The 70,805-nt window shown below is 52.4% G+C and overlaps 2 protein-coding genes and 1 non-coding gene across 3 annotated transcripts; 2 read left to right on the top strand and 1 right to left on the bottom strand.

The window, feature by feature from the left end:
• The first annotated feature begins 40,882 nt into the window (after positions 1–40,882).
• Positions 40,883–41,086, top strand: LOC128943556 (small nucleolar RNA SNORA74). The gene has a single exon (XR_008483732.1). It is a non-coding gene; the product is annotated as a small nucleolar RNA SNORA74 (small nucleolar RNA).
• A 4,509-nt stretch (positions 41,087–45,595) lies between these two features.
• Positions 45,596–46,510, top strand: LOC128943529 (olfactory receptor 14J1-like; the record flags this gene model as incomplete). Its single annotated transcript, XM_054286446.1, has 1 exon — positions 45,596–46,510. A coding segment is annotated over exon 1 (915 nt), but the record flags the coding sequence as incomplete, so codon positions are not given.
• Positions 46,511–67,389: 20,879 nt separating this feature from the next.
• Positions 67,390–70,634, bottom strand: LOC128943480 (olfactory receptor 14J1-like; the record flags this gene model as incomplete). Its single annotated transcript, XM_054286416.1, has 2 exons — positions 67,390–67,440; positions 69,858–70,634. Coding segments are annotated over 2 exons (828 nt in total), but the record flags the coding sequence as incomplete, so codon positions are not given.
• Between the last annotated feature and the right edge of the window lie 171 nt (positions 70,635–70,805).

The raw sequence follows: 70,805 nt of genomic DNA, 5'->3' as shown, positions 1-70,805 counted from the left end.
CATGGCAGCCAAGGTGACGATGATGATTGTGGTGGCGCACCAGGGGGCCCAGCCTCATGCCCAGAGCTGAGCCTCTGAACACACACCAAACCTCATCCCTCCCGTTCAGGGGAGCCACAAGGACAGGACACAAGGCACAGCGTGGCCCTCCCATGAGGTGCCTGGGCCCCCTGGGAAGTCTGGAAGTGATGGAATTTAAGGTGGAAGCCAGCGAAGAGCCTGGGGAGGAGGGATCTCAGGGAAGGAGGGGTGACAGGAGGGCTCCAGGGGGAAATACAGGGCCTCTGATGGGGGCACTGCTGCAGCATCTGTTGATGTACCTGCTGCTGCTGCTGCTGCTGCAGGAGGGAAATGCTTCCTGTGGCAAAGAGCTCATACAACAAGTGCTCCATTCTCCACCTCCCTGCTGGGAGGGCTGCTCTGCCTTCAGTGCAACAGCAGCAAACATACCAGGAAAAAATAACCACAGGGCAGGAAGAAGAAGGCGTGTCCTTTTGTAGAGTGGGCACAACTTGTTTTCACTTTGCCAGCAAAGCCTTCTCCCCAGCTTCAAGGCAGGCACTGCAGTGAGTTACCACAGCCCTGGGTGCAGCAGGAGCCATGTGCTCAGGATTTAATACAAGGCACTCGATTTATTTTTTCTTCTGATACTGGGCTTGAAGTCTGTGAACTGCAGCAGTTTAGAGAGTTTAATCCCACAAAGGTCCGAGCAGAAGAAACAGAGAGACCAAATGTATCCAGCCACACTGATATTTCATCTCTCAAATGGCACACCAGGGTGCAGAGACACTGCAGCGACCTTTGTCTCACCATGTCCCCAAGTCAACATCCATGAGAAGCTTACTTACAAATGGTCCTTCTACTGATGGTGCTCACCAGCTGAGCCATAGTTGGTGGGGGGGCTTTCAGGGCCAAGGGGAGAAAGCTGGGGATAGAAGAAAAGAACTGTCTTGGCTTCCTCAGGACCAGCAGCAGGAACTCACCTGGCCTGGTTCTTAGAGATGCTCCATTGTGAGTCAATAGAAAGCAAAGAAAAGAGAGGCTGTACCCTGAAGCTTTAGGAGAAAAGTGTTGCAAGCTCCTGCTCCCATCATACTCCACTCTGAAGAACTAAAACATTCCCAGGAGTTCAAGTGTATTAAGGCTGGCATGGCTCCACAAGTCCCACATGCCAGCCTTGGAGCTGGGTTTGAGACATGCCCAAGATAATGCTGGTGCCACGGCACAAAGGCTTGTCCCAGACTTGCAGCTTCTGCAGTGGAAAGTTGAAAATGCCCTTTTATTTGCAGTTGTTACACAGAAATAACAGCCATGTAACCTTGTCCCAGACTTGGAAAAAAAATCAGCTTGCAGAGGAAGCCTGAGGGAGCGCGACCCTGAGCTGCAGCCTCGAGGGCAGGAGGGTGGCTCTGCTCTGCCACGGATTCTGCCCTTGCAGAAGAACTAAATCACTACAACAGCCAGAAATGTCCCTCAGGAAGGAAATCCTCTCAAAGATAAATCAATAACTCAGTGTAATTTTAGCATGCAGCCAGGGGAATTTACATTGCCAGGAAGGCTGAGAGCTCTGCCACAGAGACAGAGGCACAACATCATCAAACAGCCCTGCAGCAGACCCTGCACAGAGCACGGGCTCTGGGTGCTCACTGCCAAGCCACGAGGCTGGGCTCTGCATTTTGGGACCCCACAGACCCAAATCACAGGGACAGCAGCAGGGATGTGGTCCAGCCAAACTCCCTTGGGACAAACCCACCTTTCCCTTTTCTCCTCTGCGGCAGCAAGGCTGCAATCATGGCAGTGCTGGCAAACACTCCAGATCCTGCAGGGTGAGACACACAAAGTTCAGCTAAACCAGGCTCAGGAGCAGAGGGGGAGCGCTCCAGCCACAGCCCCCATCCCTGGCCAGGGGTTCCCACCAGCCAAGCCACCCACGAAACAGCACAACAAGGATGTGCCGCAGCCCCCGGTGATTAATGAGACTGCAATTTACGTAATTATATTAATGCTAAGTACACTCGGAGCAGTAAGTTCAAGGGAAGTGATGACACTGTAGAAGAGCACAGTTCAACACTGAGCAGTAACTCCAGCAAAAAGGGGGGAGAAAAAAAAAGCCCCTAATTATTCAGTAGCTCTTCTCCCAGATTCTCAGGGTCAGCTTGGAGGAGAAGGTGGCCTGAATTATATTTTCGTTTCCAGAACATCAACAGAATTGCTAAGTGAGTTCCAGAGGCAAGGTCAGAGCCTGCCCATTGTTATGCATGCCAGCCCAATTCCCTCCCAAGCTCTGCCGTGTCCCAGCCAGCGCTGCCACCACCGAGCCCTGCCACCCTGGACACACAGGACCAGCTCCTGTGCCAGTGCTTGTCCTGGTCCCCAGCACGGACAGACTAACTGCAACAACCAATTCCTCAGAAGCCAGGTGTAGCCTCCATGTCTGAAGGTGCAGGAGCCTGTCCAGGATAAGCCTGAGGAGCAAACAGCCCAGTCCAGCCAGCAGAGATTTGTGCACAGCCAGCCCTCTACAGAGTGCCTGTTGGCACAGCCACAGCCCCTGGCAGATGTGGAGCCTGTGCCAGGGCATGCAGAGCTGGGAAGGACTGTGCCCACACACACACAGAGCTCTTCCCCTGTACACCCACCTGGAGCCACGGAAGCATTTTGGAGCACCCGTGCTGGCCACAGTCCTGTCACTCCTCACAGGTTCCTCTGGTGCCAACAAGCTCTCACACAGATTGTGCCATCAGTGCTGATGTGCTCCAAGAGCCTCAGTCTGCAAATCCAGCTTTACAGCAGTTACCAATGCACACTGGGCTTCTGCATTGCTTCATTGAGACTTGGACTTTTACAGGGGCCTGGAGTGCCAGGACACAGGGAATGGCTTCCACTGTCAGAGGGCAGAGATGGATGGGATATTGGGAATGAGGAATTGTTCCCTGTGAGGGTGGGCAGGCCCTGGCACAGGGTGCCCAGAGCAGCTGGGGCTGCCCCTGGATCCCTGGCAGTGCCCAAGGCCAGGCTGGACACTGGGGCTGGAGCAGCCTGGGACAGTGGGAGGTGTCCCTACCATGGCAGGGGATTGGAATTGGATGAGTTCAAGGTTCCCTTCCAACCCAAACCATTCTGGGATCCAATGACTCTGCACCTCTGAAATGCTGAGATCTGCCTGCAGAGCTGCCCCAAGGGCCAAGGTCAGTGCTGGAAGCTAAAGGTGCATCATGATCACCCCACACAAAGCCAGGACAATGACTTGTTTTGCTCCTACAACACAGAAGCTGCCTGAAAAGCAAGGGCAGAAGAACTCTGCAAAGACAACACAAAAGAGGAGACCCCACAAGCCTCATGTGACCCCTGTGTCTGATTGAAAACCAAACTGAATTAAATGAGAAGTCACAAGTTTGGTGTCTCAGGATTGCACTCAGAGCTCTCCTGGTGCCTTCCATGCTCAGCAGCAGCATCCAGCAAGAGGGAACATGCAGAAGGCAACTCAGTGATGATTAGGAAGACATATAAAGTTATCCATCACAGAGGAACCTGTGTGCACCTACATGCCCTGCAATACAATCAGAAATCAATAGCAAGATGCAGAAATCCTCAACCACTCAGTAAAATATAAAGAACAATTGTAATATTGATTTTATAAGCACCACTGTAAAGACAGTTGAGAAGAAGCCTGAGAAAGCAAAGCAAAATGCCTGAATTGAAACCTTTTTTTTCTTTTCCCTCAGAAAGACATTAATAATGGATTTTCAATGCAAGAAGAAAAACTGAAACCCACACCAGATTCTCCTGGTAATAACAGCTTTCTGAAAACCCCAGCTATTAATGTAACAGGGACGTCCATCAATCAAGCACACAGAAAGTACTTTGAGAGCTAAAAAAAGAGCATGCAAACATCTGCTTTTGGCAACTTAAATTTTGCCCTTAAGCACAAGGAACATAATAAATTAACAGGAGGTTGGGCTTGAACTTGTTTTCCTCCATCCTGGACCTAAATGCTGAGGATAAGGATGAAGGTACACAAACATGCTGCTGCAGGGATATGTCATGACAAAAAGTGGGCAAAAGGAGCACAATTTCATTTGTGTTTTCATTTGAGAACACTGGTGCAAGAGGACACCAAGCAGGGGTGTAGCATCTCCCTGTGTGCAGTTCAGGGAGCTCCTGGGAACCCTTTTCCACCTCCAGCATCCTCAGCACATCCAAGACTGCTGGGGTGGTCCCACAGTGGAGTGACAAATGTTCCAGTGTGCTCCAACGCACCCATGGCTCCCCCCTCGCCCAGCTGCTTCCCTGCTCCCTGTGGAGCTGTGGTGATTTTGGCAGCTCCTCAGTCCCTCAGTGTTCTCTTCAACCACCACATCACACCTGGGGTCCATCCACGCAGCCAAGCACTGCCTGGGGTGTCCCAGCAACCCCAGAAAACCTGGATTGGCACCAGGGGAACGGCTGCAGAAAGCAGCTGGGTGTCCCCACGCCTCCAGTGTCTCCCCCCTTGTAAAACACAGCAGGTCAGAGCAAGTGCTGGAGATAATGAACACAATTTATGGATTCCAACACAGGAGGCTGCAGGCATGGCTGCAACTAAGTCTTAATAAATTCTGAAGAGTGACACCATAAAATGGCATTATGGAAGGCTGTATTTATTGTCTCCCCATGCTTCCGTCTCCAAGGTGCCACGTTACACTTAATAACAGTTTTCTCCCCAGCTGCCTATGTTGCAAACCCTGACAGGCTAATGGTCGGGCCAGCCCTCCCCAAACACACACATCTCACCCAGTACACAGCTTCCATGGTGGGAACAGGCAAAAAGGATTAAATCAGTGCTGCCCAGCCTGTCCCCTCCGTGCTGGCTCTGCAGGGCTCCCTGCCACGCAGCAGGACAGGAGTTCTGCCCCTGGAAGTGATGCAGAGGAGGAGCAGCTGCTGTGGGGTGGTACCTGCATGCCCAGTGTCCTGCTGGGACAGGAGCATCCCTGCCCTGCCCTGCTGGGAACACCAAGGCCCTGCCAGCAGAGCAGCCCCACCTGAAACTACTGCCTGCTGACACAGCAAGCTCCGAGCAAGGCACCAGCACAGCCCTGGGGAGAGCCATGGGGAACCAGGGATCCTTATGGAGAACCAGAGATCCTCATGGAAGACCATGGAGAGCCAGAGATCCTCATGGAGAACCATGGAGAACCTGAGATCCTCAAGGAAGACCATGGAGAAAAAGAGATCCTCAAGGAGAACCATGGAGAACCAGAGGACCCCTGGCTCCTGGTGCCAGAAGGGCAGGAAACCTCACCATTCAGCATTCCCACCTCCCCTACCACTGCAGTGTGCACTTCCATGGTTCCATATTTAGCTTTTGGACCATGCATACAGTTTTTCTGGAGCATAATCTCCACTGAGTTTCTTGTTCTCCCTGCTGGTGTAGTGTTCTAAGCCTGCAAGAAAATCACCTTGAGCTTCAGGCAGAGCCTTGGGTGTGGATGGAGACTTGACAAGTATAAAGATGCTGCTGTTCCATCCCTGCCTGCATTGCCTGCACTGCAGAAGGCACAAAAAAAATCATGTGAACCATCTTTAGTTCTCTTCAGAATACAAAAAGGTACAAAAATGCCCAAACTCACATCTATCAGTTTATCAAGTACAGCAAGCCGTACAAACAGGAGTGCAGGTGTGTTTGGCACTCACAGTGGATGGAGCTGAGTGTGAACATCTCCTCACCCAGTGTCCCCCCTCTGGCCTCTGTGTCCCTCCTCTCTTGCCAGCTGACAGCCACCAGCTCTCCTCAGCAGCCTGGCTCTGCTCCTCCTCCAGGACAAGTCATTTCCCCTTCAGAAAGCAAACCAAAGGTTTAGAGAGCATCTGAAGAGATCAGTGTGTGGAAGGATGATAAAACAGGCGTCAAGTGAAAGCCCCTTGGCTTCTCTTCCAGCAAAGGCTCTGCCCTCATGGACCCCCTTCCCTGCAGCCTCTGGCTCCTGGCTCCAGCCCTCTGGACCCACAGCTCCCCAGCAGCTCAGACATTTCCTGCTGCCTCTTTTCAGAGGAGCCCTTTCTGTGCTTGCCCCGCTCAGACTGCAGCTGATGTTAGTGGGGGAGCAGTCAGCACCGCCACCAGGGCTTGCAGCCCTCTGTGAAGCCACTGTGAGATTTTCTGTCTCAAAAAAGGCACTGCCAGACAGTCCCTGATAGCTGAGCCTGGAAACACCTCTGGGATCAACCCCTGCTCCAGCAGTGTCCCCTCCAGCCCTAGGGCTGTGCTCAGGACGGTCTGGGATGTCCCAGGACTCCATCACCTCTCTTGTGGAGATGGCCTGCTCCAGCCACCCTGCAGTAACCATTTTTCTGTGTTTAAGCAGTGTTTTCTCTATGTTTTCCTGCTGGGATGGCAGCACAGCCAGTGGGGCAGCAGCCACTCATCCAGCATTCCCTCAGACAGTCTATAAATACCTGCACTCCACCTGTAAAACCCATCACCATGTCCACCCCCCTTACAGCTCCAGCTAATCCAGATACAGCCAGGGATAACAATTCTTTTGTGTATTATCTGGTGAAGAACAGACAGATAACTGTAATTAGTAGCACCCTGGTTAGGTGAAATGGTAGTGTAATTAATGAAGATCAGGTAGGCTTTGTTTCAGATAAGGAAAGCAGCAGATTCTATCAAAATGTAAATGCAGCTCAAAATCCAGCCTCAGTGATCACTTAGAGGTGCTTTTAGAAACACCACCAGCCTGAGATGCAGAGGTTTTGCTTGGGCTGAATGACACATCCTAAAAATAAACCCTGGTCTGGGGCTAACATGTAAATTGTTGATTAGATCTATTTATTCACACCCCGCAGTGATGGGGGAGACTTGCAGCTCCCTGCTCCTCCTCTGGCTTTGCAGGATCACAGGCACATTCCTGTTATTGCTGCTTCCAAGAACTCTGCAACCCTGGGAGCTCTCCAGCAGCAGAAACAGCAATTCCAAGTGGCAGGCTGCATACATTAATTCTGTATTCACATAACATCCTGTTGCAAGTGAATGACCCAAGCAAAACTTCCTGCAGTCTGAAGGATCAGGCAGAAAAATCAGAAGAGAGGAGCCTGAGTCTTTTGAATCAGAAATGTTGTCCCTCATTAGAATTTCCAACATCACCACCCTTACTCCTTCCAAAATGTAAACACATAATAAAAAATTAAACATTAATCTGGTGTGGAAGAGTTCTTCCAATAAATGGGAATTAGTTCTACAAAACATCAGGACAGACCCAAGGAGATTACATTTCCTTCCCCAGCTTTTGCTGGTAAAGCAGGGCTGGAAAAACAGAGCCATATTTATTTTTTAGCTAGGAAGCTTCCTCAGGATGCCAAAGGAAGCAGCTTCAGTAAAGCAGAGCCATTTGTCTCAGTGTGCGTTCAAGTAAAAACAAATGCAAAACCAGCTTCTAGACCTCAAGGAGCATCAAATAGCTTTTTAATTTATGTCCCAAATTCCCTGCAGATTCTGAAATGAACAGAGGGCAGGGTTACGAGAAAATGCCTCGCTCAGTCAAGACAGCTGGATGGATATTCTGAGTTTTCCTCAGAGGAGAAGGTGCTTTTGCACCAGAATGGAGCAGGCACAGCACGTGGCTCTGGAAGGACCTGTGGAAAAAGCAGACCTGTTGCTTGTGTGACCCTATAAATAAATGTATGGAAAACTGAATAGCTTGGGAAAGAAAAAGGAGAAAAAAAAAAGAAACTGGAGCCCCATCTGAGCAAGAGGACAATTTGCAGGCAAGAGCTGTGAAGGAGCAAGTGAAATATTCCTCACAGGAGCCATCTGACTGTGCTGACTGCTGAAAACCCTCTGGCCTTGTCCCTGCCCGCCCAGAATCAGCTCTGTGGAAGTTTCAGTAAGTCAGGCCTTAACCCACGGGGGAAACTGCAGGGAGGAAGGGCCTCAGCAAGACCATGGAAAACACTCCCTAATTATGGAAAAAGATAATGCTGCAAAATTATAGTTAAGGGATATACACGATCCAGACTGAACGACAAGGACAGACCAGGGATTAGCCCCTAGAGCCAAGTTCTTTGTAATAACTGCCACACACATCCCAGGGCCCAAATCCAGCATCTCGTAGAGCATATGGCCACAAGTATCCTGGTGTGATAAATAGGTATGATTTGTGCTGATAAAAATTGAAACAGTAATCAATATTGATACAGTAATTAATATTTGAGAATAATAAAATAGTTAATAGTTAAAAGTTGTAATGCCAAAGAAGAGAGGGAGAGGAGGGGCTCCACCCCCCCCTTTCCCAGCAGATGTTTTCAAGGACCACAGGAAAGAAGCTGAAGATACAGTTGCTAAAAATGAGCAAGAACCTGGTTGGGTCCCAGAAAATGCTAATTATAAAGTATTTATTGCCTTGATATGTAGATGCAGTGATACATTAGTCTTGGCTTATATTGTACTGGCTTGGTGCGCATGTATAACCCAAAGGTGAATTAAAGGACAACGAAGAAGACTACAGAGCCTACATCAGTGATGACCCCCAAAGACTTGTGTGACCACCAAACCGAGTGGTGGCGCATGCGTGATAAGGGTGGTAATGAGGGCAGAGACAGAAAAGTGACGAACCGAAAATAGGAGGAGATGGCATTGACACATGGCATATAAGGGGTGACTTTCACTTGTCAAGCTTGTATGTGAAGTGGCAAGGGTCATTGAACCCTGCACTCAGTACCCCGCGGTATGTCTTGCTTATGTGCTATTATTGGAACCAAATTATCCCTTATTTTAATCGAATTATATTGCATCCGATTTTATATTTTTCATTTTAACTATTCAATTAAAATTGTTACTACTTTTAATATTGTTTGGCTTTTTTTTATGATGGGATAATCGGGAAAACATAACACTGGGAAAAGGGCTCAGAAATGGTCATCCTGGCCACAGGCTCAGGCACTTGTGCTCCAGCAAACCTTCAGTCAGGGCAGGGTCTGAGTACAGAGACAGCAATGCCAAAGGGACAGATGTGAAAAGGAGTTGGAAAGATGGTGCATCCCCTCAGGGCTGGGGCTGCCTCCTTCACCACCAGGAAATGACAGCAAACACCGGAGAATGGGCTGAAAACACAATGTCTGCAAGATATCTATAGGTCAGAGTTTAATTTATGAAATTACAGAATAAAGTTGACAAATTTAGGAAAAAAAAAATCTCTTCAGAAATGCCTAGCCCCCAGAGCTGCCAGCCTCTCCCAGAGTGTGTGGTCAGTCACATCCTGCAGCAAACACCAAACACTGCAGTGCCTGCAGTGCCTGTCCCAAACAAGATCACACATTTGAAGCCTGAGGCAGTTGCTGTGACTATGGTTGATCAAACCTTCAGAACTGTTTCAGTGACCCTGGGACCCAAGTCCCATGTTTTGAAAGCATATTCCCCCAGAAATTTCCCATTTCCCAAGGAAAATGTTGGAGCTGTGGGCCTGCTGTGGCTTGCTGGCTTTGGAAGGAGGAGGGATGCTAGTCAAACTGGAAATTCAAGATAACCAAGGCTGGAGGCACTGCCAAAACATTTCAGAGGAGGGAAAACATTTTTCTTCTAAAGCACTGTTACAAGCTTGAAATAAATGTGCAGACTGTGAGATAAAGACAGAGCTAAAAATAGGCCTGTTATTAAATACCTCTTCTTTATTAATGAGGTTCATCCTTCTAAACAGCCACACGAAGGTTATTTGAGCTATTGCAGCAAATCCAGCCTACTTGCACATAAAAACCAGAGCAAGATATTCCTCATCAACCAGCACACATTTGAGCACCTCTCAGCAGCTCACAGGCTCACAGCATCCCCAGCTTGGCAGGGAGGAGATAAAAGCAAGGAATGAGAGATGTCTTCCCTGGGAAACAGTCTCTCTTCCTTCAAAGCACTTTTCTTCCACCAAACAATGTACATTAAACCACGGGAATGGCTCCCAGTGCTGGTGTCTGCTGCTATTACACCACCAGCAGCCTGAGCATCATTAAAGTGAAGTTTGAAATTATTCTGAAAGCTGCAGCTTAACCTCCTCCTGTTGCACTAAAACCACTGCTTGACTCTCAGCACCTCATCCCCTGGTTTATGGCCACTCCTGACCACCTGGAATACCCTGCAGGGCTCAGAACTCCACAAACCACTAGCTGGAGTCATGGCTTGGCTCATGAAAACACAGCACTGCACCCTTGTTTTGGCAGCATCCACAGCCTTGTCCATGGCTGCGTGTTAGAGAAGCTCAGACTTTATTCTGGCTGCTCAGAAGCACAGTTAATTTTTGGCAGAAGGAGCATCCCTGCAAAAGTCTTTTGTAACCAGTTTGAAACCAGAACATCATTGTCGGAGAATGACTTAAAGAAAAGGCCATGAGACATAAAATTGAGAGAAAAGTATAAGGGAAAAGTAAAGCCGTTTCTAACAGTTCTCAGCCTTCTGACTTGTATAAACAATTAGACTCTCTCAGGCATCATTCTATAAACAATGGAGTTCTCAGATTGTCTTCCCATAACAAGTAGAACACCGTCTCTGGGAAGGCCTGCCATCCTGAGAACAGATGCAGAGGTTTTGGTTTCTGGTTTCTGTTTTGGGTTCTGTTTTTAATAAAAAATTGTAGGTATTCCAAAACAAAGGGAGTGGTTAGAAGTTTCTCTGTTAGCCTATCATGACATTGGATTACAGAATATTCATGGCGTTCGTTAGCACTGTTATTTAAGGTGATTGATTGATCAATAAAGTTGGAGTTCGATGCATCAATCGGATGGTCGTGTCTCCCTTCACTTCAATACATCATGGCCAGCAAGGGACAGGACTGACCTGACACACCAAAAACCCACCCCAAGCCCACTCTGCTACTTAACCTGAGCAAGCATTGTAGGGCTTTTCCTCACACCAGTGCTGCCAGGACACTGCCACTTCTGCAAATGACAGAAGAGAAGTTTTACCTGCATTTGGGGGGCAAAAGCTGGCTCCCAATTCATGGAATGGGGGGGTCCCAATTCTGTACAGAAATGCTGAAACCAAGCTGCAGGGCAGGACATTTGTGCTGTGATTCCCTGCCCAGAGCTGGCATCCTTCAAACACATCCTCCTGCTGGAGCAGGGGGCTGGGAACCCCTGTCTGCTCACTGTCCCAGCATCTCCTGAGCCCCAGTCCTGTCCTCTCACCAACAGCTGGAGGGAAACACCACCATCCCTCTTACCCAGACCAGGACCAGGACATGGAGGGTGTGCTTGGTGAGCCCCATCTGCCTGGCACTGCCCCACACGCCAGGCAGGAGCAGCACCTGGAGCTTCAGCCCTGGCACTTCTGCCAAGGACTTGGAATTAGGCACAAGTGTTAGGGACACTGTGCCCCCTGTGATGTGAGGATGAGGGGCAAAGGAAAGCTCACAAGGGTAGGAAGCTGAGAGAGGAGCCCATGAAGGCAGCTGGCAATAAAAAGGACAGGCAGGAGATACATTAAGGAGATGGAAAGCCTCCTATGCTAGAAGTCAGATTGAAAACAAGTAGAGGGAGAACTACCAGGGACTATAACTCAGCTTCCAAGCACTGAACATTTGCTCTCAAGTCAAACTGGCCTTTCCTACCTGCTGGAATCATCCTCCAGCTCTCCTGTTGCTGGCCAGACAAGATTATAACAACTCCAGAGTCGAGATTCCTCCCATCTGCACATCACTAACAAGTCGTTTTATAAAGAAACGTGGAGAAGAAGCATTTCATCTAGTATAGATGAGGTTTTTGAAATTCCATTTGCCTTCCCTCTGTATGCAAAACCGTGCTGATCTGATGAGGCTCCTATTTCCTGGATTAGACATGTCAAACTTTGCAAAAACAAGCATACCCTGGTGGTTTCACTCTGTATTTCACAGCCCTCTCTTGACTGTGCTGCCATAAATATTTCAGAGACCTGCCCACCACTGTGTCAGTTAGGTCTGGGTCAGTGAGAAGCCAATGGTTTGGACAGTGATGAATTCAGCAGAGCAATTAGCAAGAGTTGTTGCAGCTCAGGACATCCCAGTGAGCAGCAGGAGCAGACAAGGTGTGAGGGGACCCTCAGCAGCAGCCAGGTCACCCCCACGGGCTGTGGCACAGGCCTGGCACAGATCCTGCTGCCTCCTGCCTCCCCTGCCTCAGGAACCTCCTGTCAGCCAAATCAGTGCTGCCTCATTTGGCCACTGGAATCCCCTGGAGGACAGACTGGCAGTGAAACTGGGCTGAGGTACTGCCCATCCTCAGCCCTGTCCTTGCACAACAAGCCCTTCAAAGCAGCCCTGAAAACACCTCCCTGCCGTGGCTGCCTGCAGAACTGGGCTCCCACAGGTGTAAAACCTTGTTTGAGCAGCAAATGAGACGGGAGGAGACCTGTGACAAGCAGGAGCAGCAAAGGTAGCCTGAGGATCCTTGGGAGCTGCAGCCATGGATATTTAAATGCCAAGCAATGTATCACTGGCTCCCTGCTGAACATGAGATGGTTTCATCTTTGCAGAAGCAGCACCAACAGTATGCTCACATCAGCTTCACTCTGGCAGCCTGACCAGCAGCAGCAGCTGTGGCTCCTTGGTTTTTAACTGGGAAATCATTGGGCACTGCAGAAAATTGCTCTGGGCAGCACAAACAGTGGGGAGTCGCTGCAGGTTCAGCTCTGCAAGGCAGAGCTTTAACCACAGCTGAAGGTGCAGGCCAGCTGAGCTCCCTGCTCTGCCCTGAGACATCCATCCAAAGCCCAGAGAGATCCACGCTGCACCGTGCCAGTCACAGTGCCAGGCTCTGCTCCATCCCTCCAGTCTGCAGGGAGCTGCTCTGCAGCAAAGGCAGCCTCTGTGCCCCACTGCTGCCTCTCTGCAGAGCAATCTGTAAATATTTTGATATTTGGGCAGTGGAGGTTCTCACTTGTCCATCTGGATTGGAAACTGCACTCATTAACTCCCAACTGTCAGCTGGAAAAGCTGCCAGAGGGTTTCTGCCACATTAGGGAACAGCAAAGGACTGCTGCCACGGGGATGGGCAGAGCAGAGCCCTGTGCAGCCCCAGCTCTCCACTCATCACTGCTGGGGGGCGATTAATGCCCTTTTCCTTTCCCAATTAAACCCCTGCCTCTAATATCCTTGCTCTGAATCTTCACAGCAAACTCTTCCCAGAGGAGCCACTGCTGGGTGGAAAATTTCCCACCACTGCTGGGTGGAAAATCTGCTGCTCAGTGATACAACTAGATGGCCAGAGAAATCCAACTTCCAATCATCATCAGGAATGCTGAACAAAATATTGGGAAATTTGGTGCCCAAATAACAAAAGTAAAATATGTTCCAGCTCCCAAGGGTACTGTCACATGGAGAAAGTGTATTCTGAAAGAAAAAAGACTGCAGAGGAAGCACAACTTCAAACAAACTCTGTTACCTGACCATGAGGAGTCAGAGCAGGGGTGTGAACCTTCACTCAGAGGAAACAGCAATCCCACTCACTAAACCCCTAAAAACCTCCAGGTTCCTGTGGACTCCAACCATGGACAGAAGGAAAAGCCCCACAGATGATGCCCAAAAGTCTAAGAGCAGAGGTGCTGGAAGCCTCTCTGGGGCACACATCTCCCTTCAGTCTGAGCCTGCACCTGGTGCATTATTTAGTGCCAAGTGAGAAAGAAGCAATGCCTAACCGAGTGTTAAAGGGCTTTGGGAAGTTTCACCAACCCTTCCAGAGCTGTCAGCTCCGGCTGTCTGGCAGAAGAGACAACTGATCTTGCTTCCAGATTACAGGCAGCACAGCTCTTAGGGCAACTGTATCTCTGTGTTTGCATCCAGCCACCTCCAGCAGCTTGAAGTGTGCTCAAAGTGCAAGGAAGCATTTGATCAAAATCCAGCTCACACTGTAGACAGCGAGGAACAAGTGCCCAAAGCATTACAGACACAACAACAATCGAATTTGGGGAGGGATTTGACAGGTTACAGGTTGATGACACTGCTGCAGTCCTGGTGGAAATGTGGATTGATGCAATTAGCAACAGGGAACTGGAAACTCAGCAGAGGAAAACTGGGAACACATCTATAAAAGATGAGCTGCTGCACCATTGTAGAGAAGCACAAAATCCTGCATGAGCTCAGAACAGGAACAAGTTGAAACAGGAGTGAGATGGGGGAAACGCAGCTCCAAGCTCCCTCCCAGTGCTCAGAACTGTAGATCCAAATTCTAAATTCAAACACTTGAATTTGCTTCCCCCAGAGAGACTGGCCTAGTTTGCCGCAGGGATACAACGGGAGAGGGAGTGGGGGTGTCCTGGAGACATGGGCAGCAGAAGGCAAACCCTGAGCCCAGCCAGGCTCTGCTCAGCTGCCAGTGAGTGCAGCCACATGGAAAACATGGCAAGATGCAGAACCAGTGGGATGGACACGCTGCCAAGTTGCGTGGCTCTGCTGCAGCACCAAAAGGTGAATCCCTGTGCAGCCACAGCAGCAGCTGTGCCAGGTCAGCTCCCTGCCAGCCAGAGCTGAGCTCACACTGGGAAAGTGTGGCCAGAGGCTACAGGGATGGGCTCATGCTGGCAGCAGGGCCCCAGCCTTGGCTAACACGTGCTGAAGGTGTCAGTGCCAGTCCTCACAGGGATTTCACTGCACAAGAACCCCAGGAGACAGAAACCCAGGCTGGCAGCAGGAGACCAAGGCCGGCTCCTCTTTGTGCCACGTCCCCAGCGCTGGGGTCTGTAGCAGTCAGAACATGAGGCAGGACACCATTTAAGTCTTTACAAGAGTAACCAAAATTACTCTCCTCTGTGAATACTGACAAGCTCCCCACTTCCACAAGCCCTTCATTGCATGTGCCCAACATGGAATAACTACAAAAATGAAGCGGAATAAGGCACCCAAGCAGTGGAGAAGGTGCTTGTGAACAAACCCTGCAATGAGGTTTCTAATGATTGCAAGTATGTACATGTTCTGCTCCAACAAAGCTGGTGGGGATCTGCCAGGCTGACTAATGAGCAGGGACACCACACGCCTTCCATACATAATGGTACAGAAATGGAATATAAGTATATACTGCAGCTCTGTGGAACGCAGGGGCTTTTGTAGCCATTTATGTTATACAAAGATTTACATTTGGAAAAGTCATTCTGCTATATCTGGCAGAAATTTCAAGACAAATGGAACCCATACTTATTCTTTCAATGATAATACTGAGCACAGGATAAAGCTCTTAAATTCAGAGCACTTTATGAAAATTAATTACTACTTAGTTCACCCTTGTGAGGTGGGAAGGTATTACATCTGCATATACATGAGGACTCCAAAGCACAAGTGGATTAAACAGCTCGTTCAGGATCCCAGAGACAGGCTAATTGTTGAAATAGGTATGTACATGTGCATCTGTGTGTGTTTGAATGGGTTTGGCCCCTCCAGAGCCTTCTCAGCACACAGAGGCCAAGCTGCTCTGCTGGGCTCCTCTCACCACAGAGTCCCAGGCATGTCTAATGAAAGACACCAACCCAAAGAAAGGGAAGAGATTCTTTGTGGTTTGCACAGATGGAAATAAAAGCTAGCTTTCAAACAGGCGAGGAACAGAAAAGCCATTGTTAAAAAGCTGTGCAGTGCTCCAGTGACAGCTCCTAATCAGCTTGCCACTGAGCAGCGCCACACCGGAGCACAGCAGACCTGGGAATCCACGTGCCAACAAACGTTATAAAACCTGGCCCTTGACAAATGAAGAGAGAAAGGGCTGTGGAGCCAGTGACAGAGACAGCCCCCCACCCACAGGGGGTTGGCAGCCCACTCCTCCTGCTCCAGTGACCTGAAAGCCCTGGAGCAACCTCTCCCCTCCTTGGACGCTTTGCTCACCACCTCCAGTCCCTGCACTGGGTCACCGAGTCCTCCTCTCTGTGTGAGCACCAGCACCACAACACAACCTTTCCATCCATATTTAACTACAGCACACAGCCCCCTGGAGAAAAGTGAGGAAGAATCCAACAGAAGCCATAGGAAGGTTTTAGGGAGACTGAATTTTCTGCCCTGGAACTGAAATTAGGTCAGGGCATCCACCAAGTTGGACACAATGATGCTTGTAGGTGCCTTCCAACTCAGAATATTCCATGATTCCATGACTCTACCATCAGCCACAGACCAATAGAAAGAGGGCACAGCATCTCCATCCTGTTGATGGTGTCCCTGAAGCACAGCTGGATTGAACAGCTGGGTACCACAAGTTACCAGCCTGGAGAGGAGGAAGACATGAACACCCTGTGTTGTCCTTAAATTCAGTGGGGCCCAAATTTCGCCCCACAGTTACACCCATGTGCAAAGAAAGATGGAATAGCACTTCAGAAAAGGACCAATTCTTGAACCTCAGGCAGCTGAGCCCAGCAGCTCAGTACTCACAGAACTCAGGGAGGGTAGAGCTAGGCAGAGATGTTTGCTCCAGTGAAATCTATTTCAGCTCTTCCTTAAGCAGTTGGCACTGAGGTGACAGCAGAGGCCTGGTGCAGTGAGGTGTCCTGCAACCACACCCACCATGACACACTATTTAGGAATAAAAATGAGCATCATTAATTTCTCCAGAGCAGGTAGTTTTATCTTTTCCAGAGAAGAGCAACCACACAAGGAACTTGGAATTGCTTGAGGAGAAAAATGCATTTTTGCTACCTTAGCCATATACACACAAGGCCAACTCTCACTGAGGAGAGACTTAATAGAGAGAAAAGGGGAGCAGGAGATGCTGGACACAACTTCCCCCATGCACAGCCTACTGCTGAGGCAGCTCTGAATGGGAAGCAGGGCTGAGGATTGTCTCAGAGCTGTGACAGCCCCAGCAAGCATCAGCAAGAAGCCCCAGGTGAACAAAGTTCATGAAAGCTCTTAAAAATCACCTCAGCCTTCAGAAGGAGAGCACAACACAATCCTCCCCTACAGAGACCTGCCCATCACACCTCTGACCAGCACAAAGCAGGTTTTTCACTCTATCCATCTGATGCTTTCAATAGCCAGAGGAGCTGGGTCTGGGCAAGCTCACCTTCATGAGGCCCAGTGCTCATTAATAAGAAAAAAAAAGACCAACCAAAGCAACTCAACCCCACACACTTGAGGGGTAGCCATCAGCAATTCCCTGTCACCACAAGAGAAATCCTTGTGTATGAGCCCCGGGAGCTCAGCCCAGGTCTGCTTCTGTTCAACCTTTCCATTAATAGTTTGAACAAAGAAGAGAAAGCACTTTTATAAAACCTGAAAGGATGCCCAGGAGTCAAGAGATGGAGGCACTCTGGAGGTCATGATCGGAATTGCTAAACTGAAGAAAAGTTCCCAAAACACCAACAAATCAGTAGAAAGAAAAGCAAGGAAAACAATGCAAAGAAGTGTACTTGGAAACAGCACAAACAGAGATCAAGCACAAAAACAGAGTCCAGGGGAAAGTTCTCCAGACAGAGGGAACCTGGGGAAAACTGGGGACCAGACTAAATGTGCCAGCACTGTGACACCACAGCTCCAAAGAGCTGAACTCCCCTCTGTGATCCAGAAACATAAAATACCCAGTTCTGGGCTCTGTGCTGGTATCAGCTCTGAGGTACACACAGACCAGAGGGTCTGGGCAGCCAGCAGAGCAGTCAGCAGTATAAAACATGCTGCCCTATACCAGCTGTGGAGGGGTTTCTCCATCCCTACTCCCTCCAGGGCCAGTCCCAGCTCTCAGATTTTAACAGGGTTTACTCACAAGGAAAACCAGCCACAGGACTCCCCACTCTGTGAAGGCAAGACACAAACTGGCTGCTCAGTTTGCTGCAAGGACAAGTTAGATGGACTGTCAGGCTCTGAGAGTGGGAGTCCATCAAGGCCCAGAGGGAACTGGGTCCTGTCCAGATCTGCACTACCATCCACCACTGCCCAGCCTGGAGCCAAGCATCTCTCCCCTGGCTCAGCACAGGGGCACGGACAAGGAGGCTGTTCCAGCCCTGTATTTCCTTTTAGCATCCTCCATCTGGCTACTCCTACAGCAGTGACAAAGCCAAATGAACAGCCTTCTCTTCCCCAAAATACAACAGAGCTCCTCATCCTGCTGAGGGGCACCCACACAACACAGAGCCAGCACTGCTGTGACCGTTTCCATTCACGCCTTCCTTATCCCTCACTAACAGAGCTCGTCAAGCTTCATTTGCCACCTGCTGCTGCAGCAGAGAAGCCAGCAGGGAATGAGATGCTGCCCTGGGGGAGGGCATGGTTTCCTAGCTTCCCTCCTCCCCTTCCACCCCACTGACCTCTGCAATGCCTGAAGCCCACAGGGGCCATCACCCAGCCCTGCCCACCCCAGACACCTTAATTTGAGGGGACAGTTGTTAAAAGCCATTGCCACAAGGTGTTACAAAGCAGGTGACACCAGAACACAGCTGCACCAAACCCAACCAGCAGCTTGGGAGAAACCCAGCGAGGGCGAAAAAGGTACAAATATCATGCAAAAGCAGGGCTTAGCTCTCAGGAACGTTTCACATTTCCCAAAGACTCAGAGGGATTTGGGGTTTTGCTGAGCTGCCTCGTGAACCACAGCCAGAATGGATCTCACGGTGAGCAGGCGCCGTCTCCCTTGGCAGGGCTGCTTCCCAGAGATCCCCAGCCTTGTGTCACTTCCCAGAGATCCCCAGCCTTGTGTCACTTCCCACTGCAGGTACTAAGAATATCTGCGTGCTCATAAAAAATAGCAACCAGCTATTGAGAACTTATCAACAAAGTGCTCCACAAATCTTAATTAAAGCTGATTCACCTCCCTCACGAGCCCGAGTGCAGCGTTATTTCTCAGAGGAGAACGCTGGGTGTAAGAGCTGAGGGGGGTTACAAAAGCCACGGAGGGAGTCAGTAGCACAGAGGATTAGCACATGGAAAGGCTGACTATTATCCCTAAATTTATCCAAATAATCCACTGCCTCACAAATTCTCAAGGTATGGCTGCTGTGCTTTCAACCCCATCTGCTCAACCCAAGCAGAAGCAGAGACAGGTGTGGGGGTGCTGGAGTTTGCCAGGTGTTTTATTGCTCAGGCTAAAGGAATTCTCCACTGTAAAAATGAAGAAGGTGGTGGCAGTAGCACCAGCCCTGCTCTTGTGCTGCTTCAGGACACAGGGACAACACTGTGGGTTCAAAGACTGTTCTGACAGTTCACCAGGAATTGTTTCCAGCTGATTTCTTACCAAGAATCATATTTGTATCCTTTCAAATTTAGGAAATACATGGTCACACAGACAGCAGCCTCCAGGAACTCGCAACACTGCTTTCCCACCTCTGGTAGCTGGACTCCTACACTGAAGTTTCTGGGACAGCATTTTGGATACTTCCACCACAGAAATACCCTAGAGGCTGCTGAAAAACTAAGTGGATCAGGCTGGGTCATTTTAAGGCAGGACTGGGGGAAAGAAAAGACAGAAACTTAGAAGTGCATCCCTTAGTGCTACTCCCAGAGAACAAATGAATTCAAATGATCACAGGGAGCAGGAGCACTGCGGCAGCACGTTGGGTAAATGACAGGGCATGTCACCATCTTCTAACATCCCCTGGACACTTACCTGCACTTAAAAGGCTCCTGCCAGGCTGTGCACGGACCAGCCTCTTCCACAGACAGCTCCACCACAGAAATGCTTCTGCTCATCACCCTCCTTTGGCAGGCACACTGAGCAGCACCAGCGCAGGCAGCTCTGCCTCTGCGCTGCACTCAGACAGGGTTAGTTCTAGCAAAGAAACACTGCAGAATAAATAACTTCAGAAATTGTGTCTATAGAGCTTGGTGTAAACCCAGACCCTCCTGAAGGTGGGCAGCATCAGAGCTCTGTCAAAGCTCACTCCTAATGCAAGTGTTAGTCAACCACTGAACTTAAACATTTTAAGGCAACATTCCAAACAGTGTTTATATACAAAATCCCATTTGCTCAGCGTTCTTCTTCCTGGCCTTGTGGAATGCATCGTTTCACCATTCTCCTGCCAGAAAACCATATGCGGGCTTGTACCAAAACAATTAAACCAGTTTTAAAATTCAGACCTCGTGTTACAGAGCGCACACCCTGAAGAAACATCCATTTTAATATCCCAGAGCTACTTCAATTTTTCCAGCACGTTTTTATTCCACAGCAGCCTGGGCACACAGTAGGCCAGAGGTCACACAGCCTCGTGCTCCAGGCAGCATCCAAACTGTGCCCGTTGGGGGAAACTCACGTGTAAGATTTTTGTTTAAAAGCCCTGAGTGTAAGGGACCCCTGCCCTGCTCCGACTGTGTGCCTAAGTGCCCCTCACAGGGCACGCGTTTGCTGCAGCACTACAGCCGCACAGGCTGCCCGTCCTGCCGGGCCTGCCGAGCCTCCGGGGCCGCACACGCAACGTCCCCAACGGCCCGGCCACAGCCAATGAGGGGAACCGGGCCGGCGGGCCGCCTCCACCCGGCAAGGCCTTACCGCCGGGTCCGCTCGCGCGAGGGCAAAGTAGGGAGGCAGCAGTGGGTACCCCCGGGCCGGGACCAGGGCTCCGTCCCGGATCGCAGATCCCCAACCCGGAGCTACGCCCCGGCCCTCACAGGCCGCTAGCAGCACCGCCCCCTGCTACCCCCCCACCCCGACTCACCCCTCCGCACTGCGCACGCGCCGCCCGGCCCCAGCCGCCCCGCCCCGGCCCCGCTCTAGCCAATCAGCGCTGTCCTTGCACGAGCTCCTGCCATTGGCCCCGCCTCTGGCCCCGCCCCACTCACTCAGCACGGCCCCACTCTTGGCCACACCCCCTGACCCGTTCCTGTCTGTCAGCACCGCCCTTGGTCCCGCCCCCTGGTCCTGGCTCCGCCCCCTGGTCCTGGCCCCGCCTGTGCCCTGTGAGGCGGCGGTGGCGGCGCTGTCTTGGCCCCGCCGTGTCCCGGACTGGATTCGCCGGCCTGAGCCTGAGCCTGAGCCTGAGCCTGAGCCTGAGCCGTGTCCCGGGCCGATCTGAGCCACGTCCTGGGCTGAGCCTGAGCCGTGTCCCGGGCTGAGCATGAGCCGTGTCCCGGGCCGATCTGAGCCGTGTCCCGGGCTGGGTTAGCCGGGCTGAGCCGTGTCCCGGGCCGATCTGAGCCGTGTCCCGGGCTGGGTTAGCCGGGCTGAGCCGTGTCCGCTGCCCTGGGCTGCGGGAGCCTCCCTGGCTGTGGGAACGGCGTGTCCCGGGCAGCAACCCCATCCTGGAGGATCTGTCCCTCCGGAGTGAATGCCTGCTTCGGTGCGCCTCTGTGCATCGTGTTAGGTTGGACTAATGGAGGAATTTCTCCGTGGAAAGGGGGGTCCAGCCTTGGCAGGGGCTGCCCAGGGAGGTGTTGGAGTCTCCTGCCCTGCACATGTCCAAGGAAGAGCTGGAGGTGGCACCCAGTGCTCTGGGCTGGTGACAAGGTGGGATGGATATCTGGGATGGATGCCTGGGATCAGGAGGGAATATTTGCAATGATCTGGAGATATTGGCTTTACACATCACATCATCCCTGCCACAGGCTACTTCAGCACCCCCTTTTTTTTCCACAGGTTTTGAGGAAGGTAGTGAGGTTTCAGGTAAACACAAGGGTGTAAATTCTCAGTCTTGGCACCCCTGGTTGATGCTGAAATGAGGTGAGAAAGTCAGAGAAGGCACAGGGAGCTCACTGGTCCCCTCACCTCATTCACTCAAAGCACTCTGCTGATTAAAATCATGCCAAAGCATTTCCCACCCCTCTCCCAGCTGCAACTGAGCGATGGCATTGCAGAGATGATGGAAAATCAGCCACGAGCTGTGCAGCCCTCCCTGGTGAGGGCTGGGCTGTGGCTGAGGAACAGGCCATGGGATCCACTGCACAGCAGCCAAAACCAACGTGCCAGCCCCAAAATTAAACCTGCAATGCTTAATCATCTAGTGAAAGATGCTCAGTGACATCAGGGGACCTGTCCCTGGGCCACTGTCCCCACGGCTCTGCTCACCCATGCTGTGTTTCACTGCTGGCACCCACAGAGATCCTGGAGGCAGGAGATTGACTGTAAGCAAATCTCAGCTCTCCTTGCCAGTAACTGAATATTTTCAATCTTTCCAGGTTGGTTGTAAACATCTCAAAAACATAATCTGGAATCAAATCCCTCAAAGCCTGTCAGGAGTGCACCAGAGCTTTATAGATGTTTATGATTTTTGTTGAGGTTTATAGTTTCTCAGGCAGCTACGTGATTGCTGCCTGGGTGTAACTCCTGGCTTTTGGATGGGGGAAGTACTGCTGTACTTCATCCTCTTCCTCCTCCTTTTGGGCTCCGCACACCAAGCCAAGGCTGGCAGCCAGGCAGGACTGGTCTCTCTGCTTGCAGCCCAGGAGCCAAATGTCAGCTGGGGCACTGAGAAGGGGATTTTCCCCCTGCTTGTCTCAGGCTGCTGCACACCAGGCACTTTGGGAAGCCTCACTGAGATGCTCAGTCCATCCAGAGAGGAGCACTGCTGCATCCCTGGGCAATCCCAACCAAATCCCACATCTGAAACTGCTCCCACATCTAAGAGATAAGAAAATACACTCTGCATGTATTACCTTCTGCATCTGGAGTTCCTCTCTCTGGTCTGATGGGATGAAGGGCTTTTTCAAAAGGTATTAGAGAAGATGGGTGTGAGAGAGTAATTTGGGACTGGGAGTAATTTTTCATCAGTATACTTAAAGACAATCACAGCACTAGGAGGGAGGCCTAATTGTGGAGTTGTGTAATTAGTTTTTATGTCACTGCAATTATTCTGTTGGCTACATATAAAGAACATGGGAAAATGCAGCACTTAATTTTAAATCAAGACTTGATTCTCTTTTAGTAGGTAATTGATGTTGATCACATCACTTAGCAGCAACTATAAAATGTGCTATTTAGATTGTAAAAGGATGGAGAAAAGGACTGAGCAGATAGGTAATTGATGAATCGCGGGCAGCGTTGGTGGGAGGCAGCAGGAATCCCTCAGCTGCCTCTGCCTGCAGCTGCTCCTGGGCTTCCTTAGTGCCCAGGGCTTTAACAGGCACTGAGCCCCTGTCCCAATCCCACAGCATTGCTCTGTCCTGGACAGCAGTGGAACAGGGCAGCTGCTTTTCATGGAATTGATCCCTCCTGGGAAAACCCCTTCCTTTAAGGAATCCAGATCTTCTTCCTGGAATTGATCCCTCCTGGTTAAACCCCTTCCTTTAAGCAATCCAAGTTTTCTTTGTGGAATTGATCCCTCCTGGTAAAACCCCTTCCTTTAAGGAATCCCGATTTTCTTCATGGAGTTGATCCCTCCTGGTTAAACCCCTTCCTTTAAGGAATCCAGATTTTCTTCATGGAGTTGATCCTTCCTGGTTAAACCCCTTCCTTTAAACAATCCAAGTTTTCTTTGTGGAATTGATCCCTCCTGGTTAAACCCTTTCCTTTAAGCAGTCCAGGTTTTCTTCCTGAAATTGATCCTTCCTGGTTAAACCCCTTCCTTTAAGGAATCCAGATTTTCTTCATGGAGTTGATCCCTCCTGGTTAAACCCCTTCCTTTAAGCAATCCAAGTTTTCTTTTTGGAATTGATCCCTCCTGGTTAAACCCCTTCCTTTAAGGAATCCTGATTTTCTTCATGGAGTTGATCCCTCCTGGTTAAACCCCTTCCTTTAAGGAATCCAGATTTTCTTCATGGAGTTGATCCTTCCTGGTTAAACCCCTTCCTTTAAACAATCCAAGTTTTCTTTGTGGAATTGATCCCTCCTGGTTAAACCCTTTCCTTTAAGCAGTCCAGGTTTTCTTCCTGAAATTGATCCTTCCTGGTTAAACCCCTTCCTTTAAGGAATCCAGATTTTCTTCATGGAGTTGATCCCTCCTGGTTAAACCCCTTCCTTTAAGCAATCCAAGTTTTCTTTTTGGAATTGATCCCTCCTGGTTAAACCCCTTCCTTTAAGGAATCCTGATTTTCTTCATGGAGTTGATCCTTCCTGGCTAAACCCCTTCCTTTAAGGAATCCAGATGTTCCTCTGGCAAAGGTGTGTGAGTTTGCTCCCAGGACTGCCATATGCTCATCTGGAGCCACCAGGCTCCTCTCCTCTCAAGGCTGTTTGGCTTCTCCAGTGACTCAGTTGTGGCAATGTGTCCCAAATTTGGTCACAACAGCTAAACACTCCCAGATACATAACTGGACATTTAAGTCCACAAGCAAAATTAAGTCCCAGGGTGCCAATGCTGTGAAGCCTCACAGTGCTGCCCTTGACAGGTAACTTAGTTTTTGGTGATGGGTTCATACTAAAAGTACCTGCAAGTAGTTTTGGTTGGGGGAAGACCCAGAGACAAGGCCCACAGCAAGGCACAGACATCCAGAGGGTTCAGTTGCCCTTTTCTCTCTGGAAGGATGCCAGGATGAGCATGAGAGGTGTCTCTTCTGGGTACAAAGCAAACTCCACAGGCTACAGGAGACTCCTGAGGTCACAATTCCAGGTGGCAGGTCCAGGCTTTGCACTTGCACCAAAACAGATGGATTTGTGGCCAGACAAGCCACTGCATAGAGTCCTACCAGGATTTTTAAGTGAAACACTTTTCCCCTTCAGCCTTTCCTTCCCCTGAACCTTTTTTGTGTGCTGTAGCAAAATATGAGATGGAATTTGGGCTCCAGTGGGTGTAATTGCTGAACAGCCTGCCCTGGCCAGCCTCACCGCTGCCAGAGCGCTGCCCACAGCCACTTTCCTGCTGACACAATGAAATGCATTTTTACAGCCCAAGACATGAGTCATGACCCAGCCTGAGTTCAGAGCAGAGCATTTTTTAAGTACTTGTGACTCCAGAGGCCGGAGGGGAACCCTGGGCTTGAGATAGGATAGCATCATAACTGCAGAGTTTCCCCAGTCACTTTTAAAAATGCTTTTTCTCACCCATTTTGTGTGCTGGGACGTGAAGACTATTGTAGGACCTGTTCTGCCATGTCAGCATCAGCCTCTCTGAATTGCTGTGAGGATCAGATGAGTCCATCTTGCAGTCTCTTATCACCAGCAGCACAAATCCTATTTCATTCACTGCCAAAAAAAGAGACTCATCCAAAGGCTTTTGCCATCAGTCCCTCGGGGGCTCTGGAGCCATGAGTGGGATGCAATGAGCCCGGGGCCATCCCTGCTCTAGAAGGGCTCTGCCGGCGGGGATGCAGCTCAGGGTTCGCGGGTGAGCTGCTGCCCATGCAGCCCTGGCACAGCTCGGGGTGAGGCCCGCCGGGTGACAGCCCCTGACAGTCCCTGTGCCATGTCCCCAGGAGTGATCTGTCCTGGCACAGCTCGGGCTCAGCACCCGCAGGGTGACAGCTCCTGACAGTCCCTGTGCCGTGTCCGCAGCACAGCTCTGTCCTGGCACAGCTCGGGCTCAGTACCCGCAGGGTGACAGCCCCTGACGGTCCCTGTGCCATGTCCCCAGGACAGCTCTGTCCTGGCACAGCTCGGGCTCAGCACCCGCAGGGTGACAGCTCCTGACAGTCCCTGTGCCGTGTCCCCAGGACAGCTCTGTCCTGGCACAGCTCAGGGTCAGGCCCGCCGGGTGACAGCCCCTGACGGTCCCTGTGCCGCGTCCGCTGCACAGCTCTGTCCTGGCACTAAGGGCTCAGTGCCCGCTGGGTGACAGCTCCTGATGGTCCCTATGCTGTGTCCCCCAGGACAGCTCTGTCCTGGCACAGCTCAGGCTCAGCACCCACCAGCTGACAACTCCTGATGGTCCCTATGCTGTGTCCCCAGGACAGCTCTGTCCTGGCACAAAGGGCTCAGTGCCCACCAGGTGACAGCTCCCGAGGGTCCCTGTACCATGTCCCCAGGACAGCTCTGTCCTGGCACTAAGGGCTCAGTGCTCGCCAGGTGACAGCTCCCGAGGGTCCCTGTGCCGTGTCCCCAGGACAGCTCTGTCCTGGCACTAAGGGCTCAGTGCCCGCCAGGTGACAGCTCCCGAGGGTCCCTGTGCCGTGTCCCCAGGACAGCTCTGTCCCCGTGGGAGCTGTGCCAGGGTGAGAGGGGCGATGCCAGGGGGCTGCCGCCTTTCACCCCCATTATTAACGGCACCGCTCGGCACCGACGGGTTCTTCACAGCATGCCGGGCCCCCGGGCTGCCCTCGCTCGCTCCCGCCTGGTTAAATTTGGATTAAATCAGCGAAGCCAACACAGTGATCAATTCCCAGTGCTCTCCTCCGGAGCCGGGCACAAATGAGGGGAAAGCAGGGAGGAGAATAAAGCCCCGAGTGAGGGCACAGGGACCTGCAAGTACAGGAGGGATGTGAATGGAAACTCAAGTTTTCAGTGCCACCAGCTCAGCTGTGACTAGGCAGGGACAGCGACCCTAGGGACGCTTTTCTAGAAGCCATCATGCCAGATGATCTGGGCAGGGGCCTTTATGGGTGCTCAAGCCAGGATTTAGGTGAAAAATTGGCCAGCACAGAGGGCCATGCAGGCAGCAAGGGGACAGTTCAATCCCCTGCCTCCTCCCCATGGAACAGAGCCCGGTCACAGACACACAGTCCTGGTTATCCCCAAGCAAAGTCAGACTCCCTTGGCCTGGAGCAGTCAGTCCCGCCCAGGGCTGAAGGTTTCAGATCACTGGACAGCTGTGGGCAGCACCATCCCTGCCTCTCTGGCTGCCTCCCCCAGGAGTCACATCCTGGCTGCCACCTCCTTGTCACTGCATTTGAAGCACGTCCACATCACAGCACACACGGGCTCAGGAGCAAGGCCAGGGACAAGTAATAAAACGCCTCCCCTAAGGTGGAAATGAGACCACCCATCTCAGCAGTATCACACCACTAAAGGAGAGGGGATGGTTATGAGCCATTATTCCCTGCACAAATGGGCTTTAAATCATCATCCACCACCAGCACCCAGCACTGGATGTTCCAAAGGTGTCCAGCAAAGCCTTTGTGGCTCCTTTCCACCATGGCATGGGTGACCACAGTGTCCATCACCTGGAGATCCTCATGGAGCCTCCACACCCACACTCTGCTGCTGCTCTGGGAAGAAATCAGCCCTGCCAAACATCAGCAAGACCAAACGTGCTGCTTTGGGGTCTCAGGTCTATCTCCCTGGGGTGGGATCATAGGAGGGCAGGGTTCCTCAGCTGCCCCACTCCTCCTGGCCTGGCAGGGGAATTGGGTTGTTATGGAGTAGCAGTGCAGGAATTGAAAGCCTTTTTCCTTCTGGAAGCCCTTGAGGCTGCCAGTCTCAGCTGAGCCGCCGCTTGCCAACGGTTTTTCATTTCTTCTCTGTTTCATCTAAACTTTCCATTGGGTTCCTCATCCATCTGAGCTGCAATGATAAATATGGAAATAAAGAGGCATTTACAGCCCCTCTCTTGAGCTGATTCTGCGTATAAACAAGCTGTGCTCACAGCATCCTCCTCTCCACAGTGCTGATTCAGGAGCAGCAGGGTCTGCCCAGGACTCAGTGGGCACAAGGATTTGGGGGAAATCCCTGGGTCACTGTGGGGAGAAAACTGCAGCAAAAGGAATGGGGCAAGCAAGGCCCACAGGGACTTCTGTAAAGGACTAGAAGGGAAAGAACAACAGCTGAAGAGCTGGATGTGCAAAGTATGAAGAAAGGCTTTAATTTGCACAGAATCTCTTAATCCATTAATCACAGGGACATTTGTGTATGAAAACCTCCCTCTCGTTTAATACTATCTCAGGTTTGTCCAAGAAGGTAATAACTGTTTGGCAGGGGAGTGGGAGGGGCGAGGTGGGACAGGCAAAGGCCATGGGCTTGTTTCCAGGGAGAGATCAGCCATTAACAGCGTGGAGCCAGCCCAGGGATGAGCAGCCATGAAAAGCACTGGACATGGCAGTCCAGGAGTCACAGTGGCACTGGGGACACCAGTCCCCTGAAAGAGGATGTCCCAGTGCCTCTTGGCTCTCTGGAGGTTGCCTGCAAAGGCTGGACAAACTTGCCTCGGTGCCTGGAATAGAGGGTTTGGGGGTTTAAGAGCAGACTCTGACATCTTCCCTTCCCCTCCACCACAGTCATTTCCCCTTCATTCGCTGCTCCAGTGTTCCTTTCCTCGCCCTACAGAGCTGGATTGTGAGGATCATCCTGGAGGCAGGGGGAAGGTCTGGCAGCATAGCATGGACTGATCCATCCCCTGATCTTCACCTGATGCTTCTCTCAGGTTTAACCTGTTCTGCTTTAATCCCACATTCTTTCTCAGCAAATCCAGCCTTGCACCACACAAAGTCTCCTTGTGTCCCATGATGGTCCCACAGACCTCAGAATTCCCTGTCAGCCAGTGGGTAAACATAATATCTACAAACCCAGCTGCCTTCCTGGAGCTGTTACCTGTCTTCCTCAAGGGAGGAAAACAGGAAAAATTAGTATGCGGCTTCTTCCTGGAGAAATCAATGCGATCTCAACTCACTGTGAAGTTCCCTGACTGTTAGAGATGCTGCACTGGTAAAATCTAACCCTCAGGGGAGAAAGGGTGGGAAAAAAAGAAAGAAAAATAAATTCCAGTGACTAGACAAGTCTAAAATGTTGCAGAAGGCTAAACTGCCAGGGCTGGGGCTTGTTTGGAAGTCCCAGAGTGGAGAGGGCTGTGCAGTCCAGCTGTTTATCACCCCACCAAGAATCAGCTGTAATTGTTAATTCTAATTAGAACTGTTGGGTAAAAATGTAATCAAGAGTTTCCATTAGGAAAAAAAAAAGACGTTCCATCTAAATTAAAAATTTTGTTTTTTAAGAAAGGGGGTAAACATTGAAAATTTTGTAACAACTAATTTCAGCATTTTCAAGATGAAAAGGGATGTATTTCTGCTGTGAAATGCATCATCAATTCAAATTGTTTTATCTTACAGTCTGAAGAGCAAAAAATAGTTTTCAAATCAAAGCAAAAATGGTATTTTTAGGCATTTTCTTTAAAAAAGCCTATCTGGAGGTTTCTGTCCTAATTAAGAATGATTATTGGTTTTCTTTTTTTTCTTAATGGATGTAGGTGATAGGGTTAGGCGCTCGGAAAATCTCGCGATGTCACGGAAAGCAGTAGGATCCCTCTCCCCCTAACTTCTAGTGATAAGGGATCACCCAAGAATGTAGTCCCCCCTAACATTAGTAACTTTCGACTCCTTACTAACCAATTACAGTAAAGTAAGACCCCCTGACGTAGAGAGAAAACTCCCCCAGTATAAAACCCGACGAGACGGGACAATAAACGTCTTGAACCGTCCACCATACTGGTGCCTGCGTGTGTTCTTGGCCCGAGTGACCCTGGAGAGTTTGGGTCACCGTGCCGTTTCCTCAGAACCAGGTCGCCTCGCCTTGCATCAGAAGGCGACAAGTGGTGCCGGAAACCCGGGATCGAACCAGTGCCCGGGGAACGGGGATCGCCTGGACAGAGGACGGCGGCTGCACAGCTGGCCTTGTGCAGCGGAGGGGACGCCCTCGAATCATGGAAGCAGTCTCAAAGGTCGTAAGTGAAGTGTGCACACAATGGGGAATAGATTGTAAGCTTAAAGATGTGACTCTCGCATTGTCGAGATTGATTAAGCTGGGGGCTATAGAGAGCCCCGTGGGTATTTTACACCCAGAGGTGTGGGATAATTGTACGAAAACCCTGGCCGAGGATACCATGTGTTCAGGCTCGGGGAAAGCCCTAAAATCGTGGGGCAGAGTCATCCGGGCTCTGCAAAAAGCTCGACAAGAGGAAGAAACCTGGAAAGCTGCCAGAAGCTACTTAATAGCCACTCCGCAGCTAGGGGTGGGGGCACCGACACAGACCACCCCGGAAAGCGATCAGATTGCAGATGGGGATGTGCGGGGGCTAGGCGCGTCCCACCTCCCCTCGAGCCCGAGCCCAAAACCTCCGGGAGACCCCCCAACCCCCCCGCGAAGCCCGCCAGATCCCAGCCCCCCGCCGGAGCCTCCCGACAAAACCGCGGCTCCTCTACCCATTCCCCCCCCGCCGATCGTCGACCCAGCACAGGAGGCAGAGCAACGGGCGCAGTGTTTTTGGGGGGGGCTGACGGAGGAGGCGCGGGAAGCGGCGGGACGGTCAGAAACTGCCCGGATCGATAACATCTCTCCGCCGCCGTATGGGCTCGAAGATGGCGGCCGGCCGCGTGGTCAGGGCGGAAGAGAAGAGGGGACAAAGGGCGGAAGTGGGATCAGCCCGCTTAACATCGCATGCGCGGGAGAGCGGGGTGGGGGGGCGGTCCCCGCGGTGAGGGGTGAGACCAATCAGAGCGCTCTATTCAAATTAAGCCCGTATAAGGCAAGGACCTCCCCCAGCAGGAGGCGGGGAGACCCCAGGGGGAGGGAACGGTCCGCCCCCCGCAGGAGGGGGCGGGGTCGGAGCCCGAGAAAAAGGCAGAGCAGCCCGGAAGTGCTCGGCCATTCCACTTCCGACTCCGACTCCGACTCGAGCCGGGACGAGTCCGAGAGGGAGTCGGGGAGCTCCAGTTCGGATACTAGCCTTAACAGAGGGAGAGCAGCAGCATACAAGATCTCTAGTTGCAGTGCTCCCGCATGGGTGAAGGGATTATCAGAGAAAGACCGGACCCCTCTTACAGATTGGCGAAAAATAAAGATAGCCTGCGCCGAGTACACCCCTTCAGCCAAGCTAGTGTTTCCTGTCCGTGTGGGGGGGACAGGCGAAAACCAAAGAAGGACCTATTCTCCAGTGAATCCAAAAGAGGTACAGGCAATTATTAAAGCGATTGCAGACAAGGGAATTAATTCTGCCATGGTTAACACGCTCATAGATGGGGTTTTTGGAGGGGATGACATGCTTCCCTTTGACATCAAGCAGACGTGCAGAATGATTTTTGATGGGGCAGGAATGATTGTTTTTAAACAGGAGTGGGAGGACCAATGCACAAAGGAGCTAGCCCAGATAACGGGGCCTGACCATCCACTGCACGGCTCCAGTATACAGAGATTGGTGGGTAGAGACCCCACGATGATCACCCCCCAGGCCCAGGCTGAGGGATTAAGGGCCCATGAAGTTATGACAACCACCCGGGCTGCCCGAGAGGCCATTCGTTCTGCTTCCAAAGTAGTGGCTAAACCTGCCCCGTGGTCTACCATAAGACAGAGTGAAAGTGAGAGCTTCACTCAGTTTGTGGACAGACTTCAGGCAGCGTTAGATTCCTCCTCATTGCCCCCAGAGGCGAAGGGTCCCGTGCTGGCAGACTGTCTATGCCAGCAATGCAACTCAGCCACCAAGGACATTCTAAGATCACTGCCACCTGGGGCCAACATAGCAGACATGATCAAACACGTCGCAAAAGAGGAACACCTTGCTCCCATCCAAGCAGCAGTCCACACTGCAATAACCAGTGTGATGGCGTGCCTTGAGTGTGGCCAGGCAGGCCACTTGGCAGTAAACTGCCCCCAGCCAGGATGCCTATCAACAGCTGCTCCACCACGAGAAGGAGAACTTAAGGGACCGTGTTGGGCATGCGGGAAAGAGGGACATTTAGCTAAGGAATGCAGATCCAGGCCTCAGGGAAACGGGGGAGGGAGGGGGTGGTCGGGCCGTGTTCAGCCCCCTCCCACCTGGAATGCGCAGCGGCCCAGCTACAGCAATCCCCAGTGGGGACCCTCATACCCCATGCCCCCACAGGGAGCAGTCAATTTTGCACCCCCGCCTACGACGCAATGGCAGAGTTATACAGCACCCTCAGTACCTTCGCACCCCCCACCGCCACAAGTCGCACCAGTGCCACAGGGCCAGCAGGAGATGCCCCAGAGGGGGGTCCCTGGGTGGCCCTGGCCATGAAAATAGGGAAGGAACCCCTGATGGTGTGGGGGACATGCCGCCTTTACGGCAGTCAAGATCCCCACGTCATAGGGTTTCAGTTCTGGGCAGACACGGGATCAGACTGCACGATCATTCCCCAAGCACATTGGCCCGGACGTTGGCAATTCAAAGAAGTCCCTCCAGTGAACGGGGTGGGAGGGCAGTCCCGGGCGTGGAAAAGCACCCAGCTGGTGGCTTTAACACCTCACACAAAAAAGGGACCAGGAGTGCCAACATCAGCAGCAGCCCTGATGCTGGAAGAAGCACCCTCCTCGCAACAGGGCACCGTGTCAGTCATTCACATCAACAGCCACCTCCAGATCGGCAACGACAAAGCGGACGCCGCAGCGAAAGGCGTCTGGACGTTGCAGGAAGCCCTGAAAAAGGCCCAGATCGAGGAGCAGAGAAAGGCAGAGCTGGAGGACGAGAGGGACCGTGGGAGAGACGTGGATGAAGAGCTGCAGCAGGGGAAGCAGAAGCTGCCACAGCGAGCAACAAGGATGAAGCTGGAGGAAGAGGAAGATGTGCGGGAACTGAACGCGCTGTTCCTCAGTGCCAAGTGCAACATGATCTGGGACAAGCAAGTCCTGGAGAAGCAGATGATCCTCGAAGAACTGGCAGAGGAAGAGAAGAGCCTGAACGAGATGATGGAAATGGAGCGGGAGAAGGGCATGGAGGCCCAGGAGGAGCTGGAGCGCCAGAGGAAACAGGGGCTGATGAGAGCCCAGCAGGGCATTGCGAAACAGATGGAGCAGAATGTAGAGGAGCGGGCACTGAGGGCTGAGGAGCTGTACCAGCAGGGCCAGAGGCAGCTGGAGCGACTGGAGCAAATGAAAAAGGGGAGATCAGAAGGCCTGGGAGCAGAAACAGGAGCAGGGGGCCCACAGGTGGTAATTAGAAACGAGCTAGGCGAATGGGAACGGGGCTGGAGGTTGATGCTCACGGGGAGAGGGTACGCAGCTGTCAAAGAGGACGGCAAACTAGGTGGTGTCCACTTGGGTCAATTAAACCGGACCTCCATAACGAGCAGAATGAGACTGATGAGAGTTGCGAGTTTCTGTTTGCAGGACCTGCTCGTGGGACGTCCTCATGACGCGTACATCCCCATTCCAGAGGAAGGCGGCAGACTACCAGGCCGCCGGGCAGCGCCCGAAGGACCCGCGCGGGTGAGACCCAAGCATCAATGGTGTCTCTGTGTGATTTTGCTGTTGGGGCTTGTTGCCAGAGGGCAAGTCAGCCCAGATCACTACCCCCATCAGCCGTTCAGGTGGGTCATGCAACACCTTAGTAGTCACAAAGTGCTCAAAGAAATCACCGCACCAAACACCCCATCCTTCGTGCCACATCACCCTAGCTGGGCAACAGGCAGAACGTGGACAGTAGTCCTTCAAGGGTCAAAAGAGAGAGTGAACGTGCGAATTATTAGGCTCCAACCGTCGGCATCCCGAGCGGTCGGACCCAACAAAGTGATTAAAAGTGTGCTGAAAGGGAGAAACGCGACCCGCCCCAAAGCCTTGCCCACAAGGGTCGCTGATATCCCGACCGGCCATGTAGAAGCCTTTCAGATAGGCCGTTCAGCCGAGTCAGACTCAGACCCAATCCTTCGTATGTTAGAAACTACCTTCCTATCCCTGAACGAATCTAACCCTAACCTAACCGAATCCTGCTGGCTTTGTTACAATGTCGAACCTCCCTTTTACGAAAGAGTTGCTCTAAACACTCCCTTCAGTTACTCCACAGCAGATGCACCCAACCAATGTAGATGGGATACCCCCTGCAAAGGAATCACCTTGAGTCAAGTCACAGGCCAGGGCAGATGCTTTGGCAATGCAACCCTAGCTAGGCAGAAAGGCAACGTCTGCACCAAAGTAGTCAGACCCAACGGGAAAAACAATAAATGGGCAGTGCCATCCGCATCTGGGATGTGGGTTTGCCAGCGATCTGGAGTGAGTCCCTGTGTGTTCCTTGCCAAATTTGATGACTCTAACGACTTTTGTGTCCAAGTTCTGATTGTTCCTAGGGTCCTGTACCACGCAGACGAAGAAGTGTATCACCTTTTCAAGGAACCCAGCCGGCTCCACAAAAGAGAAATAGTAACAGGTATAACCATTGCAATGCTGCTCGGCCTAGGAGCAGCTGGAATAGCCACAGGAGTCTCAGCCCTAGCGACACAGCACCGAGGACTGTCACAGCTGCAGGCAACAATTGACGAGGACCTGCAGAGGATCGAGAAATCCATCTCCTTTCTAGAGAAGTCAGTCTCCTCACTCTCAGAAGTGGTCTTGCAGAACAGGCGAGGTCTAGACCTCCTGTTCATGCAGCAAGGGGGCCTGTGTGCCGCCTTGAAAGAGGAGTGCTGCTTCTATGCAGACCACATGGGAGTCGTTAGAGACTCCATGGCAGAACTCCGAAACAGACTGGCTCAGAGACAGAAAGACAGGGAGGCCCAACAAGGTTGCTTCGAGTCCTGGTTCAATCGATCACCATGGCTAACCACTCTGATTTCTACCCTAATAGGTCCATTGGTGATGCTGCTTTTAGCTGTCACCTTCGGACCATGCCTGCTGAACAAGCTGGTCTCATTCATTCAGACGCGCCTAGAACGGGCCAACATCCTGTTCACAGGTCAGCAATTCACTGCTGTGAATTCGACCAGGGAACACTGCCAGTCACAAGATTTCCCACTAAAGTTTACCAAACCCCTTTCTTTGCCAACAACCCCATGCCTCATCTCAGTACCTATGTATATGACTACTTCGTTCATTTGTAGAAAAAGGGGGGGAGATGTAGTTGATAGGGTTAGGCGCTCGGAAAATCTCGCGATGTCACGGAAAGCAGTAGGATCCCTCTCCCCCTAACTTCTAGTGATAAGGGATCACCCAAGAATGTAGTCCCCCCTAACATTAGTAACTTTCGACTCCTTACTAACCAATTACAGTAAAGTAAGACCCCCTGACGTAGAGAGAAAACTCCCCCAGTATAAAACCCGACGAGACGGGACAATAAACGTCTTGAACCGTCCACCATACTGGTGCCTGCGTGTGTTCTTGGCCCGAGTGACCCTGGAGAGTTTGGGTCACCGTGCCGTTTCCTCAGAACCAGGTCGCCTCGCCTTGCATCAGAAGGCGACAAATGGAATAAGCTGTTCCTAGTTAGCTCTGCTCTAAAACATTGGGTTGATGTTGATGTGCCCACCCATCTGCCCCAGCACCTGACCCCAGGGCTGTGCTCACACCACCCCACTCTGCGTGTCACCACTGCCTGAAATCCCTGGGATTTCAGTCAGGCTTTATAAAACTCACAGAACTAAAGCAAATTCCTTGCTGCCAGGAGACCTGGTGGGGCACTGGAAGGACACAGGTGTGTTTGGTGGGCCTTGTGCAGGTCTCAGTTCCTGAGGCAGGCTGATTGTGGTGCCCACACTCGAGCAAGGCAGCTGCAACCCCCCCCTTGTACGTTTGACCCTGTGGCTGATGCCATGGAATTGCCACAGATCCCAGCAGGGGTTTGCATCCTGGGGGATCCTCTCCACACGATTAGCAGATCACCTTTATCACACTGAGACAGTGGCTTGGGATCTGGTAGATGAATAGCAGAGCTTGTGGTTTGTGATCTGTCCTCTGGCTAGGAGCACTGAAGGAGAGGACAGAAAAGATGGGGGTTAAATAGGAGCTGGGAGCAGAAGGGGACACCAGGGAAGGAGACTGGGCCAAGGAGAAGCTCAGAAGGAGGAGAGGAGGGTGGAAGAGGAAGGGAGCAAAGCTCAAGGGCTCTGCCAGAGATGAAATGGAAAAAGGAATTGCTGTGCAGCAGTTTCAGCCCAGAACAGAGGGAACTGCACGGGCTCCTCAAGCTGCCCGAGGGCATTTTGAACAACAAAACCAGCAAGCTCTGACAGGGCCAGGAGACCCAGGCAAGAGTGAATGGACAGAGGGGCTGCAGGGTCCAACAGGCGGGGCACGCTCCTGCCCAGCCACATCCAGAGTGGCACTGCCCTTGCTGCTGCTGCATCACCCCTCTGGCAGCCTGATCGGGGTTATGTCACCTTTCCTGACTGCTCTTTCCCCCGATCAAGTGAGGTTGCTGCTCCAGCTCCCTGCAAGGAGCAGCCGGAGCAGCCTTTCCTGAGCTGCCCAGAGGGACACAGCCAGCCCCAGCCTCCGAGGCAGCTGAGCAGCAGATCCTGCCCCACTGCCACCCCCGGGGAGCTGTGCTGGCAGAGCTGGCACCCAGGACATGGCACCAAGCCCCAGTGGGAGGCTGCAGGCCCTTGGCCAGGGAAGGAGATGGTTGGATCATGGGTTCTTCCTGCAGGGAGCAACTGGTGGGTGAAGCCTGGAGTACCCACTCACATGTGGGAGCAGACACAGGGGATAACACACTGCACCAGTGCTTTATGCACCTAACTCAAAATAAGCTTTCTTTTTAAAAAACATATCTAAGAACAATGATTTTTCTCTCTCTTTTTTTTTTTTTGTTATTATTTTGAAGTTATAAATTATTGAAAAAAATTATTCTCACTACTCTCCCAAATCATTCTCAGGCAAAGAAAAGGCAGCTCTACCTTCAACACTGCTTTGTAACAAAATTAGTCAGATTCATTTTGCTCATGATTTGCCCTTGGCTCCCTTTGTCCATGTCTTAAATTACGTCCTGGCTCGGTCTGATTAGCAGCGTGTCCTCGGAGGCAGAGGAGGCCCTGCAAGAGCCCGAGGTATTGCAGGTCAAGATTAAAGTGCTCTGCATGGCATTCACTGTCAAAGCTGTAACTGGCTTAACTCAGTGCAATTAGATGGCTCAGAGGTTACACAGTAGCGGCAGCAGTGTTTCAGTGCAGCTGATTAAAACACAGCCCTGGCGTTAAAGGATGTGATTAAAAGGCAGTGTCAGGGCTGAGACCTGGAAGAAGAGCTCAGCAGGCAGGGTTAAATCCACAGCTTCTTCTGAGGCTGGACACCCCAGGGCCTGGAAAAGATCTCCAAGTATCAGCTGAGCCAGCTCAGCTTTTAGGTCTGGAGTGCCATCTTGTGATGGCAGTGGGGAAGTGGAAATGGCCCCTCTGTGGAGGCAGAGGAGATGATGGAATTACAGAATGGGTTGGGTCAGAAGAGACCATAAAAATAATTTTATTCCTCCCCCTGCCATGGCAGGGACACCTCCACTGTCCCAGGCTGCTCCCAGCCCCAATGTCCAGCCTGGCCATGGGCACTGCCAGGGATCCAGGGGCAGCCCCAGCTGCTCTGGGCACCCTGCCAGGGCCTGCCCACCCTCACAGGGAACAATATCCCATCCAGCCCTGCCCTCTGGCAGTGGGAGCCATTCCCTGTGTCCTGTCCCTCCATCCCTTGTCCCCAGTCCCTCCCCAGCTCTCCTGGAGCCCCTTTAGGCCCTGGAAGGGGCTCTGAACTCTCCCTGGAGCCTTCTTTTGTCCAGGTGAGCACCCCCAGCTCTCCCAGCCTGGCTCCATGGCAGAGGGGCTCCAATCCTGGGAGCATCTCCATGGCCTCTCTGGACTTGCTCCAACAGCTCCAGGTCCTTCTGATGCTGGAGCAGCTCTGCAGGGGTATCTCACAAGGGCAGAATAGAGGGGGACCATCCCCCCCTCACCTGCTGCCCACTCCTCTGTGGGTGCAGCCCAGCACAGGGGAGTTTCTGGGCTGCCACTGTTGGCTCATGTCCAGCTTTTCATCCATTATATCCTCCAAGTCCTTCTTTGCTGGTCAATGAGCTCTTCTCCCAGTCTGTGCTCATGTGTGGGATATCCCTGACCTGGGTGCAGCACCTCAAAGAGGAAAAGGCACCATCGAGGCCATGGCTGCCCTGCCTTCTGCTGTGTGGGAGCCAAGCAAGGCTGGTGTCACTCACAGGGCAGTGCAAGCACCAACACCCATGAGGTGTCATCATCACAGGCCCCAGCCATGACAGACACCAGGGGGATAAAAGTTCTTCTCACCAAAGCCTGAACGTGCTTGGCTGTGGGGCTGGAGGTGACCACCATGGTAAATGATGATGTACATCCACGGATCTTTTCTTCCATAGGTTTACTGAATTTTCTTCCTCTTCCCATGGTACTACTCTGTCTTTTTCTCCAGTGACTGACAGTGTGGCCAAATGGTGTTGAGCCAAAATCTGATTGGTACAGAAGGATCACAGTACCAGCCCTGCAGTGCCAGAGCTGAGCAGTGATGGGGGGCAGGCAGTGAGCCCTGGGCACGGGTGTGTTCAGGGCTGAGGTGACAGTAAAGGATCTCTCTTGCTGCCACAGGAGCTGCAGACATCAGCTACATGGGGAATGTCCCACCCCAGGCTTGGAGCACATGTCTTTTGAAGCACTACAGCTCCATGCCAGTGCAGATCTCTTGAGTGGATGCACTGTGCCAGCAGACAGTGCTCATGTCCTGGTTTAACCCATCCTGCTAATTTATGGGAGCAAAATCACTCAAATGTGATTCCTCCTTTATGCTGCAACTGAACATTCACTCGACAGAGGTTACCCAGGCTTCTGGAGCCAGTTGAGTTGCTTTGAACACAAGCTGCAGGGCTGTGCTGGGATGCAGGGAGCTCAGGGGAGGCTGTGTCTAGACTAGAGGAACTCTCCAGGAGGCTTGCTGGGCTTTTGTTTTGTAGTAACTCATATCTCTAATCTGGCTTGGAACAAAGCATCTCAGTCCTTTCAGGCCTTGCCACGACACTTGCAGGAGAAAAGGAGGCTCTGTTTAGTGGTCAGCAAGCCAAGATGAACAACAGGGACTGGCTGCAGCTAATGCAGAGAGCACATTCCTGTGACAGAAAAGGGCTTCACCCCCATGGCAGAGCTGCTCTGCTGTGTTTCATCTGGTTTGATGCTTTTCACCCAAAGTTCACAAATGATGTGCAGGCCTTTGTTTGAGCCCCCCTCCAAGGCCAGCAAGCAGAGAAAAAGCTGTGCACACAGAGGGAATCTGTACTGGGAAGTGAGAGACTGGTCCTGGCACTGAGAGTTTCTGAGTTCTGGTATTTGGCATTCAGGAAGCTTTTGAAGTATCTCCCCAGTCCTGCTGAAAATGTCTTATTAAAGAGACAAAGCATATTAATTTGGGCCCCATGCTGGGCTAATGAATTAAACAGTTCTAAACTGAAGCTGTGGCTTAGGGTCTTGGCAGAGTCAGCATCCATGCCTGTGTGGGCACGTGCCCTTGGCCATGGGCAGCGAGACCCCCAGGAACAAGAGCATGAAGTGTTCTGTGTCTGCTCTTACCTGTCTCTCCCCCAGACAGGTTTTGCTGTGCTGCACTGGGCATAGCTGGGAAACCTGTTCCTCACCAGGTTCATCAGTGACAGGGGAAGCACCGAGCTCCTTCTGCTCAGCACCAGCCTCTGTCCCTGCACACAGCAGTGTCCTGGGCACAACGAGCCCAGAGCTTTTCAGGACAAGGCAGGATCAGGCTGAGCTGGAGAGGAGCACCCCACATCCAGGAAGAATAGCTGCCTGCTTGGGCTGAAAATAGACCATGAAACATTTGAAGAAGACAGAGCTGGAGTGGATGATTGCCTGAGGCAAGGCGCAGCTCCAGCTGAGTTCACTGCTGAGCTCTGAGAGCATAAGCACATGAGGAGCATGGGGGACGGATGCCAGGCTTTCTGGAAAGGCCTTCAAGTGTCGCAATGGAGCACAAAGCCCAGAGAAAAACTTCCTTTGAATGGATCCCCAGCGAGGGAGTTACTGTTACACTGCTGTGCCCAGACATGGATACACAGAGCACTGGGCTGATGTTACAGCATCCAGTGGAGGTCAGGGAAGGCGTGGAATTGTGCTTCTCCCAGCAAGGCACTTGGCAGCACCACAGCTTTTTCTCTGCTTATTTCAGGGCTGGATTTTTGTTGCTGGCAGCTGTTTCTGAGCTGACACTTCTACCTCCTGTGCCCGAAGTGGAACACATCAGGGGCAAGCAGAGGCAGCTCACCAGCCCTCTGCTTCCCATGAGCCGGTGCTTGAGTTCAGTTCTCCCAGCTCCACAGATCGTGTTCCTGCTCCAGCTCTGTCAGGGATGCTGGAAGTGTCCAAGGCCAGGTCGCACAGGGACTGGAGCAACCTGGGACAGTGGAAGGTGTACCTGCCCATGGCAGGGAGTGGGACGAGACGATCTCAAAGTCCCTCCCGGTGCCTGATTACCGAGGGTTTTTCCCCGCCCCAGGGGGAGCGGCCGAAGCGAGCGGGGTGGTGTCTGTGGAATCACCTGGGCAACGTGGCCAAGCCCGCCTCTTTTCTGCCCCCGCCGCCGTGTGGAGATGAAGCAGTTCTGGGGGACTGGGCTTCTTCAGCTCGCCGCCATGAGGGCCAGGAGCGGCTCTGGCGGGCCGAGCTCCCTCGCCATGAGGGCCGGGAGTGGCTCTGGCGGGCCGAGCTCCCTCGCCATGAGGGCCAGGAGCGGCTCTGGCGGGCCGAGCTCCCTCGCCATGAGGGGCCACCGCCGCCATGAGGTGAGGGGGGGGGAGGGTACAGGGCACGGGTGGCGGCGGCAGCGGGGCTGGAGACCGGGGCTCCAGGGCAGGAAGGCGCCACCTGAAATACTCACTGTCTCCTGTTTAGCTGTTCGGCCGGGGGACTGGGGATGTTGCTCGGCTGTGCGGTTCAGCATTAATTCCTCAACCTTTCACTCGGTGTGCTGGCTTTTGTCCTCTGCCACAAGCCAGGCCGTTGCTGTTGAGCTTTGTGAATACAGATGGAACTAATGGCTTATTTGTGATGTTTCTGCTGTCCTCTCTTTAGGCCTTCAGCCGATGACCAATGGCGGTGACCCGCCCGCAGGAGCAGCTCTGAGGTGCCCCAGCCCCGTCGCGTGTGGAACCCTGAGCTGAGCTGTGCTGAGCTGTGCTGGGACAGCCGGGGAGGCGCTCCGGGAGGGCACTGGAACCTGCGAGAGCAGATGTGAAGGGATAACCTGCCCGTGGGACACAGCAAGAGCTTTGGAGCCACATGGGTGAGGTGTGACCGTGAGCCAGCCTGGGAAAATGGGCAAAAATGTTTTGCTGTCTAAAAGGCCTCTGCTGGCTCCTGTGCCAGCCTCAGGTCCTCAGGGTGGAAATAACGTGGTTTATCCAGAAATAAGTTTAGCTTATCTATTCCTCTTGCTGGATGAAGCCTTGATGAGAGTAGGCATTATCAGAAAAGTGCCTCCACGTTTTTTCTGCCCTGTAAACCCCCCAGTTTTGGGGTTTTTGTCTCCCAGCAGTAGTCAGCTGCCCGTGGCTGCTCAGTGCCTGTGCCAGTGTTATGCTGCTGGGAGAGAAAGGTGCTGCTGAGCTTTCCTGGCACCAGCGAGGCCGTCCTGGTGCTCAGTGGTGCCAGGTTTTGGCAGCACTCTGCATGCCTGAGAGTGGAGTAATTCCTGCCCGTGGAGACAGATGACTAGACTGTACGTGTTCATGCATCAACAGGCAGCTTTATTGAGATCTAACTTCCTTATATAGATAAGAAGGCCCATGAAGGTAATCCTCATTGGCTGAGCCAGTTACTACTCAGCTAACCAGCCAATAGCAGCCTGAGTCTCCAATGGTCTGGGCCTGCTCTTACTGGTCGAATTACATAAGCAAGGTAATTATATAATAAATCACTTATGCAGTTGGAATTATTTATACTGTGTGGCCTACAGGCCAGATGTAGAGCATCACAGAGGAATAGCTCATAAATATGGAACTTGTGTGTGTCATAAAACCTCTGTTCGCATGATGTTTGGGGCACTCGAATGGAGGAAGGATCCTCCAAGTGATCAGTGCTGCAATAAAAATGAATGCTTTTTGATACTCAAACTGTGTTAGAAAGTTTCTTTTTGGGTGATTTCAGTGTCAGTTCCACAAGGCCCTGTAGTTTCACAGTGGCCCCTTGGTTCTAAAGTGTCACAATGGCCTCAGTCCCACAAGGCCCCACAATGTCCAAAGAGTCCCCTTAATTCCATGGGGCCCTGAAGAGCTGCAATGGCCCCTTGGCTCCATGAGGCCCTGCAGTGCCACCCTGGGGCAGGAGGCCAGGAGGAACTTACTCCCCACATGCTGCAGCTCCCTGGGCCAGCTGGCACCGACACCTTCTCCCAGGCCAGCACTGCCTGGCACAGCCAGGGCCGAGCCACACTGCAGCTCCCTACAAACCACGGCAGGGGCTGCGAGGCCAAAACCCAAGTCACAGACAGTTTGTCACTCTTCCTGTCTGTATCTTCTGACCAAGAAATGTCCCATTGTGGGGTCCCCTTTCCTGCAGTCACTGCAGCACTGGGACCATCCCTGGAGCTCTGAGCAAGAGAAATGGCCAGCATTGCATCTCTACACTGACTTGGGGATGGTGGGAAATGCTCTCTGGGGTGGCTGGAACCATGGAAAAAGGACAGTTGGGAGCACAGAGGGAAACCCAGCTGGGCTGCTGGACTGGGGCAAGACATCTCTGTCTGGGGGAGAAGTTGGCTGTGAAACTCCCTCCTGTGGATGCTCACGTGCCCAAGAGTTGGGCACTGAAGAGCATCACAACAACAGACAGCAGGATGGGGCGGCCAGGATTAAAGTGCCTCAGGGGGGTCTGGACTGGCCACACAAGGGTGAACCCTGGACACCATCTCCAGGTTATCCCTGACTGTGAAACATGGGCTGAGATCAATCAGGGCCAGGCCAGGCAAAGCCCCTGTGGTGTGGGGGGGCAATGGTGGGAATATAAATCTGGGGTGACACGTGGTCTTGGTAGTAGGTGTAGTAAATTGGGAGCACCATTCCTAAACCACAACAGCCCTGTCAGAACCAGGCCTGTCCCTGCACTGCTGCACTGCCCCCGCTCTGCTGCCCCACAGCTGCTGGATCAGGAAGGGCAGAGCCATGGGGGAGGAAAATGCACAGGGACTCCTCCTGGGAGCGACATTCCATCCTGATACTCAGACCCCAAGGCAGAAACCCCCATCCTCAGCTGAGAGGTCACCATCAGAGTCTCTGCCAATATCCCACTTGGTGAATCTTTCACACTGAGATTTTGGTCCTTCCTTTCAGTTTCTTTACTTTTGGGGCTTTTAATGATTCCTCCATAAAGATGGCAATTCATGTCCCTAATATGGCAATTCTTTCCTTTTTATGAAAGTGTTGGGAATTAGGCCACATTAAAATGCTGGCAGGGTGTGCATAGGTATTTGCAGCCCTGTGGAGAAGCAGTTGGGATATAAGAACCAAAGAAATGTAAAATGGTTTGAGTTAGAAGAGACTGAAAAGAGTCTCTGGTAAAACTCCCATTACCCAGGAACACCTTCACTCGTTCAGGTTGTACAAAGCCCCTGACCTTAAACACATCCAGGGATGGGGTTTCAATTCTGAGGGCAGCCTATGCCAGTGTCCTGCCACCATCATCCAAAAATATTTCATCCTTACAGAAAATCTAAATCTGCTCTCAGTCACTTAAAAGATACAGTGTATTATTCTGCATTATATTCCCCAATACAATCTTGGGCAAAAATGTACTCAGCCATTCCTGGATTTAAATCACATCTCCAGGGCTGAGCACCTTTGAGAAGGCCCAGAGATCTCCCAGGATGGGATTTGGAGGCCCCAAGAACATGATCACTGTATGGGAACTGGAAGTCCTGGGTTCAGTGGAGACTGAGGGCAGAACAAGAACAGCCTGTGAGGATGACAAAGGTGGATTCAAATATATTGGACCTCTTCTTCATAGTGGAAATGAACCTGAGATAGAAATAATGTCACCAAGTGCAGCTGTGAAGACCCAGAATGGAAACAAGGAGAGATTAATTTCCCTCCCAGGGCAGGACTGTGGCACAACACATCTCCCAGAAGGAGTCTGGGTCAGGCTGGGGTCTGCCCCAGGCTCTGTGTGGGCAGGCAGAGGCAGGCAGGAGGCAGAGCTGTCAGCAAAGGAAGGGCCCAGCCAGGTGGGGCAGCCGGGGGATGCCGACAGCCTGCAGGGACAGAGGCGCAGGGCAGGGACACCGTAGCACAGCCTGGGCTGCACAGGGCACAGGGATGTGCAGCAGCTGCAAGGCAGCCCTGACAGAGCCAACTTGGGCAGCACTTTGGCCATGGCTTCTGGGCTGTGCCTGAGGCCACGAGGGGACAAGTGACCCTTGCAGGCCTGAGGCCTCATTGCCTCCTTGTCCCTGCTCAGCAGCCTGGCAGGGGCCGTCCCGTGCTCCTGCCCTTGGCATTGCACATCCCCACATGCCAGTGCCCATCCCGGGAAGAGCCCTGAGCAATGAGGGAGGGACAGGATCTGCCTGGCCAGGGGCTTGGGCTCAGGCCTTGGCCCTTGGCATTCCTCAAACACATCCAGCTTTGCTGAGCACCAGACACACCTTGGCCTTATTTGTCCCCAGCTGTCATCACTGCCTCCAGTGTTCTGCTCTAACTGGAACCAGGGGAAAATTTCTCATTTGTGTCTCTCAGTGGTACCCATTAAAACTTGGAAAACTTTGGAGTTTCAATTTAATTTTGAGTTCTTGAGAAGTTTTTTGAACACTCTCTCAGGGACTCTGATGTAAATAACATCAAATCCCCAAGAGTCTCATTTAAGTCCTTGTGCTGTGTCTGTGCTGCTGAGCTTTAAAGGAACAGCTCTTCCCAGGGCCATCTCCTCTCCCAGCCCAGCAGGGCTGAGGGCTCTGCCTGCAGGCACTGAGGGGACAGGAGCCAGGCAGAGACAGGCTGAAGGCAATCAGGATTGGGAAGACATTGAGCTGAGACTTCACTTGGGGAAACATCTTCCCAGCCCTGTGCATGGTGAGTGTGTGGGTGCAGGGCAATGTCCCTTGTGCTCCTGGAGGGATCTCCTGAAGCCAGTGCACCCTATAGCCTGGGGGGTGTGTCAGGAGGACTCTCCGAGTTTCTCTGTGGCACAGGAGGAGAAGGAGGATGTGCTGCAGAGCGAGGCTGCCCTGGGCACCATCACAGGGACAAGGCAGGACGACTCCTGCTGCCAGGGACAGCTGCAGGGGGTGAAGCTGCGGCTGCAGCCAGGGCTGCCCAGGGCTGTCCTGCAGAGCAGCTCCTGCAGCCCTCAGGGCTCTTGGCCAGCCCAGGGCATGTGCCACCTGCCAGGGACAGCTCTCAGCCTGCCTGGCAGCTCCCCATGGACGCTGCAGGGGAGAAATTGGAGGTGGAAGGAGCCACCCCCATCAGGGCAGATTCCTCCTGCTGTGGAGATGGTGCTGCATGGCCAGGGCTGCTCTCAGCTTTCTCCTCAAGGGAAAGGAAAGGGGCTGTCAGCTTTGGCTGTGTCACTGAGACTCCTGCACTGTTAGCCTGGGCATCAGCAGATGTGTCTCAGATCTCCCTCAGAAAGTGCCTCCTCAGCCTCCTCTCCCTACAGACAGCAGAAGCAGCACCTTGGCTTGCAGCATCTCTGTTTGTCTGGCCTGCCCTTAAGGCCCTGCTGCCAGGGAGATGCCCCTGGGCAGTGCCCTGTGCTGAGAGGTGTCTGCAGGACAGAGCTGGGACCCCAGGGCTGGGCTGGGCCCTGGCAGCACAGGCAGGGACAAGGCTTGGATAGAGAGAAACAGCTCCCAGTAGGCACAACTCCAGGCAGCAGAGAGCCAGACCAGCCCTTGGTATCCTTTCCTGTTCATGTGCATAGGGAAAGAGAGAAGGGTTTGGGAAGAAAAAAATTCAAATGGAGAATTCAAAAAGTCTACTTCACTTTTCAAAAAATATTAAAGTGTGATCACGGTGAAATAGAGAGAGGTTAAATGAACAAAGGGCACCTGTGTGGTTCCAGCAGGTCTGACTGCCCTGTGGCACAGGGAGACCTGTTTTCCCTCAGGCCTCCCCAGTATTCAGGCTGAGTGCAATGCTGAAAGTAAAGCAGTAACTCAGAAGGAGCACAAGCCTGAAATAAAAAAGGAAATCTGTCCAAGCTTGTCAATGTCTTTTTCAACAGTGCACCATGCCCAGAGTGAAGGAATGTCCAACAGCAGCTCCATCAGGCACTTCCTCCTGCTGGCATTGGCAGACACGCGGCAGCTGCAGCTCCTGCACTTCTGCCTCTTGCTGGGCATCTCCCTGGCTGCCCTCCTGGGCAATGGCCTCATCATCAGCGCCGTAGCCTGCAGCCACCACCTGCACACGCCCATGTTCTTCTTCCTGCTCAACCTGGCCCTCATTGACCTGGGCTCCATCTGCACCACTGTCCCCAAAGCCATGCACAATTCCCTCTGGGACACCAGGGACATCTCCTATGCAGGATGTGCTGCACAGGTGTTTTTCTTTTTGTTTTTCCTCTCAGCAGAGTATTTCCTCCTGACTGTCATGTGCTACGACCGCTACGTGTCCATCTGCAAACCCCTGCACTACGGGACCCTCCTGGGCAGCAGAGCTTGTGCCCACATGGCAGCAGCTGCCTGGGCCAGTGCCTTTCTCTACTCACTGCTGCACACAGCCAATACATTTTCCCTGCCCCTGTGCCATCGCAATGTCCGGGGCCAGTTCTTCTGTGAAATTCCCCAGATCCTCAAGCTCTCCTGCTACAAATCCTATCTCAGGGAATTTGGGCTCATTGCAGTTAGTGGCTGTTTTGGTTTTGGCTGTTTTGTGTTCATTGTTTTCTCCTATGTGCAGATCTTCAGGGCCGTGCTGAGGATTCCCTCTGAGCAGGGACGGCACAAAGCCTTTTCCACCTGCCTCCCTCACCTGGTTGTGGTCTCCCTGTTTCTCAGCACTGCAGCATTTGCCCACCTGAAGCCCCCCTCCATCTCTTCCCCATCCCTGGATCTGTCAGTGTCAGTTCTGTACTCGGTGGTGTCTCCAGCCCTTAATCCCATCATCTACAGCCTGAGGAACCAGGAGCTCAGGGCTGCAGTGTGGAGACTGATGACTGGATGCTTTTCAGAAACATTAAACTGCTGGCCAATTTCCAATTTCTTAAATAAAAATACTTATAATAAAAATCATCTTTGATACTTGTTGTTGGTTTGGTTGTGGGTGTTTTTTCCTTTGTTTTTTTTTTTTTTTTTCCTATTGTCCACAAAGGACTGTCATTCCTTGTGCCATTTCTCCTTTTGTTTCCCTCCACTTTAACCGTGGCCCCAGACTGCGTCAATCAGGAGCTGGTTTCTTGATGGCTTTGAAGGAACTAAACGATCTCCCAGCATTGTTTTCACCAGAGATGCCCCTTCTGTTCTCTTCTCTGGAGCTGCAGCAGCAATGTCTGTGTGCAGAGCTGGGGGCAGATCAGGGCTGGCGCAGCAGCTGTGCCCAGCAGCAGCAGCACTTGGTGTTGTCAGTGCTGCTGCCATGGCCCTGCCCCGCTGCCCTGGTGGCCCTGGTGTTGCTGCAGGGCCTGAGTGCTCTCAGGGCCGGGCACAGCCCTGGGGGTGGCAGTGCCGGGGCTGCAGCAGGGACAGGCCATGGGCACTGCTGGGGCAGCGCTGACGCCTCAGCCCAGGGCCTGGGGGCTCCAGGCTCCTTGCCCGGGCTCTCTCAAGAACACACCCAGGCCAATGCTCAGCACAGAAAAGCCCCGTGAGCAGCCCCAGGCTGGCCGTGGGCAGGCTGGGGGCAAACAGCATGGCTGGGGCTCTGCAAGGGCCCTGGGGGAGATGGGAAGGAGCAGCAAAGCAGGGGCTGATCCATTCCCAGTGCACTGGACAGCCCAGGGCAGCGTCCCACAGCGTCCTCATGGAGCTGCCAACAACATCCCCCCTCTGCAGCCCTGGCCTCTCCCCCAGCTCACACAGGTGCCCCATCCTTGCAGGCACAGACACGGCAGCACTGGCTCAGCAGCCCCTGTTTGCATTGCACACAGCAGGCGGGAGCACCCCCATGCTGTTGCTGTGGGGACATGAACCTGAGGGAGCACAAATGCCATCAGCCCCTGGGGCCAGCAAGGGCTGGGGGACACCAGGGAAACCACTCAGGTTTCTCGTGGCCTCTGCAGTCAGCCAGATTGTTTGCTCCCATCAGCTGGGAGTTCCCTGTCCCACTGCAGACGCTGTTGGTCAGAGCCAGGGCTGCCTGGCAGCCACCCCCAAACTGCCCTGAGCATTTCCTTGGCTTCACCTTTGCTTTCTTTACTCTTCCTGATACAAATTTTTTCCCATTGCCCCCCCCTGTTCCCTCCCCTGCAAACAGCCCATCCCTTTTTGCCCTTTCCTCTCTGGCTCCACTCCCCATTGCAGTTCCTGACTTGGCACCATGGGAACGTCCCTTGGGGAGCAGGATCATCCTACAAGTGCTGCAGGAATTGTCTGCAGGCTCCTGCAGTGCCTGGTGCTGCTCCCTTGCCAGAGTCACCCCAGGCCAGGGGGGCACATCTGGGCTGCTGTGTCTGGCTCTGGGGCTCCCTGTTCTGGGCAGTGAGGAGGAGCTGCAGAGGCTCTGCAGGACTGACAGGATGGGCTTTGGGGCTGGCAGGAGAAGCTGAGGGACCTGGGCTGCTGGAGCTCCTGAAGAGGAGTCCCAGGGCTCATCCTGCAACTGCTCCAAGGGTGGTTTCAGAGAATCCCAGAATCAGCAAGGGTGGAACAGGCCATGGAGATCATCAAGTCCAGTCTGCCTTGACACCACCTTGTCTCCTCTGAGCCTCCTCCAGGATAAGCAACCCCAGCTCTCTCAGCCACTCCTCAAAGCTCTTGTGCTCCCACCCCAGTCTTGTTGCCCATCTCTGGACATGCTCCAGCCCCCCAGCGTCCTTCCTAAATTGGGGGCCCCAGAACTGCAAACAGCATTCGAGGTGCTGCCCAAGCAGTGCTGAGCATAGGGGAAGAATCCCTGCTCTGCTCCTGCTGGCCACACCATTCCTGATCCAGGCCAGGAGCCATTGGCCTTCTTGCCCACCTGGGCACACTGCTGGCTCATGTCCAGCCTGCTGTCCATCAGTCCCTGCAGGTCCCTTTCTGCCTGGCTGCTGTGCAGCCACTCTGTCCCCAGCCTGTATTGCTGCAGGGGTTGTTGTGGCCAAAGTGCAGGACCCAGCACTTGGACTTGTTAAACCTCACCTTGTTGGATTTGGGCCCTGGATCCAGCCTGTCCAGGGACCTGTGCAGAGCCCTCCTACCCTCCAGGAGATCCACACTCACACCCAGCTTGGTGTCACCTGCAAATTTGGTGATTTTCTATTCTTTTTCACACATTTGATAATCATTTCCTCAAAAATCATTAACACATTTCCCCTCCCCTTTACCCATGTGTTCTTCTGTCCTGGGGGTCTCTCTGGTGGTCCATGGTGCTCGTGGACCCCAATGTTCCCGTGGGCCTGGCTGAGCTGGCAGGACACTGAGGCTGCTGAACTTCCAGTTCCCCTTCTCACACAATGGGCATTGCGTGGTTTCCATAGGCCTGGGGGTGTGGAGAACAAGATCCAGGTGTCAGCTCAGCAGGTGGAGACAATTTCTCATCTGGTAACATGAGGTCACAGAGTGGGCTGTGACATCACAGAGTGCATGATGTGAGGTCATTGAGCAGCCGTGGCATCATAGACTGCCTCTGTGACATCAGAGATCAAGCTGTGACATCACAGAGCAGAGGTCTGACATCACAGTGCAGACTATGACAGCACAGAGTTGGCTGTGGCATCAGAGACCAGCTGTGTGACATTAGAGAATGGGCTGTGACATCACAGAGCAGGCTGTGACATCCCAGAGGGGCTGTGTGACATCCCAGCAGGGCTCTGTCAGGTCACTGGGTTGGTCACTCCGCCCCAGCTCCCCCTCACAGTTTCTCCCAACAAGTCCAATGCTGTTCATGCCCAGCAGGGTCCCTGTCCCCCAGGATCCCCCCAGCCCACCTGGAGCCACAGCCTCCACCAAAGGATATTCCGCTGAATCCACCCCAGAGACTGACATGGGGACAAGGGACCAGGGCTGTGTGACCAGGACATCAAGGACGGGGACTATCCAGATCACTAAGGCCTGGGTTGGGTTTCCCAGGGCAGGAAAGATGTCTGGCAGCTGGAGCAGGGTCTGGGAAGGGCCTCCAAAGTGGGGCTGGAGCCCTTGGGCTGTGAGCAGAAGCTGAGGGAGCTGGGCTGGTCCAGCCCGGAGCAAGGAAGGCTGAGGGGCTCCTCATCCCAGCCTGGCAGTGCCAGTGAGGAGGGGATGGAGAACACAGAGCCAGGCTCTTCACCAGGGGGCCTGGTGAGAGACAAAAGCCAATGGGTGGAAGGGGAAAGAGGGGAGATCAGCCAGGGCATGAGAAGATGAAATGAGTCAGGCTGGTTTCAACATTTCCTCATCACCAAGAGCAGCCTGACCTCCCTTCTCCATCCACCACTGGCAGCTTTGCAAATCAGGAATTGTTTGTGCTGTTTTGCCCCCACTCCAGGAGGAGCATGCTGATACAAGAACTTAATTGTGTTTATATCTACTACCACATTTGTCTAAAATGAATTTTAGTATGGAAATGTCTTGTGGAGGGTGCACTCATCATACACTGCTGGGACGTCACACCTAGCTCAGTGAAGAACATGATTGTTATTAAATTGCGTCCTGTTCAACTTTCGTCTGCTGGCCATGAAGAGAAACTTTCTGTGCCTCTGAGTCTCACCAGTTCCTGACCCCCAAAGGACATAAACCTGATGAGTTGTGGTCCCCACTCCAGTGGCTACACGTGGACCTCCCTCCATAGCCAGAGCAGAGCTCTCATGTCCCAGAAAGTCCCTGGCAATGCAGGGATGAAGGAAACAGTACAGGCTGTGGGTATCAGGGGCAGGGCACAGCCAGGGATTTGGGGTGGTTGTGAGCCCAGGGCAGGATCGGGCCCTTGGCCTTGGTGAACCTCATCCCATTGTCCTGGGCCCATGGCTCCAGCCTGGCCAGATCCCTCTGCAGAGCTTCCTGCCCTCCAGCGCAGCCACACTCCCACCCAGCTTGGGCTCACCTGGGAACTGACTGAGGGTGCCCTCGATGGCCTCATCCAGATCAGCAATAAAGAGATTTCACTGACCTGGCCCCAATCCTGAGCCCTGGGGACACCCCTGGATGTGACTCCATTCCTCAGCTGCTCTGAGAGCCAGGGGTTGGATGAGGGAAATGGTGGGGTGGGGGTAGGGACAAAGTGTGCTTGATTGTCAGCCATGAAGGGTCTTGATTTTCATATCTGTTCAGAACTGCATAAGGAGGTGCTGAGGATCAATATCTACTGGGGATTGCTGATATCAATCTATAAAGAAGAAAATAAACTAGGACAAAACAGTTCTCTCTGCATTGTTTTCAATATGGTATATTCACTTTGAATAGACTTCTGAAATCTCTCTAATTAACCACAGATGAATTGAAAATTTCAGTTATTCCCAGGGCCTTTTCTTGTTCGGATGAACAAGAGAACAAATTTTTCAACAAATGTTTATAAGCTTTTCTCCCTTAATTCCTGAACTAAAGAGCTCAAGAAAGAAGAGGCCTCTGGAGTAGTAAAATTCATCAGCACCCTCCAAGTGGCCGAGGATCCATCCCCATCAGAGGAGCAATGAACAGAAATGGGCACAGCTTTGTGGCTGCCCCAGCTTTGGCATGGGCCCTGGGCCTGGAGCAGGAGCAGCTCTTGAGGGCCCCAGGGCCGGGGCTCTTGTGCTGCCCTGGGCAGATGGGATGGCAGCAGGGGCTGCAGAGCTCTCAGCACCTCAGGCCGAGGAGAGCAGGGCAGCCAGGGAGCCTCCTTTGGCCTTGGCCAAGCACTTTCCCTCATGGCTGGGGCCGAGTCCTGTGGCAGCTGCAGCTGCTGCTGTGCCCTTGCCAGGGGCTGAGGCCGTGGGGCAGTGCCCAGAGCAGCCTGGCTTGAGCAGAGCTGTGGGGCCAGAGCCAGCTGGGCTGAGCTGGGGAGAGGCCCTTGGTGCTGCCCAGAGCTCAGGGCAGCTGGCAGAGCTTGCAGGGAGCTGGGCTGGGCTCAGAAAGCCTGGCCTAGAAACCATCAGTGTCCATCTCAGCCTGGCTGAGCGTCCAGGGGCAGGACTCAGGCCAGGCCTTGTGGGGAAGGGCCAGCGCCTGTGCAAGGCATTGCAAACAGGCAAGTGGCCAGAGAGGAGGCTGCTCTGTGCCCTTGGAGGCATGGACACAGCAGGGAGGGGTCCCAGGACATTTGTCAGTGCCAGCCTCTGTCCCCATGTGTTGGCAGCCCTGGCTGCTGAGGCCGGCTTTGGCGTGGGCTGAGTTTGGCTGTGGACCAGCTCCATCCTCCTGTGGGGTCAGGGCCTGTTTCCAGCCATGGCCAGCCCTGGCTGCCTCTCTGCTGGCCCAGAGGCTGGCAGAGCCCGGGGCAGGGCTGTCTGTGCAGCCCCACAGGTGCCAAGGGCTCTGCAGGAGCTGGCAGAGGCTTCCCAGCAGGGAGGCCATGAGGCACAGAGCCCCAAGGCTGCTGTGGGCACCACGGCACAGGAGCCGTTCCCAGCCGCAATGCTCCTGGCCTGGGCTGGGCCTGCACAGGGGCTGGGCCACCATGGCTGGGCCAGCATAGGGCCACAAAGGGGCCACACAGCTGCTGCCGGGGCTGACAGCAATACCAGGCACACACAAGCAATTTGTGAGCATGGCCTGCGCTGGCCAGGCCTGACTGTGCCAAAGGCAGAGCTCAGCTGCCCTTTGGGGGCTGCAGGAACAGTCCAGAGCCCAAAGGGCCTCCATGGCTGTGCTGGAGACCAAGGCTGCAGGAGGGAAATGCAGGGCTACTGTAGAATGGGAGGGGACAGAATTCCAGCAGACTCATCAGCTTGCAAGCTGCTCTGGTGTCCCTCAGCTCCTCTCCAAGAGATGCCAATCCCAGCTCGGCACCTCAGGATACTGGGGCCCTACAAGGAGAGCTGCCTGTTCATGGGCACACAACTGATATCTGCCTGGAAAAGGGCACCGATGTTAATACCTGTTGGTTTCATCATATATAAGCAAATCTTTATTATCTGGGCCACTTAAATACTTTGAAGAAATGACAATGTTTTCCCACCAGGGACAGGAGTTTTCTGGATCTACTGATGGCAGGAGAAGAAATACTGATCTTCCCCTATACCTTTGCCACCAACATTCAGTCTAATATTTCATTCCCTTCTTCCTTCAGGCGTTTCCAGCTCTCCTGGTTAAATGGCCACGTCCACGGACATCTCTTCATTTAGAGCAGCTGCATCCATGTCCTCCCCGTTTCTCCCAGATTTTCTCCTGCAGCAGTTCACTGGTCATTCCAACGCGTCTCCCTTGAATTGCTTCATGCTTTGAGCTTTCAGAAGTTTAAATATCTCCTTACTCATCATCTTAGGTGTATTTTTATCTTTCATATAACCTCTTCTTATGCCTTTGTCTAAAATCCTCCCAATCACCTGTGGGTGGTGGACATGTCAGATGCTGCTGGGATGTCAAAGGAGCTGAGGGAAGAGTTTAGATGTCTATTAAATTTTATCATTTTCACATTTTTTATGTTGGTCAAGAAGAAAAACCTTTCTGTGCCTCTGAGTCTCAGCAGTTCCTGAGAGCTGTTCCCTCCAAGGACACAAACCTGCTGATTTGTGGCTCCCACTCCAGTGGCTGTACTTGCACTTCCCTCCATCCCCAGAGCAGAGATCCCTTGTCCCAGAGAGTCCCTGGCACTGGAGGGATGAAGGAAACTGGACAGGCTGTGGGGATCAGGGGCAGGGCAAAGCCAGGGAGAAGAATGACTTTTGCATTTGATGGAGCTGTGCTTTCCCTTGGCTTTGTTGGCTGACAATGAATGAACATCCCTCTGTGTCTCGGGCAGCTCCTTCTCCGATAAAAGCAGGTGGGAGTTGGAGCCAAGGAGCTGAAAGCTGCAGGTGCAGCCTGGGCTGGAGGCAGCTCAGGTTTGCACAAGGCTGCTCTGAGTGCCAGGGCTTGGATGGGGGAAATGGTGGGGGGGGGGCAGGGATAGAGTCTGATTGATTGTCAGCCATGAAGGGTATTGATTTTCATATCTATTCAAACTGCATGAGGAGATACTTGGATTCAGAGACGACTGGAGATTGCATATATCGATTTATGAACAGGAAAATGTCCTAAACAGGACATAAAAAATGTTTTCTCACTGTCTTTTTAAATATAATGCATTCAGTCAAAACACACTACTAAAATCTGTCAAATTACCACAAAAGATTTGAACACTAAAATCAAATTATTCCCAGAGGCCTGGCTTGTTAAGGTGTTCTGAATGGTAATGAGCCCTGGGACACTGAATTCTTGCACTGAAGAGCTGAAGGCTGAACAAGCCTCTGGAGCAGGAAAATTCAGCAGCAGCCTCCAAGGTGCTGAGAATGTCAGCAGCCCCCATTGAGGCCATCCCTGCCCAGAGACCGTGGGGGAATGGGCAGACAAGGAGAGCGTCCCTGGGGCTGGGGCAGCACAACTCAGAGGCACCAGCAGCTCCAGCTGGGAAATGGAGTGTGGAATGTGGCTGGGAAAGCTCTGCCTGGGCTGTGCCAAGCAGGACAGACAAGCCCTGACTCCCATCCCCCAAACAACTTTGTCAATGAGACATTTAAAAGGAATTTATATTGCTGGTGTCCTCTGAGTGAGGTGCACTGGAGAAACACCAACAAGAGATTCTCAGGAGCTCGAAACAACAAAACAGCCTTTACGGGCAATTTAGAAAATCAGAGAAAATTTGGCAAAATGTTTTATACAACATTCAATCAACAAAAAAACACTTCTCAAAGCATTTAACTTCATAAAGTCTAAGCCTTTACAATTTTAAGTTACTTAGAATTTTCAAGAGGACATATGCAGTAGAAGTAGACACAGAGAGAGGAATTCAAGTAAGAAAGATACAGAGGAGCACACACACAGCTACCAACTCCTGGATTCCAGCAGTGTTCAGAGGGAAATTCCAACAGGAGGTAGGGTTAAGATGTGTGCTTGCCTTGTGGTCAGCCTTCAATACCCCTTGGTCTCCCTGGGCCCTTCCCCCAGGTGGAACTTGGGCTCATTTGGTCCCTCAGGAGCTGGGCTGGGGGCTGCAGAGGTGGCTGTGGAGCATTGCCTGTGCTGTGCCAGGGACTGGCAGACACTGCTGGGCTGGGATAGAGGCTCAGGGGGGATTGGGGTTCCAGGGCAGGGCAGAGCTGGTGTTCCAGGGCAAGGCAGGGCTGGGACTCCAGGGCAGGGCAAGGCTGGACCTGCCCCTTCCTCCCCCAGACATGAAATCTCCTCCAGTCTGTCACAGTAAGGCAATGTTAGAGGTGAAATCCCATGTCAGGCTACGGGCACCTGGACTAGAAGGAGAGTTCGTATCCATAGGAAGGAAAGCACAGAGCCCCAGTGTTTGGAAGGCAGGTGAGAGCCTCACTATGCCAAGGCCAGCCAGACTTGTCAGAAATGGCAGATTTTGTCTGGGAGCAGTCTTTAGATTTAGAGAATTTTGGAGGTGGAGGCCCAATCTCAGCCATGGATTCCTGCAGAAGCAGGACAGTTCTTTTCCATAGGAAGGAAAGCACAGAGCCTTCCCCAATGTTTTGGGGACTGATGGGAGGCAATCTTCATGAAATCACTGCCAGACAGACTTGTTCTGGCAATATTCCTAGGGGAACAATGCCTGGATATAAGGAAATTTGGTGGTGAAATCTAAATTCTGCCCATGTATGCCTGGAAGAGAAGGACAGTTATTTTCCATAGGAAGGAAAGCACAGAGCCCCAGTGTTTCAGAAGCGGATGAGAAGAGACTCTTAATGTTCCAAGATCAGCTGGACAAGTCAGGTGGCCTGTGGGAGGCCAAACCAGCCACAACTGGTCTGTGTCCCCTTGGTTTTATGGTGCCCCATAGTTTCACAATGCCCCCTTGATTACAAGGAGACCTGCAGTGTCACAATGGACCTTTGTCTCAGTAGAGTCCCAAAAAATCACAATGGTCCCTAGGTTCCCGAAGGCCTTGCAGTGTCACAATGGTCCCACTGATTCCATGAGGCGTTGCAGTGTCACAATGGTCTCCGTGGTTCCACAGGCCCCACAATGTCATGTGACTCCTCTGTTCCGTGAGTCCTGCAATGTCACAATGAGCCTTTGGATCCTGGGGGATTGCAGTGTCACAATGGTCTCCTTTGGCTCTCCAGTGTCACAATGGAGCACTGATGACATGAGACCCTGCAATGTCACAAGGGACCTATGGTCCATGCAGCCCTGCAGTGTCACAAAGGCCTCTTGGTTTCACGAGGCCCTACAGTATCACAATGGTCCTCTTGGTTCCGTGGGGACCCCCAGGGTCACAATGGTCTCACTGGCTCCATGAGGCCTCACAGTGTCACAATGCTTTGCTTATTCCATGGGGCCTCATAATGTTACAATGGCCCCTTGGGTCCATGGTGCCCCACAGTGTCAGAATGGCCCCTTGGGTCCATGAGGCTGTGAAAGTGTCTTAGTGGTCTCTCCATGATTCCATGAGGCCTTGCAATGTCACAATGGACATTTGGCTCCATGGGGCCTCGCAGTGTCACAATGGCCCCTTGGTTCCATGATACCCCAAAGTGTCATAATGGTCTCCACAGTTCAATGAGGCCTACGGTGTCACAATGGACCCTTGGTTTGATGGGGCCTCACAGTGTCACAATGATCCCTACATTCCATGGAGTCACATGGCATCAGTACGGTCCCCTTGGCTCCATGAGGCCCAGCAATGTCACAGTGCTGTCCAGGATTCCATGAGGCCCCACAGTGTCTCAATGGTCACTTGGTCTCACAAGGCCCCACAGTGTCACAATGCTCCCTTGGTTCCATGGCCCTGTGCTGCTGCGTTCCCCCCTCCCCTTCTCAGGCTGCCCTGCCAGCTGAGAAATGCTCCTTGGGCCTTGGCCTTGGCCAGCAGCCCCTGGGCTCAGCTCCTCTGCAGCTCATCACAAACACGATCTGCTCCAGGCACTGCTGCTGCCCAACCAGCTCCTGGTTTCTGTAGGAGCAGCCCTGGGAACTGTTTGTGTTCCCTCAGTGGCACAACATCCCTGTTCTCACACTGCCAAAGAAAGCTGTTGATGCCAAGTGCGGCCAGGATGAAACATTGCTGGGACTGAAGCCCCTCTCTTGGGGCCCTGCAAACAGCGCTCCAAAAGGAGTCCTTGGAGCTCTCCTGGGCCAGCGACTCCCTCTGAGTGGGGCCTCTCCCAGCCGGCAACTCTCCCGTTTGCTGCACTTGGGGATCCTGAACAATGACAGAGCCTGGGCCGATTCCCCCACTCCTCCAGGCTCAACCCTTCACCCACTGGGGAGATGCCAAAGCATCCACAGGGAGCATTTCCTGCCCTCAGGGGAATTGCTCCCAGGTGCCTTGCACTGACTCTTTGTGTCTGGGTGCACACAGGAGTCTCTGTGCTGGGGAAATGTGTCAGAAATGCTGCTGTCTGAGGGGTTGGAGTGCCTTAGATAGCTGAGTCAGTCAGGCCTGTAAATGAGTTTAAGTCATGATGTCTAAGCTAAGTTAAATGCTGCTAAGAGTTGTTTTGCTAAATTGTTAAGTTTAATTTAAGCTATTAGCTAAGTTAAATATTGTTGTGTTATTCCTCTTTTAAATTGCTAAGTAAAAGGTTTTAAGTAAGGTTAAATACTGTTTAGCTCTGTTCTTTTGCTAAATTGTGAAGTTGAAAGTGTCAGTTAAGTTGTAGGTTAGGTTATGTTAAGTTTGAGCTCTGTAAAGCTTTTAGGCCATATTCCTTTCATCCTTGCCATCACTGTCCTGTTGTCACACACTGACAGGGAGAGTTCTCAGTTCATTTCAGGTTTGATTGCCTGGATTCTGTTTGGTTTTGTTGTATCTTTGTTTCCTTGGTGTGCCTGAAGTATCCAGTCAGGAGCAGAGTGACTCTTGCCGAGGAACTCTGTGCTGCTGTCCCTTAATGTTAAATCTGGTTTTTGCTGATCCCTTGCTGGGGATTTTTTCAGCACTCTCAAGCCCTCGTTCACAACAGGGTGAAGGAGCCCTGGCCCAGGCTCTGGCCCTGGACGACACAGGGACGCTGCCAGGGGGTCCCTGTCCCCCTGTGCCACCCCCAGCGTCCCAGCTCCCCGTCCCTGTGTCAGGCTCTGGGGTCGATCTCGTGGAAAATCCTCTGGGGGAGGCTGTGGGGCTGGGGGTGGGGGGACCCAGGGTGACAGGGGACCCCACTGTGCACGAACAGGGTTGGACTGCTCTGGGGGGAGCTGTGAAGGGGGCTGGGGCAGAGTGACCTCCCCAGTGACCTCACACAGCCCCTGTGATGTCACACAGCATCCCTGTGGTGTCACAGAGCCCCTGTGATGTCACACACCCCTCTCTGTGATGTCACACAGCCCTGTGATGTCACAGCCCAATCTGCTTCATCACACAGCACCCTTGTGATGTCACAAAGCTAACTCTGGGATGTCACCCTGGAATGTCATGCAGATGGACTGTGATGTCACAGAATAATCTGTGAGGTCACAAAGTCACCATGTGATGTCACAGTCTGTTCTGTGATGTCACAGCCTGCTCTGTGATATTACACAGCCACCCAATGATGTCACAACCCACTCTCTGATGCCCCAGAGCCACACTGTATGATGGCAGAATCTGCTCAATGGCCTCACACCCTACTCTGTTATGTCACAGCCAACTCTGTGATGTGATAACCTCCTCAGTGATGTCACAAAGTCTTCAAGAACTCAGTTACATTGAAACACTGAAGTTTCTTAAACTTTAAAGAGATCCCTGTCTGGGGCATGACTGACAAAGTGTCCCCAGATTCCAAGTAGAGCAGAACACTGGAGGCAGTCATGACAGGTTGGGACAAGCAAGGCAAAGGTGTCTCTGGTGCTGAGCAAACCTGGATGTGTGTCAGGAATGCCAAGGGCCAAGGCCTGAGCCCCAGCCCCTGGCCAGGCAGATCCTGTCCCTCCCTTATTGCTCAGGGCTCTTCCCGGGATGGGCACAAGGATGTGGAGATGTGCAATGGCAAGGGCAGGAGCATAGGGCAGCCCCTGCCAGGCTGCTGAGCAGGGACAAGGAGGCAATGAGGCCTCAGGCCTGCAAGGGTCACTTGTCCCCTTCTGGCCTCAGGCCCAGGCCCAGCAGCCATGGCCAAAGTGCTGCCCAAGTTGGCTCTGTCAGGGCTGTCTTGCAGCTGCTGCTCATCCCTGTGCCCTGTGCAGCCCAGGCTGTCCCACGGTGTCCCTGCCCTGCACCTCTGTCCCTGCAGGCTGTCGGTATCCCCTGGCTGCCCCATGTGGCTGAGCGCTTCCTTTGCTGACAGCTCTGCCTCCTGCCTGCCTCTGCCTGCCCACACAAAGCCTTGGACTTGATACCAAAAGCTTAATTCCATTCAATACAAAAAGCTTAATTCTAAAGGATTAATTCTATTTTTAACCTTGCCTATGAACATTTAGCACAGGAACAAGGCATGCAGGGGCTGCTTTCCCAGCAAGAGTGGTTGGAAGGCAAGAAGAAGATATTTGGCTCAAGAATGCAGTGATAGAAAAAAGAAGGACTGAAACTGGGAACTTGGGGTGGGTTTTATGGTAATGGGTGAATTTTATTACACATTTAGCAACGCTGGCAGAATTACATGTTCACATAAGGTTAGGAGTTATCCCTCGCTAGACCTCAGGCATGAATCAATGATACCCTCTTAAATAGCAATTTAGTGTTAATGAGTCTTATTCCATAATTTCAGAGATTTGGTGACAGCGAGGCCTCACAGAACCAAGGAGTCAGCTGTGACACTAAGCAAACTCATGGAACAAAGGGTCCATTGTGACCCAGTGGAACCCCATGGAACCAAAATCCATTTTGGCAAATTGGGGCCACATTGAACCAATGTTCCATTGTGATACTGTAGATCCAAGGAGACCATTGTGACTCTGAGAAACCTCTTGGAACCAAGGGGCCATTGTGACATAGCAAGGCCTCGTGGAACCATGGGTCCATTGTCACACTGTGGAACCTCACAGAACAAAGGTGACCATGTTCTTCTGCAAAATCTCATGGAACAAGGGTCCATGGTGACACTGCAGAACCAAGGAGATTGCTGTTGGCAGTATGAAAGCGCGTGGAACCAAGGGTGCATTGTGACACAGCAAGCCTCACGGAACCAAGGGTCTGTTGTTAAACTGTGTGAAGGCTCATGGAACCATGAGCCATTGTGACACAGCATGGTCACATGGAGCCAAGAGGCCACTGTGACACTATGGATCCAAGGAGACCATTGTGACTGAGGAACCTCAGGGAACCAGGAATCCATTGTTACACTGTGGGACTCTGTGGAACCAAGGGGAGCACAGTGACATTGTGGGGCCTCATGGAACAATGGAGACAGTTCTGACACTTTGGGACCAACTGGAACCAAGGGGCCATTAGAGCATAGCAGGGCCTCATGGAATCAAGGGGACTGCAGTGAACACTGTGAGTCTCCACGGGATGAAGAGTCCAATGAAGCCAAGGATACCATTGTGACACTCTGGGGCATCATGGAACCAAAGGTCCATTGTGGCACAGCATGGCCTCATGAAAGCATGGAGGCCATCTTTACACTTTGAGGCCTTGTGAAACCAAAGGGCCGTTGTGGCACTTCAGAGCCTTGTGGAGCCAAGGGGACCATAGTGACACTGTGGGGCTCAGTGAAACCAATGGTCTGCGGTGACACTGCAAGGCCTTATGGAATCATGGAGACTATTGTGACACCAATAGCCTCACTGAACCAAGGGGCCGTAGTGACACTAGAAGGCCTCTTGGAAGCAAGGAATCATTGTGGCATCACGGAGCGATGGCAGGCCAAATGGCAGTTGTTATACTGTGTGGCATCAAGGAGTCCATTGTGATACTACAGGGCCCCATAGAAGAAAGGATTCATGGAACAGTGCTGGAACACATGGAACCAAAGGTCCATTGTGACATTGCTGGGCCTCATGGAATCCTGGAAGCCATCATGACACTTTGAGGCCTCGTTGAATCAAGGGGCTCTACAGGGCCTCATGGAACCAAGGAGACCCTTCTGACATTGTGAGTCCCCATGGAGCCAAGGGTCCAGAGTGACACCATCAAACCAAGGAGGCTGCTGTTGACTATTTTTGGCAGTAGAAAAGCTCATGGAACCAAAAGTCCATGGTGACATTGTGGGGCCCCATTGAACCATGGAGACGATTATAACACCTCAGGACCACAGGAACCAAGGGGCCACTGTTACACCACAAAGTCTTGTATAACCAAAGCAGCCACTGTGACACTGCAAGGTCTCATGGGAGCAAGGGGCCACTGTGTCACTGTGGGTCCCCATGGAAGCAAGTGGCCAGTGTGACACATCCAGGCCTGGTGGAACCAAGGGGCCATTGTGGCATTGCACAGTCCCATGGAAACAAGGAAACCATTTGGACACTGCAAGGCCTCATGGAAGCAAGGGGCCATTGTGACACTGTGGAGCCAAGGAGACCATTGTTATATCACTGGGCCTCATGGAAACAAAGATCTGTTGTGATCCTACAGGGCCTTGTGGAACCAAGGGGGCATTGTGATGCTGCAGGGCTCCAAGGATCCAAGAACATGGAACAGGTCTGATTGTCTGGGCCTCCTGGGGGCTGCCTGACTGGTCCAGAAGACCTTGGCATATTGAGGGTTGCTTCTCATCAGCCCCTGAAACCTGGAGTTCTGTGCTTTCCTTCCTGTGGGAAAGAACTGTCCTTCTCCAGGGGTTTATGGCCAAAATTGGGATTCCTCCTCCAAATTTGATTATAACTAAGGATTATTCCCGTATGTCACCTGCCAGGACAGACAGCCCTGGCTGGCCTTGGCCTTTTGGAGGCCACCTCTCATCTGCCTTCAAAACACTGGGGGCTGTGCTTTTTTCACCATAGAAAAAAAATCTTTCGAGTCCAGGTGTCCATGGCCAAAATTGCTTCCAAAATTCCTTATATCCAAGGATAGCTCCCAGACAAAAGTTGCCAGGGCTGTCCAGGTTCCATTGGCTTCCTGAGGCCCAGCTCTTACCTGCCTTTGAAACTCTGGGGCTCCATACTTTCCTTCCTATGGAAAAGAACTGTCCTTCTTGTCCAGATGCCCATAGACAAAAGTGGGGTTTGGCCTCCCAAATTCTGTCTGTCCAAGGATTCTCCCCTGACAACAGCTCTGGTTGGCCTTGACTTCCTTGGGGCCACCTCTAATCAGCCTTTGAAACACTGGGACTCTGCCCTTTCCTTCCTTTGGAGAACTGTCATTCTGGTCCAGGCACCCATGTCTGAAATGGAATTCCACCCCCAAAACTCCCCAAATATCCAAAGGCTGCTTTCAGACAAAAGCTGCAAGGACAAACAGGTCTTTCTGGCCTTGGCCTCTAGTGACTGCTTCTCATCTGCCTTCAGACCCTGGGGTTCTGTGGTTTCCTTCCTATAGAAAAGAACTGTCCCTCCTGTCCAGGTGCTCTTGGCCTCAGGCACTTGACCACTCAATAGGGACACAGGAGCTCTGTGCTAAGTAGGGTGGAGATTGAGAACAGTGGAAGAGAGCCCTTTGAGGGACTGAAGGGTGGTTTCAGAGATGGTGGATCCTTTGAACATGGTAGAGAACAGCCAGCGAAAGAAAGAATTAATGCCAAGGGCAGCTGAGGAGGCCCAGACTGGACACCAGGAGAAAGGAATTTCCCTGGTGTGACATTGTGACATCACAGTCTTCTGTTATATCACAGCCCTGCTGTATGACATTACAGGGTGACATAACAGAGTTAGCTCTGTGATATCACAGTATCTGTGTGACATCACAGGTGGTTGTGTGACATCACAGGGGCTGTGTGACATCAAAGGGAATGTGTGAGGACACTGAGGAGGTCAATCCACCCCGGCCTCCCCTCACAGTTTACCCCAGAGAAGTCCAACACTGCTCATGCACAACAGGGTCCCCTGTCTCCCCCATCTCCCCACCAGTGTCTCAATGATCCTTATATTCCATGGAGCCATAAAGGTCCATGGAATGTAGGGATCATTGTGACACTGAGAGGCCCCATAAAACCAAGGGTCCATTGTGACCTCGCAGGGCCTCATGGAACTGTGGAGACCATTGTGACACTTTGGAGTGTCATGGAACCAAGGGGCCATTGTGACACTGTGGGGCACCATGGAATCATGGAGGCCATTGTGACACTGAGGGGACTCATGGAATCATGGAGGCCATTGTGACACTAGGAGGCCTCAGGGAATAAGCAAAGCATTGTGACACTGAGGCCTCATGGAACCAGTGAGACCATTGTCACCCTGGGTGTCCCTACAGAACCAAGAGGACCATTGTGATACTGTGGGGCCTTGTGAAACCAAGAGGCCTTTGTGACACTGCAGGGCTGCATGAAACCAAAAGGCCAGGGTGACACAGAGGGGCCCCCTGTCATCAGTGCTCCATTGTGACACTGTGGAGCCAAAGGAGACCATTGTGACACTGCAAACCCCCAGGGTCCAAAGGTCCATTGTGACATTGCAGGGCTCATGGAACAGAGGTGTTACGTGACATTGTGGGGCCTGGAGAACCAGGGAGACCATTGTGACACTGCAAAGCCTCATGGAATCAGTGGGACCACTGTGACACTGTGGGGCATTATGAAACCTAGGGGCCACTGTGACAATGCTGAACCCCATTGAACCAAGGGTCCATTGTGACGCTGCAAATCTTGTAATCAACAGGCCATTGTGACACTGTGGGGCCCCATAAAACCAAGAGAACACAGAACAGGTCTGGCTTCACCACCCGTGGACTGCCTGACTGGTCCAGCTGACCTTGGCACATTGAGAGTCTCCTCATCTGCTATTGAAACACTGGGGCTCTGTGCTTTCCTTGCCATGGAAAAGAACTGGCCTTCTCCTCCAGGCAGCCATGGCAAGAATTGGGATTTCACCTTCAAAATTCCATATATCCAGAGATTGTTCCAATAGGAAGATTGCCAGGAACAGTCTGGCTGGTAATTGTTTCACAAGAGTCACCTTTCATCTGTCCCCAAAACACTGGGGAAAGCTCCGTGCTTTCCTTCCTATAGAAAAGAACTGTCCTTCTGGTCCAGGTGCCCATGGCCAAGACTGGGATTTCACCTCCAACATTCCCTGTTGTGACAGACTGGAGGAGATTTTTGGCTCAAAACATTTTGTCGGGGGAGTAGGAAGGAAGGAGCAGGTCCAGCCTTGCCCTGTCCTGGAACCTCAGCCCTGCCCTGCCCTGAAACCCCAATCCTCCCTGAGCTTCTATCCCAGCCCAGCAGTGTCTGCCAGTCCCTGGCACAGCACAGGCAATGCTCCACAGCCACCTCTGCAGCCCCCAGCCCAGCTCCTGAGGGACCAAATGAGCCCAAGTCCCACCTGGGGGAAGGGCCCAGGAAGACCAAGGGGTATTGAAGACTGACCATAAGGCAAGCACATATCTTGACCCTCCCTCCTCTTGAAAATTTTATTTTTTTGAACACTGCTGAAATCCAGGAGTTGGTAGCTGTGTGAATGGTTCTCTGTATCTTTTTTGTCTTTCTCTCTTTCTGTGTCTACTTCTAATTTCCTTCTCTTGCATATTTTGACTAACTTAAAATAGAACAGGCTTACAAATTGTGAAATTGAAAGGGCCAAGGTAATGCTTTGAAAAGTGTTTTCTGTTGATTGTATGTCATAATAAAACTTTTGCAAAAATTTCTTTGATTTTCCAAAGTTGTCAGTAAAGACTGTTTTGTTCTTTTGAGCTCCTGAGAATCTCTTGTTGGTATTTCCCCAGGGAGTCCAACTCAGAGTACACAAACAATTGTAATTCCTTTTAAATTTCTCCTTGAGAGAGTTGTTTGGGGGATGGGAGTCAGGGCTTGTCTGTCCTGCTGGACACAGCCCAGGCAGGGCTTTCCCAGCCACATTCCACACTCCATTTCCCAGCTGGAGCCGCTGGTGCCTCTGAGTTGTGCTGCCCCAGCCCCAGGGATGCTCTCCTTGTCTGCCCATTCCCCCACGGTCTCTGGGCAGGGATGGCCTCAGTGGGGGCTGCTGACATCCTCAGCACCTTGTAGGCTGCTGCTGAATTTCACTGCTCCAGAGGCCTGAAGCACATTTAAACTGAATAGATCATATTTAAAATGACTGTGAGGAAACATTTTTTAGCCCCTGCTTATGTTTTTCTTCCTGTTAATATGTGCAGTCCCCAATTGACATTGAATCCAAGTGCCTCCTCATGCAGTTTGAGTAGATATGAAAATCAAGACCCTTCATGGCTGACAATCAATCAGACTCTGTCCCTACCCCCACCCCACCATTTCCCCCATCCAAGCCCTGGCACTCAGAGCAGCCTTGTGTAAATCTGAGCTCCCTCCAGCCCAGGCTGCACCTGCAGCTTTCAGCTCCTTGGCTCCAGCTCCCACCTGCTTTCCTTGGAGAAGAAGCTCCCCAAGGCACAGAGGGATGTTCATTTCTTGTCAGCCAACAAAGCCAAGGGAAGGCACAGCTCCATCAAATTCAAAAGTCGTTCTGCTTCCTGGCTCTGCCCTGCCCCTGATATCCCAGCTTGTCCTGTCTCCTTCATCCCGGCATTGCCAGGGACTTTCTGGGACAAGGGAGCTCTGCTCTGGCTATGGAGGGAGGTGCAAGTGCCACCACTGGAGTGGGAACCACAACTCATCAGGTTTGTGTCCTTTGGGAGTCAGGAACTGGTGGGACTCAGAGGCACAGGAAGATTCTCTTAATGGCCAACAGACCATAGTTTACCAGGACACAATTTAATTACAATCTCACTCTTCCCTGAGCTATGTGCAATGTCCCAGCAGTGTCTGATGAGTTCAACATCCACAAGTTATTTCCATATTAGAATTAATTATAGACAAATGTGGTTCTGCGATAGATATAAACACAATTAAGTTCTTGTATCATGATGCTCATCCTGGAGTGGAAGCAAAAGAGCACAAACAATTTCTGATTTGCAAATGTGTCTGTGGTGGATGGAGAAGGGAGGTCAGGCTGCTCTTGGTGATGAGGAAATGCTGAAACCAGCCTGACTCATTTCATCTCCTCCTGTCCTGGCTGATTGCTCCTCTTTCCCCTTCCACCCATTGGTTTTTGTCTCTCACCAGGCCCCCTGGTGAAGAGCCTGGCTCTGTGTTCTCCATCCCCTCCTCGCTGGCACTGCCAGGCTGGGATGAGGAGCCCCTCAGCCTTCCCTGCTCTGGGCTGGACCAGCCCAGCTCACTCAGCCTCTGCTCACAGCCCAAGGGCTCCAGCCCCACTTTGGAGGCCCTTCCCAGACCCTGCTCCAGCTGCCAGACATCTTTCCTGCCCTGGGGAACCCAACCCAGGCCGCAGTGACCTGGATAATCCCCGTCCTTGATGTCCTGGTCACACAGCCCTGGCCCCTTGTCCCCTGTCAGGCTCTGGGGTGGATCCTGTGGAACATCCTTTGGTGGAGGCTGTGGCTCCAGGTGGGCTGGGGGGATCCTGGGGGACAGGGACCCTGCTGGGCATGAACAGCATTGGACTTGTTGGGAGAAACTGTGAGGGGGAGCTGGGGCGGAGTGACCAACCCAGTGACCTGACAGAGCCCTGCTGGGATGTCACACAGCCCCTCTGGGATGTCACAGCCTGCTCTGTGATGTCAGACCTCTGCCCTGTGATGTCACAGCTGGCTCTGTGATGTCACAGAGGCAGTCTATGATGCCATATCTGCTCAATGACCTCACATGACCCACTCTGTGATATCACAGACCACTCTGTGACCTCATGTTACCAGATGAGAAATTGTCTCCACCAGGTGACCTGACACCTGGAGCTTGTTCTCCAAAACCCCAGGCCTATGGAAACCACACAATGCCCATTGTGTGAGAAGGGGAACTGGAAGTTCAGCAACCTCAGTGTCCTGCCAGCTCAGCCAGGCCCATGGGAACATTGGGGTCCACGAGCACCATGGACCACCAGAGAGACCCCCAGGACAGAAGAACACATGGGTAATGGGGAGAGGAAATGTGGTAATGATTTTGGGGAAATGATTATCATATGTGTGTCTAGTCCAAGGCAATCAATGAATTTGTGTGCAAAATACAGAATATAAACAGAAACTTTCCTGTACTCAGCATGCACGGCTTTGAGAGGAGCTATTCCCTGTGCATCCCACTGAATAAAGAATGGTGTTTCTAAATGCTACACTAGGGTTAAGGACTTTTCTGTTTTACAGAATTTTTAGTAAGATTCCCACTGCCAAGGAAAGCTCTGTCTCCTGCTGTTCACAAACAAAGAAGGTCTGGTGGCAGATGTGGTGATTGGAGGCTGCCTGGGGCACAGTGACCATGAAATAATCAAGTTTTCGATGTTCTGTGAAAGAAGGAGGGGCAGCAACAAAACTTCTACACTGGAATTAGGAAGGGCAGACTTTGGCTTATTTAGAATGCTGATTTGGGGAGTACCAAATCAGGTACTGATTCTTTAAAGGGAAACAGCCCTTAAAAACAAAGGAGTCCAGGGAGGATGGACACGCTTCAAGAAAGTAATCTTAAGGGGATGCAGCATCCTCTGCCAGTGTGGCAAAATATGAGCTAGTTAGGAAAATTACTGTCCTGGCTGCCCATGGAGCATTTGTGGGAACTCAGGGGTAAAAAGAGGGTGCATCACTTTTGAAAAGTGGAACAGGGAACTCAGAAAGTGTTTAAGAATGTTGTTAAGTTACGCAAAAAGAAAAGCAAAGAGGTGAAAGCTCAACTAGAGCTTAACCTGGCCACTTCTGTGAAAAATAATAGGAAATGTTTCTATAAATAAAATTATAGCAAAACACCAGACAAACAGAACCTCTACTATTTATTGGATGCAGTAGGAAATACAGTAACTAGAGATAAAGACAAGGCTAAGCTACTTAACACCTTGTTTGTCTCAATTTTCAATATTAGGAAAGGCTGTCCTCAGGACAATTGTTCTCCTTAGCTGGTAGATGGGCACAGGGACCAGAACAGGCCCCCTGGAATCCAGGAGGAAGCAGCTGGTGACCTGCTGAGCCACTCAGATGCTCACAGGTGTATGGGATCAGATGAGATCCATCCCAGGGGGATGAGGGAGCTGTGGATGAGCTCCCCAAGCTGCTCTCCATCATTTACCATCAGTCCTGGCTCAGCAGGGAGGTCCCAGAGGACTGGAGGTGCCAATGTGAGCCCATCCCCAAGAAGGGCTGGAAGGAGGAGCTGGGGAACTCCAGACCTGTCAGCCTGACCTGGGTGCCCGGCAAGGTTATGGAACAGACCACCTTGAGTGCCATCACAGGGCACCCACAGGATGGCCGGGGGATCAGAGCCAGCCAGCGTGGATTTAGGGGTGGCAGGTCCTGCCTGACCAACCTGGTCTCCTTTTATGACCAGGTGACCCGCCCGTGGATGCAGGAAAGTCTGTGGATGTTGTGTGCCTGGATTTCAGCAAAGCCTTTGACACTGTCTCTGACAGCATTCCCTGGAGAAGCTGCAGCCCAAAGCTTGGGCAGGTTCCCTCCTCGCTGGGAGATTTAAGAGCTGGCTGGAGGCTGGGCCCAGAGAGTGGTGGGGATGGTGCTGCACCCAGCTGGTTTCCAGGCACTGGTGGTGTCCCCCAGGGGTCTGTGCTGTGCCCAGTCCTGTTTAATATCTTCACTGATGATCTGGCTGAGGGGATCGAGTCCAGCATTCACAAATTGCAGATGGCACCAAGCTGGGTGTGAGTGTGGATCTGCTGGAGGGCAGGACAAGAAGACACAGCCTTTAGCTGCACCAAGGGAGGTTCAGGCTGGACAATAGGAAGAAGTTCTTCACAGAAAGGATGAGTGGGCATTAGAATGGGCTGGCCAGGGGGGAGGTAGCAGAGTCCCTGTCCCTCTCCAGAGGCACTTAGTGGCATGGTCTTGGTGACAAGGCAGTACTAGGGCATTGGTTGGGCTTGATGATCCCAAAGGTCTTTTCCAGCCTATTTGATTCTGTCGTTCTGTGATGATTGGGACACTCTGGGGCCATTGTGACACTGCAGGGCCTCATGAAACTAAGAGGACCATGGTGACACTGTGCAGCCCCACAGAACCAAGGGTCCATTGTTGTACTCTGGGGCCAAATGGAACCAGGGAGTGCACCATGACACTCTGGGTCCTCGTGGAACCACAGAGGCCATTGTGACACTGCAGGGCCTTGTGTAACCAAGGGGTTTCACCATTTTGACACTGCAAAACCAAGGAGACCATTGGGAGACTCCAGGGCGCAGTGGAACCAAGGGGCCATTCTGACACTGCGGGACGTCATGGAACCAAGGGGACATTGTGACACTGCAGGATCCTGTGTAACCAAGGGGCCACTGTGACAGGATGGGGCCTCAAGGAATCTGGAAGAACGTTGTGACACTGTATGGCCTTGTGGAAACAAGGAGTCCATTGTGACACTGAGGAGACTTGTGGAATCACAGAGACCATGGTGACAGTGTGGGACCTCATGTAACCATGGGACCATTGTGACACTCTGGGGCTAAGTGGAACCAAGGAGACCATTGTCATATTTTGGGGCCCCATGGAACCAAGGAGACCATTGTTGCTCGGCATGGTCTACTGGAACCAAAGAGATCAGTGTGACAGTGCAGGGCTTGGTGTAACCAAGAGGCCATTGTGACACTGAGGGGTGCCATGGAACCAAGGACATCTTTGCAGATGATACCAAGCTGGATGTGAGTGTTGATCTGTGGGAGCATAGGAGGGCTCTGCACACGGACCTGGACAGGCTGGATCCAGGGGAAAGAATCCAACAAGTTGCAGCTTAAGAAGACCAAGTGCCAGGCCCTGATATTTGGCCCTGGTGCTACAGGCTGGGGACAGAGTGGTTGGACAGCAGCCAGGCAGAAAGGGACCTGCAGGGACTGATGGACAGCAGGCTGGACATGAGCCAGCAGGGTGCCCAGGTGGGCAAGAAGGCCAATGGCTCCTGGCCTGGATCAGGAATGGTGTGGCCAGCAGGACCAGAGCTGCTGTGCCAGCACAGATCTGCCCCCAGCTATGCACACAGACATTGCTGCTGCAGCTCCAGAGAAGGGAACACAAGGGTATATCTGGAAAAAAACTTTGCTGCGAGATCCTTTAGTTCCATTAAAACCACCAAGAGTGCAGCCCCTCGTTGACACAATCTCTGGCCACAGGGAAGATGGAGAGAAACAAAATGAGAAAAACTGCAAACCATGACATTTCTTTGTGGAAAAGATTAGTAAGGTAAAACAAAGAAAAAGAACCTCCAAAATGAAGCCAACAAGAAGTATCAAAGATGACTTTTATTACAAGAGATTTGCAGAATTTGGCCAGCAGTTTAATGTCCCTGAAACCATCCAGTCATCAGTTTCCACACTGCAGCCTTGAGCTCCTGGTTCCTCAGGCTGTAGATGAGGGGGTTCAGGGTTGGAGGCACCACTGAGTACAGAACTGACACTGATAGATCCAGGGATGGGGAGGACATGGAGCGGGGCTTCAGGTCAGAAAATGTGGCAGTGCTAAGGAACAGAGAGAGCACGCCCAGGTGAGGGAGGCAGGTGGAAAAGGCTTTGTGCCGTCCCTGTACAGAGGGGATCCTCAGCACGGCCCTGAAGATCTGCACATAGGAGAAAACAATGAACACAAAACAACCAAAGCCCAAACAGAAGGAAAATGCAAGAAGCTCAAGTTCCCTGAGGTACAAATTTGAGCAGGAGAGCTTGAGGATCTGTGGGATTTCACAGAAGAACTGGCCCAGGACATGGCCATGGCACAGGGGCAGGGAAAATGTATTGGCTGTGTGGATGAGAGCATTGAGAAAGCCACTGGCCCAGGCAGCTGCTGCCATGTGGGCACAAGCTTGGCTGCCCAGGAGGGTCCCATAGTGCAGGGGTTTGCAGATGGACACGTAGCGGTCATAGCACATGATGGTCAGGAGGAAAAACTCTGCTGAAATGAAGAAGAGAAAGAAAAAGAGCTGTGCAGCACATCCTGTGTAGGAGATGTTCCTGGTGTCCCAGAGGGAATTGTGCATGGCTTTGGGGACAGTGGTGCAGATGGAGCCCAGGTCGCTGAGGGCCAGGCTGAGCAGGAAGAAGAACATGGGCGTGTGCAGGTGGTGGCTGCAGGCTATGGCGCTGATGATGAGGCCGTTGCCCAGGAGGGCAGCCAGGGAGATGCCCAGCAAGAGGCAGAAGTGCAGGAGCTGCAGCTGCCGCGTGTCTGCCAATGCCAGCAGGAGGAAGTGCCTGATGGAGCTGCTGTTGGACATTTGCTGGGGCTGGGCATGGGGACCTGTTCATGGAGAAAGGACAGTGACAAGTCACGAGAG

The sequence above is a fragment of the Melozone crissalis genome, unplaced genomic scaffold (genome assembly GCF_028551555.1).
Source record: "Melozone crissalis strain CALT ecotype California unplaced genomic scaffold, PUWL_Pcris_2 ptg000046l_1, whole genome shotgun sequence".
In the NCBI taxonomy this organism is placed as follows: domain Eukaryota; kingdom Metazoa; phylum Chordata; class Aves; order Passeriformes; family Passerellidae; genus Melozone; species Melozone crissalis.
This window is presented reverse-complemented; position numbering and strand designations above follow the sequence as displayed.